The 71,206-nt window shown below is 45.0% G+C and overlaps 5 protein-coding genes and 1 long non-coding RNA gene across 16 annotated transcripts in view; 3 read left to right on the forward strand and 3 right to left on the reverse strand.

Moving 5' to 3' along the window:
* Positions 1–7,445: 7,445 nt before the first annotated feature.
* Positions 7,446–10,323, forward strand: LOC132454151 (B-cell receptor CD22-like). The gene is made up of 7 exons (XM_060047359.1): positions 7,446–7,723; positions 7,875–8,090; positions 8,223–8,474; positions 8,648–8,744; positions 8,833–8,887; positions 9,408–9,643; positions 9,724–10,323. The coding sequence occupies exons 1-7, from the start codon at positions 7,600–7,602 to the stop codon at positions 9,797–9,799; spliced, it is 1,056 nt and encodes a 351-aa protein (XP_059903342.1). The 5' UTR covers positions 7,446–7,599; the 3' UTR covers positions 9,800–10,323.
* A 6,480-nt stretch (positions 10,324–16,803) lies between these two features.
* Positions 16,804–18,163, reverse strand: LOC132454153 (ovarian cancer G-protein coupled receptor 1-like). The gene has a single exon (XM_060047362.1). It carries the CDS (start codon positions 18,056–18,058, stop codon positions 17,207–17,209), a length of 852 nt encoding a protein of 283 aa, XP_059903345.1. The 5' UTR covers positions 18,059–18,163; the 3' UTR covers positions 16,804–17,206.
* An 11,596-nt stretch (positions 18,164–29,759) lies between these two features.
* On the forward strand, positions 29,760–34,052 carry LOC132454154 (uncharacterized). The gene is made up of 4 exons (XR_009524882.1): positions 29,760–30,035; positions 30,918–31,298; positions 32,101–32,197; positions 32,361–34,052. It is a non-coding gene; the product is annotated as an uncharacterized LOC132454154 (long non-coding RNA).
* Positions 34,053–34,474: 422 nt separating this feature from the next.
* On the forward strand, positions 34,475–36,729 carry LOC132454152 (uncharacterized). Its single transcript, XM_060047361.1, has 4 exons — positions 34,475–34,993; positions 35,507–35,878; positions 36,039–36,254; positions 36,384–36,729. The coding sequence occupies exons 1-4, from the start codon at positions 34,954–34,956 to the stop codon at positions 36,710–36,712; spliced, it is 957 nt and encodes a 318-aa protein (XP_059903344.1). The 5' UTR covers positions 34,475–34,953; the 3' UTR covers positions 36,713–36,729.
* An 8,090-nt stretch (positions 36,730–44,819) lies between these two features.
* On the reverse strand, positions 44,820–51,087 carry ftr84 (finTRIM family, member 84). The gene is made up of 7 exons (XM_060047370.1): positions 49,920–51,087; positions 49,538–49,633; positions 48,330–48,563; positions 47,861–48,017; positions 46,623–46,679; positions 46,355–46,408; positions 44,820–46,072 (listed from the first exon to the last, which is right to left on the reverse strand). The coding sequence occupies exons 1-7, from the start codon at positions 50,520–50,522 to the stop codon at positions 45,531–45,533; spliced, it is 1,743 nt and encodes a 580-aa protein (XP_059903353.1). The 5' UTR covers positions 50,523–51,087; the 3' UTR covers positions 44,820–45,530.
* A 1,848-nt stretch (positions 51,088–52,935) lies between these two features.
* Positions 52,936–71,206, reverse strand: part of LOC132454160 (nucleus accumbens-associated protein 1-like) — a 25,845-nt gene continuing 7,574 nt past the window's right edge. For 4 of the 11 annotated variants that reach the window (XM_060047375.1, XM_060047371.1, XM_060047372.1 and 1 more), the window contains exons 3-8: positions 70,821–71,063; positions 69,814–69,996; positions 68,907–69,336; positions 63,350–63,653; positions 62,583–62,680; positions 52,936–62,197 (exon numbers count right to left, since the gene is read on the reverse strand). In XM_060047375.1, coding sequence (XP_059903358.1) covers positions 61,881–62,197; positions 62,583–62,680; positions 63,350–63,653; positions 68,907–69,336; positions 69,814–69,996; positions 70,821–71,063 — 1,575 coding nt within the window. In that variant the 3' untranslated portion in view covers positions 52,936–61,880. The remainder of the gene's footprint in view (positions 62,198–62,582; positions 62,681–63,349; positions 63,654–68,906; positions 69,337–69,813; positions 69,997–70,820; positions 71,064–71,206) is intronic. The other 7 variants (XR_009524889.1, XR_009524884.1, XR_009524888.1 and 4 more) reach the window with 7 other exon arrangements.

Raw genomic sequence — 71,206 nt, forward strand, 5'->3', positions numbered from 1 at the left:
GCGATATGTTCAATAACACGTATCCACAGCCAAGATACGTTTTTCAGACAAAATACGTTGAATGAAACGTTCCCTGAAAGGGAGATATGCCTTAATGACAATAATGTGCTATACGTTGACATTTAACCTATCTGGGATACTAATCCTAGAGGTTAATAAATGGCAAAACAATAGGCTGACAACGAACGTATTTGCGATATGTCCAATAAAACGTATTCACGGCCAAGATACATTTTTCAGACAAAATACGTTAAATTAAACGTTCCCTGAAAGGAAGATATGCCTTAATGACAATAATGTGCTATACGTTGACATTTAACCTATCTGGGATACGTTTCAACCAAACATAATCCTAGAGGTTAATGAATGGCAAAAAATAGGCTGAGGACGAACGTATTTGCAATACGTTCAATAAAACGTAATCGCGGACAAAATACGTTTTATGACAAACGTAATTGAGAATGCCGAATAGTTCTATGGGAACGTAATTTTGACGAGACAAGGTTGCTCTGACAACAGCCCCCAATTCTCTGCAACCGAGTTTGCGGACTTCGCCGGGGAATACGACTTCAGCCATGTGACCAGCAGCCCCAGTTATCTGCAGAGCAACAGGGAAGCCAAAAGAGCTGTGCCGACGGTGAATTCTCTCTCGGGTAAGAGAGAGGATCCACACAAGGCCTTCTTGTCTTACAGGGCTATTCCGTTTTCACATGGTACATCCCAAGCACAGCTATTGATGGGTCGGCGTATCAGAACACCTTTGCCTATAAGCCAGGAGAAACTACAGCCAAATTTGCCTAACCTCCAGGCTTTCAAAAGGAAGGATCAAGACATGAAGGAGAAACGATCTTCTTAATTCAATAAAAGACTGAACAAAAGAAAGACAAGAGCTCAGACCAGGACAAGGGTCTGGGTGAAAAACCCCACTCCGAGTCTGGAACTGTCAGAGGCCCAGCTCCAACACCAAGATCTTAAAACGTTGACCTACCCTCGTGGAGTCTACGAAGAAATAGACTCCACATCAGGGTCATTTCAGAGGCTCCTACTGTGACCAGATAAGGGGGGGTGATAGTTTAAATATCTTGGCCTTTGGCTCGACTCCCAACTCACTTTCAGACCTCATATTGATTCCATAATTAAAAAAATTAAACTTCATCTTAAGAATGTTATATTGCTGAATTAATTGTTTTACAAGACAGTTTAGATTACAAATTATTACTCAAATTATATTGCCGATAATTGATTATGCGGCTGTTGTTTATCAGAACACAGCCAAAACCAATCTCAAACCTCTGAATGTGATTGATAATATTTTCAGCAGATTTGTTTTGAGGTGTCCATTCAGAACTCATCACTGTCATATGTATCAGTCTTTGAACCAGTTTCACTGGTTACACTTTGTTCAGAAATGCATTTTTTTCCATGCATTTCTGAATGCATGGAAAAAATGAAATGTTCAAAAGGGATGAACATTTTATTCCATATCGTTCATCCCAAGAAATACAGACTTTTCTTTCCTTCTTTTCTTTTCTTTTTTGTTCAAAGAATAGCCGAAGAAATTGGGGGGAGAGCCTTTACATTTAAAGCTTGCTCTACTTGGAATGGCTTACCTAGGTCTCTTAGAGCCATTTCCTCTTTCAACAGTTTAGTGGTCTCTTCTTAATCATTTGCATACAAGCTGCAACTGTTTTCCTCATGCTGGACATGAATGACCCTAACTGTAACTGCTTATTGTCTAATAACCAATGGTTGGTATGGGGAGGATATGGGTGGTTTTGGTATGACTGAAAGCTTTTGTCCGTCTGTATGTTTGTAATGTATGTTTTTTTCTTTGTGAGGTCCCCTCGAAAACGAGATGGTTTATCTGAAGGGGTTTCCTCTGAATAAAATTGAAATGATAAGAAACCCAACTAGAATGGACTTGATATAAAGTACCCAAGACTACACCGGCTACACAAGTGTCTCCGTTTATTAAACCTGCACAGAATATAAATAATCCTGTTACAGTCAGCCTTCCACAGAATATAGCCTTTATTCAATTATAATAAATTAAATTGTGATTGGGGAGGGCCGCATGTCAATAGGCTCATTTTAATAACTATCATCAAGGTACCTTCTGGTGCTCTAGTCGCACAAGCACCAAGGCCTACTGAGATCTTTGGCATGCTATCAAGACAGTTGCTTGTGAAGACCGCCAAGGGACTTGCGGAGTATCTTTTTCGACAGCTACGCCGACTGCCATGATGAGGAGAGAGAGCAAGAGAGCGATGGTGCATCTTCAGAGGCAGTAGATGGGACATTGTGGAAAGAAGGGCAGGGTGAGAATTGAATTGTAAACTAAAATAAATAGGTAGCCTAAGTTGCCATGAGTTCAATGCAATGCTGATGTTGCGGCGGAGTGTTTGGGCTTTTTTAAATGCATTAATGCAATTTCAATTCAGGCGATCGTTTTACATAGGCCTATGGCCCTGTCTTTTTGCAGTGCACAGTTTTACATTTTTGTGGGTTGTTTTCGTTACTTTATTTGAACTTGTATGCGTTTAAAAGAGAAATATGTCTGCCCAATAAAGAAATATTTTGTTAACTTTGAGTGATTATTGCAGTTTGCTGCTGCTTACAAATCTCAACAGCGACAGAATGCATTTAGTTTAACAGAATGGTTTGGGAATCATTAAATGGTTTACTTTAAAGGTCCCATGGCATGATACCTTATGGATGTTTTAATATAGATATTAAAGGGCCCCTACTAGAGCCCGACCGATATATCCGCAGGCCGATATTAGGCATTTTTCAAACTATTCGGTATCGGCATTGATAATGGCCGATAAATGAGTAAAAAAAAAAAAATTAACCAAACTAACCCAGCCAGAGTAAGGCAGAGTGAATGACGGAGATCGACGGAGATCATCGGTGTTGTTCATGTGTGCAAGTGTGTTCATGGTAAGTTGGCAACTGTCATGAGACATACATTGCTTGAATAACAATTAAAAGAACATCCCCATCAATTCTCTAAAGACGATAAGCATGACTTAATTCATGACTACCATGTCCAGTTATGCTGTTGTTACGTGTTAGCTGAGAGTGAAAAGGATTTAAAGGATAACTACAAATAACCAATGTTAGGGAAATCTGTTTGTTTTGTTGCGTGTTTCTGGATTTTTTTTTAATATATATATATATATCGGCATATATATCGGATTTTTAAATCACAAAATATTCGTATCGTATTGGCCTTAAAAATCCTATATCGGTCGGGCTCTCCCTACCACAGTATTTGAAGACGTTCCCGAAATTCAGCCTTGGTGCAGAATTACAGCCACTACAATCCAGTCGCACACTGAGCTTTCCCCAAACGCGTCGTTTCGGTGTCTGTAGCTTTAATGCAACTGAGGAGGAAAGAGGCTGGTCAAGTAGGAGTGTAGGGTGCGGCCCGGAGCAGCTTGCGGCCACAGAACCATGCGCTGTTTACAGTGGATGTATCGTGATGGCGAGGCGCAGGAGCGTCGCTAGCAATTGAAAACCTTCGGGGCTGTAGCCCAGAAGTAAGAGTCCTCTTGAAACGGGGGTTCGGGTGTTTCTCCTGGGCTGACAAAGATGCAATTGTAACGTAGTTTGTGAAGTAAAGTAAAGACCAATCGTCATGTCTGACTCATGTCAGGGCAGGCCTACTGAGTAGGTTAATGTTTACGCTAAGGATAGGAAAGTGCACCACATAGGCTACACCAGCAGCCCAAATGAGACATTAGAAAAGCCTGTGGCCAAGAACAGTGGTTGAGTGCAGTAGAGGCAATATATGATATGAAAAGGTTCACGTTTATACTGAGGGTGCAAGGGGGGAAGCTTGACTCGAGATGGGTGAAATGGATTGAGTATAAGAGAGAGGAACAAATGAAAAGTTTATAGGACACCGCACGACCATGAAGCCTGCAAGAGATGTTATGTAAATAAGGAGTAGCCCACATGTCACACTGTCGACTCGATCGATAATACAAGGTTTATTGACGGCCTGCCTATATGTGGTTGGAGATGCGTGTGAAACAGTTATGGCCGGGCCCATAGGCTCCGGCGTTAACTGGGGTGTGGGGAGAAAACAGCCGTCTTTAGTAAAGAGGTGTTTCTCGCTGTCACACGCTTCTCCCTCGCCCTGTAATAGCCGGCGCTTGTGGGGCGGGCCCATGCCCCATGAGCCCGCTGCCAGAGGCCTTTGACGGCTCCTCGCCGCAGCCTGCGATGGAGGCGGGCGGGGCTGGTAAGCCGGGCGAGGTTGTCTTTTTAAAAGTAATGTAGGGCTGGCTCGATCAATAATACAAGGCTTATTGACGGCCTGCCTATATGTAGCGGTGTGAAACAGTTATGACCGAGCCGATAGGCTCCAGCGTTAACTGAGGTGTGGGGAGAAAACAGCCGTCTTTAGTAAAGAGGCGTTTCTCGCTGTCACACGCTTCTCCCTCGCCCCGTAATTGCCTTCGCCGGCGCTCGTGGGGCGGGACATTGCCCCATGAGCCCGCTGCCCGGTGGCATTCGCTGGCCGCTCGCCGCAGCCTGCGATGGAGGTGGGCGGGGCTGGTAAGCCGGGGGGCCAGGAGGAGGAGCTGCCGGCGGCGCCTTGACAGTGGCTGTCGAGGCCTATGGTGGCGCCGGGAGCCTGGAGCGGAGCGCTGCTGCCCGGGTGGAGGCGGGGGGCGGGAGACGTGTCTCCGGAATTTCTCTGCCTCCTCGGAAGCAGCCTGCATTTCATCCACCATAGATGACAGACGGGGCCCCAACAGCCCGAACAGCCCGTCCGGGCTGATGGGGCACTCCGGTAACTGTCGCCTCATCGGCTCAGGGATGCCCAGGGTCTGCTGCAGCCACAGGTTCCTCTGTATGAGGTGCTGCCATGCCGCCGTCCGGGCCGCTGCCACCGCACCGGTGGAACAGAGGCAGAGGATGGCACAGGCGGTTTTCGCCACGTCGACTGCCCGTTCGGCCAGACGATGAGGGTCAGCCGCCATGGTGGAGATATCATGTGCCAGCAGGGCCATGTTATTCATAACAGCCTCTTGCTGCATCATACACTGACGCGCTCTGTCTGTAAGCTTGGCCGTCAGCTGGTCTTTGGGTGTGGGGCAGCGGCCGCTGTGACCGCGAAGCGTGTGACAGCGAAGCGTGTGATAGCGAGAAACAACTTCAAGATCGTCCTGAAGAAAATGGGAGCAGAACGTCCGCCGGCGCCCGTTTATATGTGCGGAATGCAGACGTGATTGAGGCCCACGCTGTTGGTGGGCGGGGATTACAAATTTCTCAGTGCTACGGCTCGCGCCTAGGGATAAGCCAATAGCGATAGCCTTAAAAGGCGAAGCCTATACGACATAGAACCACTGAGTCCCTGGCCCCCGATAGATGGCAGAAGTGGACGACGTAACATGAAGTTGATGTGTTCGACATGGCCACTATTTATTGTCCTATAAAATGGGCCTGTGGAGCCCTTTGAGACTAACTGTGATTAGGAACAATACTAATGAATTCATATTATGAAAGAAAACATAAATTAAGGAGACAAAAAAAGTTAACAAAAATAAAGAAAAGTGGGCTTCTGTTTTTGAGGGACCACAAATTTACAGTGAATGGTTAGGGACAATCACAAGATATCATCCCAGAACCATCTGTTACTGGGTGACCTGCAGGTTGCATTTGTACTTGTGTGCACGAAGCACAGGAAGATAAGAAGATTAATAGAAAATAAAGTAAATATAGAAAACAAGAAGGAACCTTGTACTGGTCATTGTGGTCTCAAACTTCTCTGCACCCCACTAGTTCCCAGTAAGTCAGGCGGCTGATAGGGGCAAAAGAAGAAGGAAGTCTTCTTACATTTTTTTTAATTCTTCAACTAGCTTTTAGAAACGGACAGGACACAGACATTGTCAGACCAGCTCTCTCTTCTACAGTAAGATGTTTTATCTCCTTAACTTTCATTCCATTGCTTAACACAATTATGTAAACAATTTTATTTCTTATTTGTATGCACTTTTTACGTTTATTTTACCTCCAGGTGTGTTGAAATATCTCCCTACAACAGCCAATTGATAGATGACAGGACTAACTATGAATTCAAGATCAGCAGCCAGAGGATTTCTAGCTTTCCTTCTGTCATTACCAGGTTGGCACATTAAAATTGGGAACATGCAGTTTAACTGTTTCACTGATTAACATGAAAACCAAGCAACTGCAATGAGGAGAGAGGGGAACCAAATCCTTTTGTAATATGATTCTGTTTTGTTTATTGTCATTGTAAATACAGTGTGACATTTTTGACTGAATATATATATTTGTATTTGACATCACATTAAAGATTGTTTGCCATTTTCAGGTTGCCAGGTACATCTGAAATAGTTATAAAAGTAAGAGTTATTTATAGAGTTATAAAAAAAATTCAAAAGATGGTTTAAAGTCTGAATTAGGTCAGAGGTTAAAATGGCTTCCCATCCTGAAATGTGAACTTACTTTTGCTATACAATCTAAAAAAAAAAGGATACATCAAACCAAAGCAAAATTATTCTATTGATGCATAGAATTTTTGCAAAGCTATTGCACAAATATTATTTAAAGCTATGTGTAACCTACTCAGTTGATATTGATATTTGATATAACTTTGAATACCCTTACAAAAGTACAAAACAAAGGATATTGAAGAATGCCTGTTATGACTCGAATAGGTTTGGTGTGTCTAAGCTGAATATTTCAAAACTTATCGTGTTCTTTTGGTTTAAAAGGATATTCATGGATTTATTGTGATTTCCATTAAATTGTGAATAACTTTATGGACAAAACGAAGATCATGGAAGTAGGATAGAAATCGTCCAAATACAATGCAATAATATACATGTCCTATCTTGATATTTTTGGTAAAACAATGTAAATATCTATTTTGAGTCATTTCATATCATAAAATCAATATTTTCAAATATATTTTCATCGAAATTGATAATATTCGGCTTGGCCATTGTTTGTCTTGATGATATAATTGCATTCCCATAGTTCCATAATGAGCCCATCCACGCTTGCACCAAATTTTTAATTTTTAATGTCAATGAACAAAGCATGTATCTTACTGTACATCTCTAAATTACCGATCGCTCTGCTTGGTTATCATTAGCTGTATTACTAGCTCTATCAGTAGCTGTATAATGTTGGGCTCATGATTCTCTAAACGTTCCTCTCAAAGCTCAGTGGTCAAGAATCGGTGGATTGCCGCTCCACCCAACAACCTCCATCTCTTTGTGTACTTTGTGATCATGCATTTTATCAGTTAAACCTCTGTGTCGTTTTCTTTCTCAATGACATGTGTTTTTTTTCCCAGCACTAAAGGGTGAACCCGGCTGGGCAGTTACTTACACATCTATGGATGTCTGCGCTTTGAGAAAATCAACGGTTGACATCAACTGCACCTTTCAATTCCCGAACCTCCCGAACAACGTCCCCCCCGTGAATTACACAACACTGTGGTACACTAAAGGCAAGACAGATGAGCCAGCTAATCTGAAAGATGATTTAGCCTATAGAGGTCGTATTGAATACATCTGTGAAGGGTTAAGTTGTGCCTCGTCCAGCTGTAATGGAATGTGTACCCTGAGAATCAAAGACCTGAGAAAAGAAGACTCCGAGAACTACAAGTTCAGGTTCATAACAAACATAAAATGGGGGAAATATAGTGGCGTCCCAGGAGTGACGTTATCTGTGACAGGTAAACTTGAATTACTAATGTGCTAATGTGTGTGTGTGTGTGTGTGTGGGGGGGGGGGGGTTGTGTGGGTTAGTGGGTGTGGGGGTGTTCTTGCAGGTTTGTTTTGGGTGCTATCTTAATTAATGTTATCAACTCTGTCTTTCATTCTCAGACCAGGTGAAGGTGTCTTTTCCTTCCTCTACTGATCCTACCGGGGTGAACATGACATGTCACAGTACGTGTAGTCCTGTTGGTGGTTTTAAGTACAACTGGTTCAGAAATGGACAGAAAGAAAGTCAGGGAATGTACCACAAGGTCAACATTAATTCTCAAGACAACTATTCATGTGCTGTTGAAGGATACAAACAACTCCGATCTCCTTTGGTGTGTAAGTCAACTCCACAGTACACTGACATGCTACCAGATGTAATGGAGTTTTTAGGGTACAGAACTACATGTAGATGTACTATGGCTGTACTCAAACTGTTGAGTTTTGATTAATTACTTTAACTTCTAACAGACGCTCCAAAGACCCCCTCAGTGACCGTGAGTCCCTCTGGTGAAATAGTCAAAGGCAGCTCAGTGACTCTGAGCTGCACCAGTGATGCCAACCCAGCAGCTGACTACACCTGGTTCAAGGAACATGATGACTCAGTGGGACAATCAGGACAGAACTACACCATCACTAATATCACATCTGAGCTGGGAGGAAACTATTACTGCCAAGCTCATAATGCAATTGGACATCATAATTCCACCATTTTGTTCATTGGTAATTTGCCTATTTAGGTCAAACACAAACATACACACAGACACACTCACACACAAACACTCACAGAGTATGAATAGGCCAAGTACTTCGCCAACAATGGTGACACAGTTCATTATGGGCCTATTAATGTAACAGTTTGTTATCAGTGTCTGATTCAGATGACTACGTTCCAGAGATTGCATCATCATCATCACAGACAACAGCAGTAGCAGTAGGAACCATTGGTGTCTTACTGGCCACCATACTCCTCCTAGTCTTCCTCTGGATGAGGTGAGATTCACTCTCCTCTTTCTCTCTTTCCTTGTGGCATTCCTTCACTTCTCTTGATGCTTCTTAATGTTTATTGTCTCTTCACCAGAACAAAGAGGGCCTACAGAACCAGTGGACAGGGAGGAAGGCCAGATCCTATGGAGGTGAGACACAGGAAGCCATTTATTAATAACTCATCCTTCACCTAGACACAGTGGAAATTACCTGAGGCCTCCACACAAGACCACAGGAACGACCAAGGAGTCGTTTCCTTAGCAAGTATCCTTTTCTGTTGGTGTAGCCTTGTAACTAGTTATACTTTACATCCAAAGTCATTCGACTAATCAGTCAAGTTGTATACTTTCTATGGGGCAGTGTTGCCATGTCAACTATGTTATGGCAGGGTCAACTAAGAATAGAAACTTCAGTTGATCATTATGAGGGTTTCTTAAATCAAGAGTCATGACTTGAGGAAGTGATGTATGCTAAGCAAATTAATATGTTGATGAAAGACTGTTGAAAGAAACCTTGTAGGGTTGGAAGTGTGTCCTACAGCAGCCTTCATAGTGAGACCACTAGTCACCAAGGGTCTCTCAATGAACCAGAAACAAATGGCCTCCAGGACTGTCTTCAGAAGTGTAAAGTGTCTTCTTAATGTAACCTTCTGTGCTCACTCCCCATTAGCCACTTCCTGATCCGGTGTATGACAACGTCTCAGCTCTGTCCAATCGCTCAGCTCCTGCAGCACAGAGACGACCAATAGAAGATCAGGATGACCTTCACTATGCCAGCGTCCACTTCTCTCGCTCAGAGAACCAGGAAGTGCCTCCCTGTTTGGCTGCCTTCCGTGTCCAATCAGATCAGACAGAGGAGGTCCTTCACTCAGCGGTCAACTTTAAAAGCCACAACGCTGTGCCCAAGTAAGCTTCTCTTGGTATTTCTAAAGAGAAATAGACAAACAAGGTGGCCGAAGTTCATATGTCCTCTGTCTTCTTTACAGGGCCTGTGACCAGAGAGAGACTGGAGAAACCTCAGAGTTGTACAGCACTGTCAAGAAAACACCCAAGGGGGTTTGATTGTTCCACTTGTAATCACTGATGGCTGCCAGTCACAGGGCCTGTTGTTCTTGTGGGAGCCGCTCAGCTTCATCGCTGCCATCTGCTGGTTACATGAATATACTGCACCTGTAAGGGATGTATTATTATAGGTACCACCTTCTGGTTTCCTTAATGTACTGCACTTTTCACGGTCTTAAATGACAATTCTGGTCTTGGTGAACTAACCATCGTACCCATCACCTGTCTGTCCTATATCCTTCTATATAGATAATCGAATATCACCCTTTTGATTACTTCCTACAATTTAGTAAAAAAACACAGAGAACACTTAGTGATACCCAAATGTAACCGCTTCAACTAAAAAGGGATTTGTGGGTTAATATGTCTTTAAATTGGATGTGTGCTGTTAAGTTTGAATTACAATGCTGTACACTGCTCGTCTTCTATTTCATTAAAAGGTGATATTTCCAATTTATTAATGTTATCAATGAATGTTGTTTTGAGTGGTATGATCCTGTGACGGATCTTACAATAAATGAATAAATAAAAGCTTATTATTACTGTGAATTATCACTGTATTATTGCTTTGGACTATCGCTTGGATTGTTACTAATGATCACCACTAGGATTATTACCATGGATAGGGTGATGCACTGGGGGATCCTTCCTTCCAGGTAGTGTTAGGGGTGCAATTGCTGCCCTGATTGATATACACAGTAGTAGGCCTGCTACGCGTTATTATTACATACCGACATGTTGTTGCTCGGGTCATATCAGTTCATGGGGTCATGTTATTATAGGGTCACGTCTACTTGTTGCTAGGATCTCCGTTTTTTAACGAGACCGAACAATTTAAATTTAAATTGTTCTGGGCGACTGCTGTTGTACTAGCTACGTCAATAGGGGGCAGTAAGAAGGCCGGTACAAAATGACGGCAACATGAAGTGGCTTTGGTAACAGTAAACGTTTTTACATCAATTCCAAATATCCCACATTTTTTTTTGTAAAAGGAAAATCAGCTCTCTCTTCCATATCCAATCAGAGACCGCCAGGTGTAATGATTTTTAAACACAAAGTGCCCGGGGAAAGCCTATCAAAGTGTTTGTACTAGCAAACACACATTGATCTAAAACACGTACAGAAATTAGGTTGGCCTATGGAAATACAGATGGCATCCTCATTATCAACATCAAGCTGATGAAAATATATTTGACTTTTTATCTATCTCAATAGAAACTGCCCTGTATCGGTCCATCTCTCCGTCCATCCATCGCTACATTCAGGCTGGATCAATACTTAGATAGATTCATGTTTAATATGAATTCTGGAATCCTCAAATTAATTGATTTGCTAAAAATGTAGAGAACAAATTGGGAGCTTAGTCATTGAAGTTATAGAAAAGCTTTTTAATGTGCTACAGGAAATACATTGTTCATTATTTCCGTACAGAGTTAAAGGCATTTAAATAGGCAGTGGGACACATTGCCCCATCAGCAGGTAAAATTGCACACTATGTGGGGAAGGATGGATTTTGCAACAAACAAATGCATGAATCAATGCATTGTTGTTGTTCTTTACTTCAAATTCAAAATCAAATTCAGCTTCATCCATACATTTTATTTTACACAAAAATGTATTCAGCTACAGTCCCATTCAGCTCTATGGTTGGTAATTATCTTACTGACGTGGGACCCAACATTTCCAACGAACAATCCTCATCCTTATCCTCATCGTCGAACCGCTTATCCGGGGTCGGGTCACGGGGGCAGCAGCTCAAGCCGGGGGCCCCAACGGACAATCGTGAAGTAAAAATCAATACATCCAACACATGTTGCAACCCCTTGTGCTACCTGCCTGAACCAAGGGCAAGGCAGTTCACCAGACAGTCCGTACAAACGGTCCATATGCCAACCTTCGAAGCATATGTAAGAGGCAAAGCCACCCCATTAGCGATGCATAAAAAGGAGGACATGATATATAGAATGTATCGAGCATCAAAAGAATGAAAATGGCTGGATAAAGCTAGGATGATGTTTATGCTGTAGTTGAGAGTGATGGATGCGAGTATGATGGAGACGTTGTGCCACTCCCTTCTCCTGTTGTCTTTCCTCTGGGTTGATTTTGCTGCGGCGGTGGCCTCTCCCTATGGGGTCAGAACAGTCTTATTAATAATGAATACACAGAGAAGGATTCTTCCTTTTTGATCATTGATGTGATAGGTAATTGACTATTTAAAACGCACACACACACACACACACACACACACACACACACACACACACACACACACACACACACACACACACACACACACACACACACACACACACACACACACACACACACAGAGTATAAACAGGCCAAGTCTTAATACTTTGCCAACAATGGGCACACAGTTGATTATTGGCCTATTCATTTAGAAGTTTGCTATCAATGTTTGAATTCAGAAGACTATGTTCCAGAGATGACACCAACAGCAGTAGCAGGAAGATCCGAGGATTTTTTTTGTTATTTTTACTTATTTATTTAATTGTTCCACTTGTGAAGGCCACGAGTAAGGTAACATTATAACGAGGGACTGTTGCTCTTGTTGGCGTCGCTCCGCTTCATCGCTTCCATCTACTGGTTACATGATTGTACTGCACCTGTAAGGGTCTTAAATAACAATACCGGTCTTGGTGATCTAACCATCGTAGCCATCTCCTGTCTGCACGAAATCATTCTTCTATTCAAAATGTATTTTCCCCATTTTAATATCTTTCTATCATTGAGTCACAAAGAACATAGAAATATTCAGCCAGTTCATCTGAAACATTTGGGACCCAAACGGAACCATTGTGCCTTTGAATAGGAGGTGTTTGTATAGTTTATATTACAATTCTGTACACTGCTCTACTTCTCTGTATCAGTAAATGGTGAAGTTTAATCATTGTTTTGAGTGGTGTGGTCCTGTAATTGCCATTAGGATGAATCAATTAAAAAAAAGCTTATTATTGTGGATTACTGGATTATTGCTGTGGACTATCGCTTGGATTGTTACTAATTATTACCACTAGGATTATTACCATGGATAGGGTGATCACTGGGGGATCCTTCCTTGCAGGTAATGTTAGGGGTGCAATTGGTGCCCTTATTGACATACAGTAGTACTGCACATTAATATTACATGTTGTGGCACATAGAAACATTGTTTGACAATGTTTCTATGTGCCACAACATGTAATATTGTTTGACAATGTTTCTATGTGAAGCACTCTGAGTCTGCCTCATGTATGAAAAGTGCTATATAAATAAAGTTGCCTTGCCTTGTTACAAGGGTCATGTCATGTGGATACGTTGCTGTAGGGTCACGCCTACTTGTTGGTAGGATCTAGGGTTTTCAACTGAACTCAAAATAATCTAAATTTAGTAAGGTAGACAGGTTGGAGGGCTATGGCGTAGTTCTGAAGTGAATCAGTTAATGTAAAGGTGCTCTTTGGTATTGTAAAAACATAGTTTCTAAAAAGAAAAGCTGACCACAAAAAAATGGAGATTTGAATATATTCAAATATATATTGCTAAATATACTGTGGCAACCCGGCTCTTGCACATCGCCCCTGGAGGTCCAGGGGGCAGGTGGCAGAGGCGGTGTACCACCGATTTCGACCAGATGGTGCCACTGAGCGCATTTGTCCCTGCTCCAATCAGTAAGATGCAGAGCACCTGAGGAGCAGGTGGAGAAGCTGCAACACTCATTCAGGAGTCTCCCGGTTCTCGTGATCATGAAGTGATTCCACCCGGATGGACGGGACTGTGGATTCCTCCATGCTGTTTTTGTTGGCTTGTAGGAATCCACGCCATAATGGATTGAATAAACACTACCACAATACATACAATTAGAAAAAGTTAAAATGCATGATTGGCCATATGCATGGCCATATTGCAATTTGGCGACTCCTGATCGCTACGTCAACAAAGGGGGAGCACGAAGGCGGTCACAAAATGACGGTAACGTGAAGTGGCTGGCTGCGATACATCGCTCCATCTCCCCGTCCATCCATCTCTACAGTTAGGCTGGATCAGTACCCCGATAGACTTGTGGGCCGTTCTAATAAATCAATCAACCATTATATCACATATTTTTTACCATGTCTACACTTTACTATTGATTGACGTTGTAACCGTTGTGGCATCCCGCCACGTGGTCCCCGGCCTGGACGGGCCCGGGGTACCGTAGAGGACGGGGTGTACCACCCCTACCCACCAGCCGGCGAGAGAGAGCAGCCCTTTCGGCACCCCAATCAGGGTGATTGGGGGACACCTGGCCGAAAGCACGGGGGCCATTTTAAAAGGAGGCACAGCACAGCACAGCACGGGTCGGGTGCAGGAAGGAAGGGCTCGTGGAAGCAAGAGAGCCTAGAGGCCCACGGAGGCCCTAGAGACCGTGAGAACCCTGGTTGATTGAAGTGTTTGTGAATAAATGCCTGGAATGGCTTTAACCTTCCACAAACGCGTCGTTTGTACCGGTAACCCGGCTCATTCAAGGAGCGGGTTACCACACTTGGTGGAGGATGCGGGCACGAAGATCCCACTACGACGCCGCCGCTGCCGCCAGGGACGCCGCCGCCGCCGCCAGGGACGCCGCCGCCGCCGCCGCCAGGGACGCCGCCGCTGCCGCAAGGGACGCCGCCGCCGCGGGAGAGAAGGCCGCAGCGCGAGGCCAGGACGGGGCTGCGCCGCCGGCCGGCGCGGACGTGCGGACGGGTCGGCCCTGTATGCTGGCGACCTGCTGGGCGCAGGGGACATCTGGTAGTCCGACCATCCCGGCGAGGGTTATGAACCAGGACACGCAGGCCATGGTGGACACCGGCAGCGTGGTCACCCTCCTCCGCCCCGACTTGGCGGGAGGGAGGGAGGGGAAACCCATCGAGGTGGCCTGCGTGCACGGGGACATACGGTCCTATAAGACCTGCCATGTGGTCGTACGGACACCACAAGGGGTGTTTACGGCACGGGCGGGGATTGTACCCAACCTCCCCGTGCCGCTCCTAATCGGGAGGGATTGCCCGATATTTCGCCGGCTTTGGGACCCGGCACTAGAGTCCCGGGGCAGGAGAGATGCGGTCACCGCCGCGGCAGGAGAGGCAGCCGCCGCCGGCGCAGCGGGAGACGAGGCGGCGGGAGACGAGGCGGCGGGAGACGAGGCGGCGGGAGACGAGGCGGCGGGAGACGAGGTAGCCGGAGACGACGCTGCCGGAGACGACGCTGCCGGAGACGACGCAGCCGGCGCCGCAGGAGACACCCGGCCCCGGCGAGATACCATCCTGGGCGGGTCCCTCGGCTACCTGGGGCTTGGACAAAGGGTGGAGGAGTGTGGCATCCCGCCACGTGGTCCCCGGCCTGGACGGGCCCGGGGTACCGTAGAGGACGGGGTGTACCACCCCCACCCACCAGCCGGCGAGAGAGAGCAGCCCTTTCGGCACCCCAATCAGGGTGATTGGGGGACACCTGGCCGAAAGCACGGGGGCCATTTTAAAAGGAGGCACAGCACAGCACAGCACGGGTCGGGTGCAGGAAGGAAGGGCTCGTGGAAGCAAGAGAGCCTAGAGGCCCACGGAGGCCCTAGAGACCGTGAGAACCCTGGTTGATTGAAGTGTTTGTGAATAAATGCCTGGAATGGCTTTAACCTTCCACAAACGCGTTGTTTGTACCGGTAACCCGGCTCATTCAAGGAGCGGGTTACCACACCGTGTGATGGAAAATCGACATGTTACGTTTTTGGTCTATCTATGAACTTAAGTTTTGTTACTATTTTGTGTGATGCATATATTGCCTGCCTTCTACTCTCCTTGTTGGTCATCTAACGTGTGAACCTTCGAGGGTCGTGTGATGCATTTTATTGCCTGCCCGTTCCTATGTCTTCGTGTGTTGTAAATCATCTTCCATGCATCCCTTGATGTATGGGCCTGTTCCTCGACCCCCTGGCTAGCGTCAACGAAGCCAGAGGGTTACATGGCACGGCCGCCACCCCCTCCCATGGCATCCAGGGGAGCTTCAATTGTAAAGATGACCATCTGGTAAACAAAGGCTTGTTTGTGAATAAGAACTCACGACAATCGGTGGACTTCTCCCGAGTGTACCTTACGAGTATGAAGTAACACGCAGGGCGAACTCCCATCTGAGGCCTCCGATTATTATATTGTATGCCTGTTATGTTGTTTGTTGATGCATGTTGTGATGTATCTTTGTTCATACTTTTATTACAAATATATATGACCAGCAATTGCCTGCAAGTATTGTGTGATTTTTGCATCTAAATATCTCATCTGTCTTGACGCAATATCTGATAGAGAAATTGCCACGAAAACCGTCTATTGGGATCGACTTTACTCATCTTAAAACTTTGTGTACTGGTAATCCAGCTCTAGATAAGGGCAAGTGTAGCCTTCCATACAGTGGCATATGCTTCTCATAAATAAAAGCAAACGGAGAGTAGGTGATAGGCTACAAACACAGAACCTATGTTCCACGTCCGAAGAAATGGTGGCGGTAATCCTGTTGACATGAACGGTCGCTGTCGGGAACACACGTAAGTAATCAAAGCGTCACGTGACGAGGCGTTTCGTCTGAACAGGACACATGAATGGCACATTAGCTTCAGAACTTAAGAAAAATTTGTGTTAATATGAATTCTGAAAATACCTATTTTATGTTCTTATGAATTGATTTGCTGAAAATGTAAAGAATAAATTGGAAGCTGAGTCATATAGAAAGGCTTTTTAATGTGCTTCAGGAAATATATTGTTGCACCACAATTGCAAAATATAAATGTTGTCACGATGATCTTTGTTAAATCTACTTATAGATTTGCATATTTCAGAAAAAGAATATAACATAAATAAATGGATAACGCCACACCAAAATAACTGAAAAATAGAAATGCACCCACATGTCAAGGTTTAAAAGAGTAAAAGTATTATCTATAGGGTAGACAGCGGCATAATGTAAAACTTTGCACACGTTTCATTATCTTGTATTTTGTGTTAATTTCATTATTTCAGAGTGCAGAGTTTACAGAGATAAAAGGTATTTAAATAGGCAATCTGACACATTGCTCAGTCAGAATGTAAAATGTCACACGATGTGGGGTAGGATGGTACACTGGATTTTTTTTTTGTTTCTTGGCTTCAAATTCTAAATGAAATTCAGCTTCATGCATACATTTTCTTTTACGTACAAATGTAATTCAGCTCCAGTCCCATTCAGCTCTACGATTTGTAATTATCTAACTGCCGTGGGACAAATTCCCAACGAACAATCCTCATCCTCATCGTCAAACCGCATATCCGGGGACGGGTCACGGGGGCAGCAGCTCAAGCAGGGGGCCCCAACAAACATTTGTGAAGTAAAAATCAATACACCCAACTCATTTTGCAACCCCTTGTGCTACATTCCAGAACCAAGGGCAAGGCAGTTCACCAAGCAGTCCTTAGCAACGGTCCATCTGCCAACCTTCGAAGCATATATAAGGGGCAAAACCACCCCATTAGCGACGCCTACAAAGGAGGACGTGATATATAAAATGTACAAAGCATCGTAAGAAAGAAAATAGGCGGATAAAGATAGGATGATGTTTATGCCGTAGTTGAGAGTGATGGACGCGAGTATGATGGAGACGGTGTGCCACGCTCTTCTCCTGATGTCTTTCCTCTGGGTGGATTTTGCTGCGGCGGTGGCCTCTCCCGGGCGAGGCTTTCGAAGCGTCCTGATCACAGAGCTGCAACAGAACAGCTTGAGGGAAAGCAGCATCAGGTATTCAGTAAGATAGACATATGGAAGCCCGACCCAATGATTGCAGAGGTAAAATAAGATGGACGTGCACAAGCCAGTTAGCCAGACCACAGCAGACATTCCGACCCGATACTTGAGACCTTTGACCTGGTGGAAGGTCACAGGCCGGACCACCCCCAGGTACACCTCAACACAGATGCAGCACTGAAAGAGCAGACGGGTGGTGTGAACCATGCCAAAGCTCAGATCTCGCAAGAGCTTTGCGGCGGTGACATGCACATATAGTGATATCAAATTTACAAATTCGGACAGGCAGTTTAATATTTCCAAGGTGGAAAGGTTCAAAATGAAGAAATCTGTCGACAGGTCTTTGTTTGGATGGCTCAGAATCAGAAACACAACATAGCAGTTGGTGGGGAAGGCAACCATGACGTTGATGAGGTAACCCGTCACCATCGCAGCTTGCCAGTCCACTGTAGTGACATTCTCCCCAATGGATGAATTCATTTGGTAGCTAAAAGAAGACAGAACAGGAGTTCTAAGGCAGCAAGTTTCAGTCTCACAATGAAACCTGTTATGTTATATAATAATACACATAAATAAAAACACAAACTTGTTTACATAAGATTAATTCTGGAAGCCCATGGTGTTAAGTTTTTCTACTGTTAACCTAACCCTATCAAAGACCCGATTCTCAAATGTTGTCTTGTGGAGATGTGGAGATAGAGTCCTTCAAACCTTTGTCTGAAATGATGACCGCCTTCTTGAGATGTAGAGTCTTCCGAAACTGTTTTTGTAGCGATGAGTCTTATTTAGGGCATTCGGGGTCCGCTAAAGTTTTAAAGAGCAGCGTATTTAGACTGAGAGTAACTCTTCTTCGATCGTGAAATGCAAGGAAGCAAAACCAGCACAGGCTAAACTAGTCAAATAGAAAGGGAGGTACTTTAAACAAACTGGATGGGTCCAATCAGGTGTGAGGGGCTGCTATGGCTCTCTCGATGACCTGCTTTTCCATGCTCAGGATTGTTGAGTGCAAGGATCTGCTTTTGATTGTGTTTTGGTCCATGAATCGCAGGCATATGCGACCCCGGTGTCCCGTACCGCGCAGTACTGCCCCCAGAGTCTCTCGGGGAACCTGTCTGCTTTCTCCAGATCTATAATATCCACATGGATTTGTGAACTCCTGAGCCCCCCGTTATCACCTGGGAGATGGTGAAGAGTAGGTTCACTGTTCCACACCTCCTCTCCTACCCCTGTAGACCTCCCTCTCCTCAACCTGCAGACCTTTCTCTGCTCCTCTGGGCATAGACCTTTTCCTGAATGAGGATTCTAATGCTGGGTATCCAGTCACGAGTCATGAGATTTGCATTAAGCTCTGTTCATGCTTTCTTTGCCTGATTGCAGGTTGATGCAAAGCAGTTTAGTGCCCAGGTATTTATCTTGCAAATCGGCCATAATGCCTGCAAAAAACACGGATAAAGATGGAAGACTGGGCCCGGTTGCCCGAAAACCATCACTCTTGGTGCGCTATGAAGACTCCTACGGTTAGAATTATCAAAGTTGTTTACCTCTATAGGTGTGGTTCCCGAACAGTCTCTTAGGAGTCTTCTTAGGTAACACTCCTTTCGTCGTTCATAAACGGCGCTCTCCAGAAAGAACATGCTGCAATCGATTGCTCAGAGATCGAGTTTCCATTTCATGCGCAGGTGCATGACAGCGTTCTAAAAAATCATGCAGTCTTTGCGAATAAAACATTGCTCGAAATCCTTTTAGTAGGCCTAAACACGTATTTAACCATGGGCAAAATAGCATAGCCTACACTGATTTAAAAAAAATAATATAAAAATAGACATTTTGTAATGAAAACCAAATGTAATACTTGAGCTTACTGTGTATGCTGAGACTGCTTTGATTTTTGTTACATGTAGGGGTCCGTGTGCGGGATTTGCGCACACCCGGCCAGTGTGTGTTTGTCAGGTGAAAGCTAAATGTCAAGGGAAAGAGGCAGTGGTTGAACCAAGTCTTTCGGCCACTTATTACGTTCACTCGTTTCTTATAATGGTTAATTTGTTTCCTAGTATAATTTCCTAAATTTAGAAGACAGTTTTGTTCATGTTTGATTTGTCAAATCAATACAATATTTCTTTGAACTTGCGAGTTTTTCAAATTATTGGAAGCCATTCGAGCTGACCTCACCTTGCTGTACCATCGGTCCAAATAAAGAACAGCCGAGACAACATCCTTAATTCAAACATGTCGTTTCATTTGGCCTCGATTGGCTACGGAAGACAACTGTTTCCCGAAACCTTCTTAAAGCCTTCTTAACGCTACGTCATTCGTAACTTCTTCTTTAAGTTCTTCACGTATTTCCCGAAACGTTCTTTGCTACGAATCTCTTTTGTACATCGTTCATTGGTAAGGTCGGTCTGAAGCGCTTGTAGAACCTCCTTAGCTCTACTATAATGATGGTTCAGCTCCTGATGCTAGTCACCGCCACTGTACCTTTAAATATCCCCATTGCGCATGGAAGTACCACACTAGCCACGTTTGCATGGACACTTCTGATCTGATTAGATTTCTTATTGGAATAGATCTATTCCTATCATGCATCCGAATGTACTGAATACATGGCATTTACAAAAATGGTAAGCGTATGTCCGTATGTCTCTTGAGCACAACGTCATGTTGGTCTGGAAATATATGATATATCTAAGGGATAATGTTGTACAGAACGCAGGTCATTATTGGGAACATAAGTCAAGACAGGCAATGACTGATTACTGCATGGGCAAAGTGGGCACATGTCCAGGGCCGTGGCCAATGGGGGGGCCCTTGATCTACATATATTCATTTATTTATTTTTTATAGAAATAAATTGCAATGGCCTAGACTTTGGTCGCAAAAGGATTTGAAGTTTTTTGATTTGCAAAACAAATACATCACATTAAAAAATTAAATAACGTTACGAAACATCAATGTCGTAGTGCTTGGTCAACGGTCAATTTCACAGTTAAAATGGAGAAACGTGTGCCAAGCGGGTCGGTATAGCGTAAACGAAAAAATATCTTCACACGGTGTGTCTCTTTACAATTACCATTCGTAGTGTTGATAAGCAGAGAAATAGTCTGCCAAAGATGTTGACGTCGCTTAGCAACCGGACACGCTGGGGTTGATAAATTAGCGGACTACTTGCGGAGTGATAAGAAAGACATGAATCAGGCAAAAAAAATCGACATTCCTTGACAGCGGTCTAGTTCGGTGTGCATAAAAGTGTAAACATACCAATTGCGAACTACTGCAACTGCTGATGCCATCTCTCTAAGATAAAAAAGAAGTCGCACTAGGGGTGCAACGATACATGTATTCGTATTGAACCGAATCGGTATGGACGTCATGTTTCGGTGCATGGATTTATACGGAGCATACACCTACATAAAAATGAAATAAAACTGGCGTTCAAATTAATGAATGCAATGCGGAACTATTGTTATATACGCAAGTTCTTCAGGGACAACTAAACTGCAGCTGCAGGCTTGGGCGTTTCCGTCATGACACAAGAATGCCCATTTGCCGTTCCTGGTTGCGTTTCATCGACCAATCACAAAGTATTTCGAAAGGCATACTGCGAAGCATAGTCACCTGGCATACTATGCTTTCCGTAGCCAGAGCGCCAGTCGGAGACCCTCTCCGTATCTTACCTGCGCATCCAATATTGTTTAACTATCTATCTATAATCTATCTATCTCTGACAAAATGCATTCTCCGGAATAAGTTCTAAGTAAAAATCAAAATATCCAACTAATTTCTAACCCATTGTGTTACCTGCCAGGACCAAGGGCAAGGCAGTTCACCAAGCAGTCCTTACCAACGGTCCATCTGCCAAACTTCGAAGCGTATATCAAAGGTACAACCACACCATTAGCGATGCCTACAAAGGCGGACATGGTAGCTAAAACGTTCATAGCATCGTAAGAATGAAAATGGCTGGATAAAGCTAGGATGATGTTTATGCCGTAGTTGAGAGTGATGGACGCGAGTATGATGGAGACGGTGTGCAACGCCCTTCTCCTGATGTCTTTCCTCGGGGTTGATTTTGCTGCGGCGGTGGCCTCTCCCGGGCGAGCCTTCTGAAGCGTCCTGATCACTGAGGTGCAGCAGAACAGCTTGAGGGGAAGCAGCATCAGGTACTCAGCAAGGTAAACATATGGAAGCCCGACCCAATAATAGCATCGGTAAAAAAAGATAGACCCGCGCAACCCAGCCAGCCAGACCGCAGCAGAAATTCCAACCCGATACTTGAGACCTTTGACCTGGAGGAAGGTCACAGGCCGGACGACCCCCAGGTACACCTCAATGCAGATGAAGCACTGAAAGAGCGGACGGGTGGTGCGAACCATACCAGGGCTCAGCTCCCCTAAGAGCTTTACGGCGTTGACAGGCAGAAATAGGGATATCAAAATCAAAATGTTGGACAGGCAGTTGAATATTTCCGAGATGGACAGGTTCAAAGTGAAGAACTCTGTCGACAGGTGCTTGTTGGGTTCGCTCAGAATCAGAAACAGAACGTAGCAGTTGGTGGGGAAGGCAACCATGATGTTGATGAGGTAACCCGTCATCTCAGTAACTGGCCAGTCCAACGTAGTGACATTCTCCCCAATGGATGAATTCATCAGGCAGCTAAAAGAAGACAGGACAGGAGATCTAAGGCAGCAAGTTCAGTCTCGCAATGAAACCTGTTATGTTATATAATAATACACATAAATAAAATTACAAACTTATTTATATAAGATCAATTCTGGACGCCCAGGGTGTTTACTTCTTTACTGTTAATTTTGAGGCCGACAGGCATCTCGTATAAAAATAGCAAATTAAAGATAATGTAAAAAGAACAAAGACCTGACTTGTTGATGTGATAGTGGAGATGTGGAGATAGAGTCCTTCATCCAACCCTGTTTTTGCAGTGATGAGTCTTCTTTAGGGCATTCGGGGTCGGATGAGGTTTTAAAGAGCAGTGTAGTTAGACTGAGAGTAACACTCTACTTCACTGTAGTGAAGTGCAACAAAGCAAATCCAGCACAGGCTAAACTAGTCAAATAGAAAGGGAGACCGCAATACTTTAAACAAACTGGATGGCTCAAATCAGGTGTGAGGGGCTGCTATGCCTCTCCGGATGATCTGTTTTTCCATAACACAGGATTGTTGTGGATAAGAATGAAGAACAATGGACCCTGAATGGGAGCCATAATGGCAGGCGTGTGTGTCCTGTACCCCGCAGTACTGCCCACAGAATCTCTCTGGGAACTTGTTGTCGGCTTTTTCCAGATATACAATATCCACATCTAGAATGGATTTGGGAATTCCAGATCCCCCCAAATCACCTGGGAAATGGTGAAGAGTTGGTTCACTCAATGGCGGTTCTACACGGGGGGCCTACGGGGGCCAGTGCCCCTGTATACATGTCCCTGGCCCCCCCTGTGGCCCCCTCGTCCTGACCAAATCAAACAATTATGATTTTATAACTTTTACGGAACTAATGCGACGCATCGTTCTACACGGGTAAATTAGAGCGGCGGACCCAAACAACATGCTGCTGCTGCTCGCTCGGTAAATGAGAGCTCAGCGACTACTCTTGGAGAAAGGAGCGATGACTTCTCCTGTTGCAAGAGTCGAAGCTAAGCAAAACGATTTCATTTCGTAAGTGAGTTGTTGTTCTTGCACATAACCGTGTTACTTTAGTTCCTCACACTGATGATGAAAATAATTTTGTAAATGTCTGGTCTCGATACATTTAGAAACGTAATCATATCTAAGCAAACTCATCAAAGCAGAAGCGAGTATCCATATATCAGTATCCTTGCTAGGTCTAGGCTACACAATGTTGTGATGTTAACCACGTATCTTCATCCGCTTTGGCTGCTGCATTGGGATAACAAATACATTTGGACAACTAGCAGCAGGTTATCTGCCCGTGTTAACTAGGGAGGGATGGTTATGCAGCAAAATCTAATGCATTCCCCTACATTTTTTTCTTCTAATAGCAGCTATCATTGAAAGAACAGTAGAACAGGGAAGTTTCCTTTGAGCTCTTTAGACGGTGCAAGATTGATGTAACCCTTCCTGTGAGCTCAGCCTCTTGGGAACACAGTTTCTCCACACTGAAACTGATAAAATGAATAGAAAATGGCACATTGTTTTGCACTTCGTTGTACCCTGGAGTTTCCATATTGACACATTGTATGTTTCTTTTTTTTTTATGGCCCTACTTCTCTTTTACGCTTGTACAAAACAAATGTTTATATGATTTTGATGATTTAGAGGGCATACGTTTTATCAATTTAAGATAGTTTGAAAGAAAAATACAGACTGGTGAAGTTATAAACTCTTGTACAAATTAAATGTTTGATGATTTTAAAGTAAAATAAAGTTTATAATCTTTAAATATAATTTTTTGCCTTTTTTTTGTAGCCCTCTGCTCTGGTTAAACACTGGCTCCTCCTTGGCCCCCCTAGTAAGATGTGTCTAGAACCGCCAATGGGTTCACTGTTCCACACCCTGTAGACCTCCCTCTCCTCACCCTGAATACCTCCCTCTCCTTGCCCTTTTCCTGAATGTGGATTCTAATGCTGGGTATCCAGTCACAAATCATGAGATTTGCATTAAGCTGTGTCAATGCTTTCTTTGCCTGATAGCAGGTTGATGCAAAGCACTTTAGTGCCCAGATATTTTTCTTGCAAATCTGCCATGATACCTGAATAAATACGGATAGAGATGGAAGACTGATTAGTTAGTAGAGATACAACACTATTATCCAACTTGCTCAACGATGCCTAAAAGTGAACTGCCTATATTTTGGTTAGAACCTACGAAGCATTGTGCTTCCATATACAGAAAGATATCCATTCCATAACGTCTTCAGCCTGCATTGATGTAATCAATACCCTATACAGGTGCGCACATAAACATGCAAATAGGCCTTTGTATTGGCTGATTCATCAGTTCTTGAATATTCTTGTCTTTGTCAGTGCTCCACCCAGCAGTTGAATTTAAATCTGTAGTAATTTCCTTCTACCCCCACTTTTTTATCAATATCGCTGCTATATGAATAGAAGGCCATTTTTGTCTACAGGATTCTAAGCAGTGGACGATGAAATATGCCATATTAGAAGTCTGAGCAGAGACATAAAAGTAGGGCACGCAGATCACTTTTTATTAATCATTGCCACCACCGCTTTGTTATCGCAGAACATGATTGGGTAAAGTTCAAACAGCGCAGATGACTAGGACCCGAGGGCGAATGTGCGAAATTGAGCTGGCCATCTTTCAGCAAACCATTGCCCTCGGAAAAAAAAACTAACCCGACCAACGGAGCCGCATCGGTAAATAGTTCGAGAGAATCGGATGTAGCAGCCCTTGACACGAAATAACCGGAGAGTCTCTGACGGGTGCAACCTTTTATTCTTTTGTTCTTTTGTTGCTATGGCACCGTGAAACTAGAAAAAGTAACATAAAATGGTTGCACTTTTACACAAATATATTAAGATCAGGGCAGTACAATTTTCATGTTCACAAATAAAAGAATGACAGAAAACATATTTCAGGACAAAAAAGAAAACTTAAACATGTGCATTATCTGCTTAACTTACATAAAGACACCAAAATTAAACATAATCACACTAAAGGCATACAATAAAACAACATACCTCGCTCCGCTTGCCAAGGGTGCAAGACGACGGTAAATTGAGCGGGAAAAGTTGAATTCACCAGACATTCATGGGTCTGGCCTTTAGCTTGCTTCATACACTATTTACGGACATAAAACGGCATAGAAATGCGACCGGTATAAAACACATGAACTATAAAAATTACACAGAAAACGTTTCAATAGGAACCCATCATTTATATAACAAAATACAGGCATTAAGACATTAAACTTACGTTTTCGACGCGACTATGCACGAGACACGCATCGCCATGAATGTTGCTGTGCGCCTCTAAAAGGGTACCGGGTGAAACGTAAATAAAAGGTTCCGGGGCGCAATACAGGTCGATACAACAATAGGTCCGTTACATCGGATGATTCGGGCATGTCATTATAAAAGAAAGATATAGCCTACAGTTCCAATTAACAAGGAGAAACAACCAGAATTTGAGGTCAGACCTGCAGCCTTCGTTGAGGTATATTATGTTCTTCAGTTTTGGGACCGAATGGGCCAGAGTTAGAAGGCGAGAGATGAACGAGCGGCCTTGCGGTATAATGCACACGGCGAAATTGAGGTGGCCAAGGAGGACAGCATTTTGCGTTTATTAACTCCAGCAGTAGTTTGAAACTAATCGGAAAAAGATCTCATCCTCTGTAGTTTCTCATCAGGGAGGGATGCTTGCATCCTATCGGAGTCTAAGCAAATCCCTCGAAATTCGGTTGTGGTAACTGGGCCCTCCGTTTTCTCTTCAGATAGGGGGACGCCGATTGCACGGAATACTCCCTTTAGAATGTCCAGAACGCTGGTTTGATTTGATGGAAAGTCAATTAGCAAGAAATCGTCCAGCAAATGTAAAACGAATGGCAACCGACATACGTTTAACAGGATCCAGCACAAGGCCTCGGATAACAAATTGAAGAGGTGGGGACTGCTCCTACACCCGAATGTTAACCTGACTGCAAAATAGATCTCAGACTACCATTTAACTCCGAACAGTGGCCAATCGGAACGATGAATAGGCATGATTTTAAAAGAATCCGTGATGTCGGCTTTTGCAAGCCAGGATCCCTGACCTGCGATTTTTATCAACGTAATTGCGTAGTCGATAGTGGCAAAGTACAAAGAAAATGGTGCTAGTGGAATGCATTCGTTGACACTAGCGATAGAAACTCCTACCCGGCTACTATACTACAGTTATTATAAGAACAGACGGGTTGGTTGAAATTGTTACAACGCGGGAGGTAGTAGCAGTCTTTTGACAGAGCACCGTTGTTTTCCCGTGGGAACTGCAGATAGCGCACGATAGCGACCAAAATGGCTGAGCAGGAGCTCGGTGTCCGTGATAGACCGGTCGATTCTAGTATTGAACATAGCTATAGATTGAGCTGACTTGACAGAGAACGCTTTGTGGGATTCATAAAATAAAGGTCCCCCATAGCGCTGGTTGAGGTCAACGATGATAACGAGGTAAGCGTCTAGTTCGATCCTCCTTTCAGGATAAACTTGCCACTGTATGTCTCTGTAAATACCGAAACTAATGACGAACTCGCCGAAGGATAAGTTGCGCGTTAGTCTGGGATCTGTTGTCTTTAAAAGAACAGACGCGTCGCCACAATCAACCCATTGGCGCTCAATAGCAGGGGAAGGTAAACCCACGAGACCCTGGAGTATATTGTATTCAGTGAGTTGGGAAACGGTTGCTGTGGCGGGCATGATGAAATTCCTACCCAGATGCTGAACTGATCAGAGCTATGGATAATGTAAAGGATACGGGAGCTAGGGCAACTACCGCGGTGGCGGCAGTAGGCAGGATGGCTAGACACGCGGCTGGTGCGTAGGCTGTGTTGGCGGAGGAAGCCGAGGCCGATGGTTGCACGCCGGGGCACTCAGGCAGGAAGTGGAAGGACGCCGTGACAAATGAAGATGCGGGTTGGGGGCTTGGACCTTGGACCCTTCCAGGAGTTTGGATCGGTGTGTCGATGGCGTCCATCCTTGTGCCGAGGCTTTCCACAGACTCGGAGAGGGTTTGTAGAACCTGGATGATATCCGTGTTGAGGACTTGTGGGTGAGTTGGTTGAGGATGCTGGGAATCGGGATGATCGGCATTCTTCCTCACACGTTTATCCAGACCAGAAGAGGTAGGACGAGTAGCACGCTTCTTGCCGGGTTGTTTTCTTTCAGCCGCTGTGGCGGCGGCAGCTACGGCGGCGGCGGCGGCGGCAGCAGCGGCACCGGGCGACATAGTGAGCTGCTGAGATAATCGATAATAACGAGCATCAAACGAAATACCTATGCAGCAAAGAACATATGTTAGAATACTCTTTATAAAGCAGGTGTAGGTAGGTGATTGGTGATTGATGATTGGCAAACTGGCGCATGTGAGTTGAGTCCTCCTGTTAGAACTTGCGCTAAAGCTTACATTTCTGCAGGTCGAATTTGGAAATAACAGAGGCATCCCGTAGCGGAACAAAAGCAGCGTCAATAAGGAGAAAAGGGGTTCTTGACTTTCACAGTAATGGTGTTCAGGCCTCAATAGTCGATAAAGGGACGTAAGCTGCTATCCTTCTTTTTTACAAAAAAGAACCCAGCGCACAGTGGGGAGGATGAAGGATGGATGAGGCCAGCCGTGAGAGAGACCCGGATATAGTTCTCCATAGCCTCTCACTCAGGCCTGGATAAGATTTACAGGCGGCTGCTTGGGAGAGGTGAACCAGGCAAGAGGTTTATTGCGCAATCATGGGGACATTGAGGGGGCAAGGAGATGTGATGTGTTGTCTGTGATGTTTGCTGAACACTAAAGCGAGATCATGATAGACCACAGGCACAGAGGTTCCGGGGGGGTCAATGTAGTGAAGACAGTGGGAGTGACAGTATATGCTCCAAGCGGTGAGGCTGCTTGTGGGCCAATCTATGTGGGGATTGTGCTTGTCGAACAAGGGGCACCTTAAAACTAACTGGGTATGGGGAGAGTCAACCACCGCAGGTCCAGGTGGACGGTCTTCAGCTCCAACAGTTCTAAGCGCAAACCGTTCGCACTCCCAGCGGGATATCTAGGGCTTGGGTTTCGATCCCTAATTTTTCTATTACCCTCTTATCAATAAAACTGTTGTCCTCGCCAGAGTAGAGGAGAGCAGAGAGTTGGAAGGGCCCTGCACCCAGAGGGTAGCAAAGAGCTGGGGGCGGGAGTGATAGGGACAAAAGGCTTGTCCGCATCACCCTGGTTAAGGACGAGCCTGTTCGTTTTCCGGTAGTAGGGGGCAGGATAGAGAGAAGTGTCCCTCCTGGCCTCAGTATAGACAGACCTGGCTCCTTACCCGGTGGTTACGTTTCTCCTGAGAAAGGCGGGCCCACCCCAATTCCATCGGTTCCGGCTCAGCATGGCTCTGGATGTTTCGGGGGGGAATCAGAGACCCTTGGTGGGGCCCGTGACGTCATCGTGGGGTAGGAGACGGATGGCGATGGTCAGTGGAGAGCTGGCACCGGATAAGTGATAGGGACGGGGGACAGTGGCGGTGGATATCCATCCGGATGACCAGTTGGATCAGCTGCTCCAAGTCCTTCAGGGTGTCGTGGAGAGCATTCCAGAACGGTCATGGTGTCCACTCTGCGGGGGCCTTGTCGGAGGGAGAGGAGTCGTCTCGAGGCGTCCTGGCCGCGACCGGGATGGTCGAAAACCCGGTGATAACGGGGGAAGGTAGTGGACCCAAAAGCACAACACAGGATAGACCAAGTAAGTTTGAACAGAGGAGTTCATTGAGAATCCGTGGGGGCTGGAGAATGTTGGGAAACAGGGTCCAGGTGAGTCCAGACGGAGGGGCTGAGGAGCATGGAACTGCGGAACAAGGAAACACGGGTTAGGTTGGTAGGACAGGATAAGTCTTCAGAAAGGACGATTGTACAGACAGGCCACAAGGCAATACGAACTGTTCCAAGTCTGTTATGATCTGGCGACTTGATCTGGGTCCCACTTGGTGTTAGAATGGACAGTGTCACAAACATAACCGCTTCAACTAAAGTGGGATTTTTGGGTTAATGTGCCTTGAAAAGGATATGCTGTGAAGTTTGAATTCCAATTCTAAAATGATCGATTGATTGATTGATTGAGTTTACTTTGTTATCTCCATCACTGGTTGCGTCTGCTAGAAACATACACTTTTACAGGAAGTAGATGTTTAGCTTTGATTATTCAACAGAAAGACAGTATTAAGTGACCTATAATATGGGCCTGTGAAGCCCTTTGAGACTAACTGTGATTAAGAGCAATACAAATGAATTAATATTACAAAAGATGGAATAATTAAAAAAGAAGGCTTTTGTTTTGAGGGACCGCACATCTAAAGTGATAAGTTAATAAACCATTGTGTCATGTCATTACAGAACCGTCTGTTACTGGGTGACCTGCAGGTTGGTTGTGTACGTGTGTGCACAAAGCACAGTAAGGAGATGGGACTCATAGTAAATAAAGTAAAAATAGAAAACAAGAAGGAACCTTGTACTGGTCATTGTAGTCCCAAACATCTGTTGACCAAGCCCAGTACTTCCAAGTACGTCATGGCAAAAGAGGAAGGAAGTATTTTTCTATGTATTTCCTCAACTAAAGCCACCATTAACATTGTTGTGGATTACAAACTGATATTTCCTCTTTTAATGAACCTTTTAAGTTTATTTTAGCTGCAGGTGTCTTGAAATATCTCCCCACAACAGGCAAGTGAGAGAGATAGGACTAACTATGTATTCAAGATCAGCAACAGGAGGATTTCTAGCTTTCCTCCTGTCATTACCAGGTTGGTACCTTTAACTTACACACGTTGAATTTTTCCAAAGCTTTTGCACTTATATTATTTAAAGCTTTATGTAACCTACTCAGTCGATTAATAATTGATATAACTTTGAATAACCTTCAAGTACAAACAAAGAATGTTGAAGAATGGCAGATATTACTAGAATAGGTTTGGTGTGTTGAATAATTTCAAATGTTTTTACGCTTTTTTGGTTTAAAAAAATATTTATGGATTTAAATTGATTTATGTGAAGCATTTACTAACTTTATCGACAAATCGAAGATTTAGGATAGAAATCTAAAATACGGCAATTTACTGTACATATACTATTTTGTCATTTGCAAAACAATGTGAATATCTATCTTGAATCATTTCATATCATAAGAAAAAAAAATTGTACAACATGAACATTTATAATAGTGGGCGGAGACACGTTGTTTTTCTTAATTAGGAAATGACCTTCCCTTGTTCCATCAATAGCCCACCCACGCTTGTGCCAGATTTTTTATGTTGAATTTCACTAAGACATGGATCTCACTTTACATCTGTAAATGACAGATCTCCCTGCTCGGTTAGGTATCACCAGCTGTTTAGCTAGCTTTAACAGTAGCTCTATCACTAGCTGTGTCACTAGCTCTATTACCAGCTATCTCGCTTGCTCTGTCGCTGGCTGTATCACTAGCTCTATCACTAGCTGTATAATGTTGGTCTCATTATGTTCTTGAACGTTCCTCTCACAGCTCAGTGGTCCGCATGTATCTGTAGTTTCAAGCTCCACCTAACAGCCTCCATTTCTTTGTGTATCTTGTGATCATGCATTTCATCAGTTGAGCCTCTGTATATTGTTCAAATCTCAATGACATGTGTTTCTTCTTTCTTTTTCAGCGCTACAGGGTAAAATTGGTTGGGCAGTTACTTACACATCTAGTAATATCAGCGCCTTAAGAGGATCAACAGTTAATATCAGCTGTATCTATAAATACCCTTACGGCCGATATTTCCGCCCTACCAACGTCACAACACTGTGGTTTACTAAAGGAGAGATCGAGCTGCCAGTTAACCTGAAACATGATGCTGACTATGCAGGACGTGTTGAATACAGCGATGGAGAGATAAGCTGTAACTGGTTCAGTTGTAAGGGAACTTGTACTCTGCGAATCAAAAACCTGACGCAGAGTGACTCTGCTGAGTACAAGTTCATGTTCATAACAAACATAGAAGGAGGGAAATTTACTGGTGACCCTGGAGTCATGCTATCTGTCACAGGTAAACTAGAAATTACTAATGCATCTGTGTGTGTGTGTGTGTGTGTGTGTGTGTGTGTGTGTGTGTGTGTGTGTGTGTGTGTGTGTGTGTGTGTGTGTGTGTGTGTGTGTGTGTGTGTGTGTGTGAGGAAACTATTACTGCCAAGCTCATTGTGCAATCGGACATCATGATTCCATCTTTTTGTTTACTAACATGACGGGTAATTATTCTTTTAAAACAGACATACACGCACACTTTGCTACTGAATGTATTATATATCCATAGAGGAGGGCATATGCACCCGAAATGAAATCTGTGCGACCTCAAATACTACTTCCATCATTTGTGAGAGTGTAAATAATGGTGGTGCTACCTTTACCAATTTGTAGGGGTGTTCCCAGGGGAATGTACCAATTTGGTGGGGGATTTATTGTTTATTTATTGATTTATTGTTATTGATGAGTAGTGTGTAGAATATACTAGCATCTAGCGGTGAGGTCGCAGTTTGGAACTAACTGGACACTTATACATTATGCATTTCTTCTTTAACTATGTCATCATACATTTACATATTACCGCGCCCTAGGGCCTCAAAAGACACATTACATAACAAACATGGGGGCAAAGTCTGAAGGTAGTAACAGGTCAGATCATCAACAGCTGACTTTAATGACGCTGAAACAACTGCAGTCCTGCTCATTCCAAATTGCACATTGTTCCTTCATGATACTTGATAAGCTCCAGTGATCAAGCCTAGCCCTAGCATTATATATATAACTATTTAAACCCAGTCAGTGTCTGAATTCATATTCGTATTTTCCAGAGACATCGCCTTCATCATCATCACTGACAACATCAGTCAATGTCAGAATCGTTGTGGTTTCATTGGCCACAGTACTCCTTGTTTTTCTTTTCATTAGGTAAGATATTCTTTCCCCCCCCTCTCTCTCTCCCTCTCTCTAGCTCTCTATCTGTCTTGCTAACTCTCACTTTCTCTCTGACACTCTCTCTCTCCGTTTGCCTCTTCCCCTTTCTCGTTTTCCATTCACTTCTGTTTCTTCTTTCTCTCTGTTCTCTTACCAGAAGAAAAAGGGCCGACAGAGAAGCATCGGGCCAGGGGAAAGCAGCAGAGAAGGTTGGCGAGGTGGAGGAGGAGCAGAGGGACAGAACTTAAGACTTTTGACTCAACCATCATTTTACTAATCCTCCCACTAGAAGAAGTCTCACCATGCCAGACACTGTGTGGGATCTGTGTTGACCCAAACGTAAGCTGATGTATAAGACTAAACTATCATGGTACAGGACCTGTTCCTACCCTTCCCTGTGGTCACCAGATAATGGTATGGGTCATTCTATGTTCCTCCCCTATGGTCACCAGATGACGGCAGACAGAATCGGATTTCAGAGGCCAGCATGTTTTGTTTCCCTGGCAACTCTAGGCTGCGTGAAAACACAGAGATGTTAATATCAGTCACCAAAAGGGTTGACAAATTAACCAAAAACCAAAATGTACTCTTGTTTCCTCTCTCCTGCTCAGACACTTCCTGTTTTTGTGTATGAAAAGAATTCTGACCCATAGCTCCGCCCCTTCAGCACAGAGAGAACCAATAGAGCTTCAGGAGCTGCCTTGTCCAATCAGATCAGAGACAGCAGGTCCTGTACTCTGTGGTGAACTGTAAAAGACACAAATCAAATCAAATCAAATTTATTGTCATTTGGTTGATTGAAAAACAAAACGAGAAGGCGTTTCTCCGGGATCAAGATCAAGTACACATACATTTCAAACAAATCCCAATGATGAATAAATGAATAAATAATAAATAAAGTCCAGTGAGAAGATCTAGGACGCTGGTGCATTGAGCATCCTGACAGCTTGAGGCAGGAAGCTGTTCTGCAGCCTGGTGGAGCATCTTAAGCTGCAATAGCGCTTCTGTGAGGGTAGGAGCTGAAAGAAGCTGTTCAGAGGGTGAGAGGGGTCTCTCATTATTTTCTGGGCCCTATTCCTGCAGCGGCTTAGGAATATGTCCTGGACAGAGGGAAGTGAGGCTCCAATGACCTTTTCCGCTGATCTCACCACCCTTTGCAGGGCCTTTTTGTCCGCCACACTGCAGCTGGAGAACCAGGTAGAGATGGCGTACGTCACAACGCTGTGGCTGAGTAAGCCTCTCTTGGGATTTCTATAGAGTTTGGGGACTTCAGCCTCCCAGGGTGACTAAGGCTAATTTCTTTTTTCAAAATAAAATTACAAGACAGATAAAGATAGCATATCAGCATTGTACACCATATCCAATTATACACTGCATAGTGGTAGGCTACATAGCCTGAAGCTTTGGCTGGAAAGGTCCTCATTCAACCATAGAAGGAAGTCCACCTGAATGAGTTAGCCTTCTTTTAGCAATAATAATAAAGCTATACCTAGTGGTCAACCTGCAAGAGTTAGCCTACTGTCAGCTCTGATGCTAAAAAAGAGAATTGCTTTAGGTCTGACATGGAGAACCGTATGCAGTGAGGTTTTCTTCTAGCCACGACAGCTATGTGATGGTTTTCTGCATAGCGCTTCATTTCTTTATGTGCTAAATATCTCCCACCACAGACTCTTGATTGTTTATGTTCCTCTCTTATTAACTTCTCATAACTTAACATAAAGATTGTGACATTTACATGTTAACATTGTTGCTGCCAGATTTCTAAGCCAGTATTTCGAATTCTACAACATGGGCCTTTCAGAATGTTGCTGTTATTAAGAGCAATACCAATAAATGATTTTTCAGTGTCGACAGACAGACTATTAATTTGTATTACAATTGATTTGCTGTTAATTGTAAAGGTGCATTTTACCCACTACAGATATTCAGAGAGTTAAGGTTGAAGTGATCAGTTAAAAATAATACACATGCTTAGAGATAAGTACCCGGGTGAGGTAGTTCTCTAAGGAAAGGAACACATATTGTTCTACTCAGGCCACTTCCATATTAACCATATCAACAACACAGTACCCCTCACCATCACTACGTGGATGATTTTGCTAGAGATGACGTCAAGCTCAAATTAGCCAGTTTAACCAACTAGTAAGCTGTGTAGAAAACTGTTCAAAAGCTGTATGTTTTTAGCTGAAAATACGATTTCATCCTGTTTTGTAAATTAACTTAAAAGTACAGATATCTGTAAAAAAAAATAAAGAAGTAAAAAGAAGAGAAGTAGATAAAGATGAAAATAGCAGAAGATAAAACAAGAAGGAACTTTGTGCCATTGTGTTCTTAAGGTGATTAAATGCTCCAGGCCTGGAAGTTCAAAACCCTTCTTGTTAATACTGCTGCTGATTATGAAAAGAAGAGGAAGGTTTGAAAGTTTCCTTTTTTTTGTTCAGCTTAGTACACGTTGAACTGGCAAACACATCAGACTAGCTTCTCTTCTACAGTAAGACCAATAACTTTGTTTGTACTTTAATTTCACTGTTAACAATGTAGTTCATATATTGATGACTACAAATCCTATCAAGATAAGTATTTTGGTTTTCTCGGTTTAAATACCATTAAATACCAATGTTGTGGTTTTTTCATACTGATGTATTTTTCCTTTTATGTACTTTTGAAATTTGATCTTTTTTTTTTAGCTGCAGGTGAGTTTAAATATCTCACCAGAACAACAAAGTGAGAGAGTAGAGGACCAGAGAACTATGAATTTGCCATTTCTAGCTATCCTTCTGTCATTACCAGGTACATTTACTGTGTATTGTTTACATTTAGTTTAACTATTTCACTGAGTGCCATGAGAACCAAGCAACTGGAATAAGGAGAGGGCCAAAGCATGTTGGTAACAGATTTGACATTAAAGAAGCAACATCTTGAATGCTGTGTTTGGTTAAGATGACTCATAGAATAGGGAAAGGTCCACTTTATATATTAGAGTTTAGGTCATTAGTCTTTGGGGTGGATACCAAATCAATGCAAGTTGTATACAGCCCCTTGTAGTAATAGTTATGTCGTCTTTGGAGATAAAAAAACTACAAAGTGAATTATTTGACAGAATATATATTTTTCTGGTTGCCCGGTTATCCTGAATAATTTGCAACATTGATGGATAATTCTGTTGGTTTATTTTTGCATACAGAATCCAGTCGAAGGTCAGAAGCCAACATGGTTTCCAATCTAACAAATGTTTTTTCATCAGCGGAGCCTCTGTGTCTTGTTCATTCTCAATTAGATGTTTTTTTCTTTTCTTTTTTACAGCGCTCCAGAGTAATTATGACTATGCAGTTACTTACACATCTGCTGATGTCTGCGCATTAAGAGAATCAACGGTTGACATCCACTGCACCTATAAATTCCCTTATAACGACCATTACAACGTCACAACACTGTGGTTTACTAAAGGAGCGATCGATAAGCCAGTTAATCTGATAAATGATACTGACCACGCATGTCGTTTTGAAAACAGCTGCGGAACGATAAGATGTAACTCGTCCAGCTGTAATGGAACATGTACCTTGAGAATCAAAGACTTGAGACAGAGTGACTCTGCTGAGTACAAGTTCAGGTTCATAACAAACATAGAAGTTGGGAAATTTAGTGGCGTCCCTGGAGTGATGTTATCTGTGACAGGTAAACTTTAATAACTAATGTGTGTGTGAGTGTGTGTGCGTGTTTCTGTGTGTATGTCTGTGTGTCTGTTTGTGTGTATTTTTGTCGCTTTTTGTGTTCTTGCAGGATTGTCTTGAGTGTAATCTTAATTACTGTTATTAACTGTGTATTTCATTCTCAGACCAGGTGAAGGTGTCCTTTCCTTCCTCTACTGATCCTACCAGGGCAAACATGACATGTCGCAGTATGTGTAGTCTAGCTGGTGGTTTTACCTACATCTGGTCCAGGAATGGACAGTATGTAGAACAGGGGATCTACTACAAAGGCAACATTAGTTCTGAAGACAACTATGCATGTGCTGTTGAAGGATACAAACATCTCCACTCTCCTTTAGTGTGTAAGTCAACTCCACAGTACGCTGACATGCTACCAGATGTAATGGAGTTTTTAGGGCACAGAAATACATGTAGATGTACTATGAATAGACTCAAACTGTTGGCATTTTATATATTAATTAATTTAACAGACGCTCCAAAGACCCCCTCAGTGACCGTGAGTCCCTCCGGGGAAATAGAGGAGGGCAGCTCAGTGACTCTGAGCTGCACCAGTGATGCCAACCCAGCAGCTGACTACACCTGGTTCAAGGAACATGGAGACTCAGTGGGACAATCAGGACAGAACTACACCATCACTAATATCACATCTGAGCTTGGAGGAAACTATTACTGCCAACCCTGTAATGCAATTGGACGTCATAATTCCACCTTTTTGTTAATTGATGTGATAGGTAATTGCCTACTTAGAACAAACACAAACATACACAGAGACACACACACAGACACTAACAGAGAATGAATAAGCCAAGTCTCACTACTTCGTTTGTTATCAGTGTCTAAATTCATATGACTATGTTCCAGAGACGACATTATCATCAAAGACAACAGCAGTAGCAGTAGGAACCATGGGTTTCTTACTGGCCATCATACTCCTCCTAGTCTTCCTCTGGATGAGGTGAGATACGCTCTCTCACTTTCTTTATGACATTCCTTCCTTTCTCCTGCTGCTTCTTTATATTTCTGTTCTCTTCACCAGAACAAAGAGGGCCTCCAGAACCAGTGTACAGGGAGGGAGTACAGATACCGTGGAGGAGGTGAGACACAGGAAGCCATTGCATATCACTAACCCATCCTTCACTAAGATACACAGCTGAAATGACCTGACCTCAACACAACACCGCACAGGTGTCGTTTAGTTTCCTTAGCAAGTATCCTTTTCTGTAACTAGGAGATACTTTACATCCACAGTCACTAGAGTAATCATTCGTCAATCGTCTTGGGTGTTTACTTTCTGTGGGGCAGTGTTGCCATGACACCTGTCAACTATGGTATGGTGTGGTCAACTGAGATTATAAACCTAAGTTGAGTCTCTTAAGTTAAGAGTCAGGACTTGACAAAGCAATGTTTGCTAATTGGGTGAGGGATCTAGAGCACAAACTTGACTCAGGAAAGACAAAGGATGTAGGAAGGATTTGAAGTGCAGCCCACAGCAGCCACCATGGTGGTACCACTAGTCACCACCGGGTCACGTGTCTTCTAAATGCACCATTCTGTTCTCACTCCCCTTCAGCCATTTCCTGTTCCGTTATCTGACAACGTCTCAGCTCTGACCATTCGCTCAGCTCCTGCAGTACAGAGAGAACCAATAGAAGATCAGGATGATCTTCACTATGCCAGTGTTGTCCACATCTCTCACTCAGAGAACCAGGAAGTGCCTCGCTGTTTGGCTGGCTCCTGTGTCCAATCAGATCATACAGAGGAGGTCCTTTACTCTGTGGTCAACTTTAAAAGACACAACGCTGTGCCTGAGTAAGCTCCTCTTGGTATTTCTAAAGAGAAAATAGACAAACAAGGTGGCTGAAGTTCATATGTCCCCTATCCCCTTTACAGGGCCTGTGACCAAAGAGAGACTGGAGAAACCTCAGATTAGGACAAGAAAAAAACCCAGGGGGTGAACGTGAACCAGTAGCGGCAGCAAAATTTCAATAGTGGGATAGTGTCTCATTCGTTCAGTTTAAACAGGAAAATACACTGGCTGATTGTTTACTGTATGTCCTATGGTGGTTAATTTCCTTTGTTGAATACTTGTCACCAATGGTTATACAAGATCTGAGGATTTTTTTTTTTGCTTGTTTTATTATTTACTTAATTGTTCCACTTGTGAAGGCCACGAGTGAGGTCACATTTTAAAGAGGGACCGTTGCTCTTGTTGGCGTTGCTCCGCTTCATCGCTTCCATCTGCTGGTTACATGATTGTACTGCACCTGTAAGGGTCTTAAATAATAATACCAGTCTTGGTGATCTAACCATCATAGCCATCTCCTGTCTGCACTAAATCATAAATACATTTTCCCCATTTTAATAAATTTCACCAATTAGGTCACAAAGAACTGTGTTCAGACAGTTAATCTGAAACATTTGAGACCCAAACGGAACCACTGTGCCTTTGATTGGATGCGTGCTGTATAGTTTAGATTACAAGTCTGAGATATTTGCATTTTACTAATCATTGTTTTGAGTGGTGTGATCCTGTAATCGACATTACGATAAATCAATAATAAATAAAAGTTTATTATTATTGTGGATTATCAATGGATTATTGTGTCATGTTCTTGAAGAAAGTAGTCTAAACCGCACGCTTTTAACTCACTTTATTTGTTAAAGTATTTCGGTATGGTTACTATGAAGCAAAAGGAGCGACAAACAGCCAGCCTCTTCTAGCCCTGGGGCTTTCCCCGGGGCTCTCAAAGGGTCTGCCCTATGTTTCTGACCTCATCTGGCTCCTGGCGCTGACCTTGTATCAAATAGGCGTGGCCTATGTGAAGTAGGCGTGGCATATATGACGTTTTAGCTCCGTTTTACGCGTCTGTTTTAAAGATGCTGCCTTCTGTGGCTGGGGTAGATGTTACAGCTTGTATGTTTGATCCTGCTCCCTTGTGGCTGTGTGCAGTAATTACAGTTAATGTGCTTAATTTACGTAACAATTGCTGTGGACTTTTGCTTGGATTGTTACTAATTATTACCACTGGGATTATTACCATGGATAGGGTGATTACTGGGGGAACCTTCCTTCCAGGTAGTGTTAAGGCCTCCACACACCGGCGCCGCAGCGGCGCGGCGCGCATTTTACGCGCGTCAAAAGCACGCCCCTAGCACCAACAGGAGGCGGCACGACAGCCGCGCTGCAGTGTAAAATCAGGAAGTCACCTGTCAATCAACCGCAGCAAAGAGACGAAACGCAATGGGTGAGTAGCCTAGTTTATTTATTTTCCATCTTTTTGGCTGAATAATTTGAAAAATGTATAATCTGCGAAGTGAAAGTATGTTTTCAAGCATCAGATCAACTTAGTTTGTAGGGCACTTTATCGTTTTATTTACTGTCATTTCTTATTTATTTTATATTTTGCCATTATTCATCTACTGCATCAACAATCTCAATAACTGCAGGACCTTCTATTAAGCCTTTTTAGTATATAGTGCAATCACCTTTTAAGGCCAATTGTTATTGTGTGTATTTATTGTATTGAGCTCCTGGATGGCTTAATTGATCCCGTGAATTCCCATTCACATGATTCTTCGCACGACCTGCAGGTTGGCGAGACTGAAATAACCCCCAAAATGAGTAATAATGTAAAAGCAGCCATGTCCCACAAATTGCTTGAACTATTTATTTCGTTCCATTGTTTCGTTGATATGCATTATTGAAAAGTTTCAAGCATATGGATTTAATGCAATATCCACAAACAGTTCAAATGAAATTTCATGGTACCACAAACAGTGGTACCATGAAATGTCTTGTTTATTGCATTAACCAGTTCATTTCTCTTTTGTGAAAGTCACCAAAAGTCGAAAAAAGGTAAACGCAAGGTCACAGGCTAACAGTGGAGCTGTGTTGAGAACCAGCAGCCAAGAGCTTCCATGGAAACTTTCTACCCATGTTAAATAGATTTATTTGGCAGTTCCTTTTCTGCCCATTCTTTTTTAAACTTGTGGAAGCACTTTGCAGTACTGGGAGACACCATTTCTAACGGCAATGGAGCTAGATCCTAAAAATATCAAAAGATGCCCAAAGCAAATACCTTTAACCCATAGTTGTGTTTTATCAAATTAAAAAATGTCAGAGTTTCATTGACCACAAATTGAGCAGAAATATTTTGCGTACAAATTTTTAACCACATTAAGAAAAATACATTAGTTAATTTTTTTTATTAGTAAAGCCACAAGTTTTGCACATTATCCAAACAGAATACCTGAAATGTTGATATTTCAGCCCTTTCGGGTTAAAACAAGAGAAAAGGACAACCTAAAAAGAGTGAAAAGTTTGGGTTAGGTGACCTATAGTTCAAAGATGTCCCTGGTCAGGTAGACTAAATAAAAGTGTATTCCCAATTGCTCCAGGACATTCGTGTAATTTACTTGTGAGTTCTCCCTCAAGCCTAGAGAGACATCAGTGTTGAACCACCAACTGAAAGAGGGTATTTTCCATTAGTATGAGTGACAACATTTCATGGCTATTAATTTAGTTCATTATATTTAGCAGATTTGAATATACTTTTGGTGAGGCTGTCAAAGAACTAAATATGGAGCAACTACAAAAAGTAAATTTGCAGCATGACCAAATTATACAAAAAGTATAGGAACTGTTCTAGCAGATATGTTTTAGAAGTCTCTTTTGATAGGCAGGGAATAATTGTCTTTGTCACCCTGTAGTCATGCCATCAAATCTTTTGGGCAAAGTACCGCTACTGATTAATCCAGTAGACTCACCAGTCAAGTCCCCCTAGTTAGAAAATGGAAGAAACCCAGTTAGTCATGTTAATTATTCTGTTGTTACAAATGAAGACTAATACTTTCCACATATTGCGATCCAAGTTACTGGCTGCAGTCTTGGATTTTATAGTTCTATATGAATAGATTCAATTTACTAAACTATTAATCATGCTTTAGAAGAATTAACCTTTCTTGGATGGCAGATCTACCACAAGCCTCCATTGCCACAACCTCCAGATGGCTTATGACCTACGGCAACTCCTCGACTACTGCAAGCCAACAAATTGGCTCTTGCACACCAGACACGCATTTTGCTTTATTTTAGGTTTTCAAGCATCTTAAAATACCCAAATCATCGCTCCAATACACAAGTCAGCTAATGGCCTACAAGGAAATGCTGAAGCTAGTGTTAGTGATGGCGATAGAAATGGACAAGCTTGCGTGTACAAATATGCAACTAGAATTGCAAGGTTCACAGCCCAGTTGCATAAGTGGTCACAACCGTTGGATTGTAAGCCCTCATCCTCATCGTCATACGCTTATCCGGGGTCGGGTCGCGAAGATCGCGAGTACAAGCGGCCGAGATGAGTTTTCTCAGAAGGGTGGCTGGCGTCTCCCTTAGGGATAGGGTGAGAAGCTCAGCCATCCGTGAGGAACTCGGATTAGAGCCGCTGCTCCTTTACTTAGAAAGGAGTCAGCTGAGGTGGTTCGGGCATCTGGTAAGGATGCCCACGGGGCGCCTTCCTTGGGAGGTGTTTCAGGCACGTCCAGTGGGGAGGAGACCTCGGGGAAGACCCAGGACTAGGTGGAGAGATTATATCTCAACACTGGCCTGGGAACGCCTCGGGATCCCCCCGTCAGAGCTAGTCAATGTGGCCCGGGAAAGGGAAGTCTGGGGCCCCCTGCTTGAGCTGCTCCCCCCGCGACCCGACCCCGGATTGTAAGCAAAGCTAAAAAAATAAAAAAAACTTCCCACAAACTAGTCAACATGGTCAATTGAAAGCCTGTACAAAACGACCCTGGAATAGTCAAATGCAGCTTTACTGCGGATGAATTAAGCCAAATTGCATAAACATCCAATGGTAAACAGTATACAAATGCAATCAAGGTTGCACTCACACTAGGCCATCTGGCCGTGACCGTCGCAACTGTGGCCTGGCCACGGTAGGCTCTTGTACATACGCCATCACGTCGCTAGCATCCAAACAATTCTACGAAAAATGGAACAAAACTTTAGCACACACCCAGTGACTAATCACCTTGTCCAGGGGTGTTCCAACGTGGTTTACCAGAGGGCCTTGTGGACTTAAAGTAAGCCACACATTTGACAGAGACAGCACGGAATGACGTTAAACTAAGCTAATCGACAGGTTACTAGTGCTAGTGCAATTACATGAGCATTTTGCACAATATTTGTACTCCAATGCTACGTAAAGCAGGCTTCTTCAGAAACCCGTAGCCTGCTACATTGAAGGGCAACTGTAACAAATCCTGACCAAGACCGAAAGATGGCTCTGGAAGCCACTACGGCCCACGCAGCAGATTACTGCGTGGACCGTGGTGGCTTCCAGATCAACCCTTCGGTGGACCATTCATACACATGTATTCCAAGGAGGTTTTGAAGACACTGGAGTCCCATGGCACTAGATTCCTTTGATGACTAAGTTGGTATGGGGGGGCCCAAAGGGGGCCCCCCCATAGATCTTGTAAGTCATCTAACACCTGTTAAGAAAAACACACACACATCACAAGATACAAATCAGCAAAGCTAGGTTAACAAACAGCGGCGACATGCATGTCAAGGTGCAAAGAGCAGGGATACTGATGGCTTGTGTCTGAGGAGACAGCCCAAAAACGCCAACAATTAATAAAGGAAAATAACTTTTACTCACTGCGGTGGTCTGTTTGGAAGTGCCATGTTGGTAGCAATATTTGTCTGGGCTGTTCAGTCAAATGCCCACAAAAACAAACACGCAACAACGCATACTTTCAGTTTGTATAAAGTGACAATAGTGATCTGCAATCTAGATCGAAAACGTTCAAACCTCACTAAACTCAACCTCGATTGACACAGGCCGATGCGAAAAGTGAACCAAACCCACTGTTCACCTTTAATAAAGCGGTGCGTGACAGGTGATCTCAATTAAGAGCTAATCAGAATGTGTGTGTGTGGTTGGTTGCAACCACACACACACACACACACACACACACACACACACACACACACACACACACACACACACACACACACACACACACACACACACACACACACACACACACACACACACACACACACACACACACACACACACACACACACAACCTCTTTCAGGCAGACTCAGAATCTTGAGCCCATTTATTAGGGAACAGGTGTTATCGGGAGTCCTAGTTCTATATATATCTATGGTCGCCGCCCTTGAAAAAGCGCTTTGTAAAAGCTGGTTTGTACATCCCGGGTCCCGTAGGCACCTCCATATCTACCCCTCACCACTGGATGTCGCCCTCTTTCGTTTGTGAGAAACAATTACGAGAATGGACGATGAGAGACTGGTCGTCGAGGTGGAAAAATATGTCGAATTGTATGACCAAAGTTCCCGTCATTACAAAGACAACTCCAAAAAGGTCATTGCCTGGCGAGCCATAGCTCTGGAGATTGGATCTTCAGGTGAGAAATCAACAATGGTGGACTAAGTACCCAAACCATTAACCATAATGGGAAATAGACGAAATCAAGTATAATCACACCATGTAGGTAGAAACCAGATTACTTGTAATATATATTTTTTTATTTAAGGCAAGGCAACTTCATTCATGTAGCACTTTCAATACATGAAGCAGACTCAAAGTGCTAGAAACATATTCTCATACAATAAAATAGATAAGTAAAAGAAAACACAGGCAAAGCTCAAAAATGCATTGTCATGTATTATCTGTCTCTCTGGTATCAGATCATGTATTAACTGTCTCTCTGGACTTAAGGAAAAATAACATTGTCTCGAGCACTCAAATAAAATACACTGGCTACTGAATCCAGCACAGCAATAACATCACTGTATTTATCCCGAGGGATAAAAAAAAAGTATATATATATATATGCAAAAGAGTTTACCAGAGAGGGATAATAACTAGATTATAGGTCATCATATAGGCTGCACCATATGGTTCTGCCATTGCACACTTAGTGGCGAATTGAAATATTGGCGTGCCTCTCAGGATCTGCACGGAGCTCCTGGACCAGATTGTGGCATACCCCCTGTTCTTGTCTCTGTTCATTGATGGGGTGCACCCAAACCCTTCGTCTTCTCCTTGCCAGCCTACAGCGCAGGAGAAGAAGGGCAGCCCCCCTCTGTCGGGCGACAGTTATTTATTCTGTTGAAATAAAAAAAACTCAATAAAATGTAAAAGAGCTTGCTCAATTAAAATGGATAACTACTGGCTGCATACATGTAAATGTGTGGCTATGTTAAGGCTATATAGATGGATAGATAGATAGATACTGTATTGGTCCCAATGGGGATCAATAAAGCCATCCAGGAGCTCAATACAATAAATACACACAATAACAATTGGCCTTAAAAGGTGACTGCACTATATACTGAAAAGGCTTAATAGAAGGTCCTGCAGTTATTGAGATTGTTGATGCAGTAGATGAATAATGGCAAAATATAAAATAAATAAGAAATGACAGTAAATAAAACGATAGAGTGCCCTACAAACTAAGTTGATCTGATGCTTGAAAACATACTTTCACTTCGCAGATTATACATTTTTCAAATTATTCAGCCAAAAAGATGGAAAATAAATAAACTAGGCTACAATAGGCTACGCACCCATTGCGTTCCGTCTCTTTGCTGCGGTTGATTGACAGGTGACTTCCTGATTTTATACTGCAGCGCGGCCGTCGCGCCGCCTCCTGTTGGTGCTAGGGGCGCGCTTTTGACGCGCGTAAAATGCGCGCCGCGCCGCCGGTGTGTGTCCGTACCTTTAAAAGGCTTGTACTTTTAAGTAGTTTACCTCTCCCACCAGCCCCCCTGGATGTTAATACCCCCTAAATAAATCACCAATGACTTTGAACTGTTCTGCGTTGTGTGGTTTTCTATTCAACTTTGTAGCATGCACACCACACCCACAAGCAATTTGTACACATTTATTTTTTTAGATTTCCTTTCATTTCGATTACAAAAATATCTGAACACATACATTTTTTGTTTAATAATCATTGTTGTTAACCCGCGGTGGCTGATAAGAGGCTATGACACACACATACATACAGATATATATATATATAAAATACATCATATCATTAATACATATAATATTTGGGTCATAGGCAGTGACGGACTGGGATTAAAAAACGGCCCTGGCATTTTCACCCACCAGCGGCCCACACGGGGACGTGTACACACGCGCATGCCCGCAACACCCAGATATAACTTCACATGCACGGAAATAATACTCACTTTTGTAGCCCCATTGGTGATGAACTCTAACTTTAATAGGCATAAAGACTGACTGTCCTCACTGTTCCTCACGTTCCTCCTGTCTACTCCCTGCCCCTGGTCTGTTTGTTCAGTGTCTTGACAAGCATGCCGCCCCGCGATTGGCCAGCCCACGAGAGGCCTTGGCCCCTCTGGCATCTGCCCGAATGCCAGTCCGTCACTGGTCATAGGAGGGACCAGATGGAATGCTATCCCCACCCTATCGCTCAGAACTCACCTCTTCAAACGTGCTGGCTCCCCCTCTTGTTTGTCTGCTCGTCTCGTTGTTTTTGATTAAGTTATTATGTTTTCAATGTTCTTGCCCACATTGTATGAGTTATAAAATCAAATGTATTATTTGTATTATCAGTAGGGTAACGAGGCGGGCTTCAGATGGACCAGGCTGACCGACGAACCCACGCCGAAGCCGGCATACAACGGCTCTGAGAAGTTGGCCTTGAACCGGTGCAGCAGCACCATGGTGTCCGACACCGAGTAGAAGGCCAGGCTGTGGCCCGCGTAGTCCAGGAACACGCCGATCCGCGTGGCCCGGGCCGCGGCCGGCAGGTCCTGGTCCCTCTGGTTGTGCCAGGCCGAGTAGCCCCCGTCGGAGCACAGCAGGCTCCAGGACCTGTCGTTGTAGCCCAGCAGGCTGTGGGAGTTCTTGCCCTTGCGGCTGATGGTCTTGTAGGCCACGCCCACGGAGAACTCCCCGGTCCACTCGGCCTCCCAGTAGAAGCGGGAGCCGGACAGGGCCTCGCGGCACAGCACCTGGGAGAAGCCGTCGAAGCGGTCCGGGTGGTCCGGGAGGAGCTGACCCGCCTTCCTCCGGGTCACCCGCTGGTTCCCTTCTGACAGAACCAGCTCCTTGTAGGCCGAGTTGGGGTCAAAGGTCATCTTGCTGGTGTCTAGCACATAGATGTAGTTTGTTGTTATTTATACTCTACAATTCAGTATATCGCTAGCATCATGACCCACTTTACAATTATGTATGCACTATTTATTTTCACATTTTATGCACCAATTTTTTTGCACTACCTTTTTCCTGCTACCTTTATTGCCTAACCATTATTTTGTGCTTCATATTTTCATTGATAAATGTATTGCCATTCTTTTATCTTGTGCAGATGAATGCACATTTACGGAGAGTGAAGGAATTGTCAATGAGTAAAGATGGTAAGTAAACACACATCTGAGGAAGTCCGCTCTGCTCTTGGGCTCCTGGAGGTCCAGCCTGGATGGGACTGAACAAAGAGAATCATCCGGTTTCAACCACTACCATATTTAGCAGGATAGAAAAAAAGTGACATGAAAAATGATAAAAATGTGATATAATTAATCAAAATACATATATATAGTAAAAATACTTTATATATAACTATGAGTATATATATATATATATATATATATATATATATATATAGATAAGGGTATGATTCATCTTGCCGATAGACTTACCTTTGTTTCGCTTGTCTCCGTTCCGGGGCAGGAGAATGTACACAGGTGTTTCACTTACTGTAGTAAGAATACACACTGTTAAACCACTGCAACAAACATTTAATTTGGTTGTTTTTAACCACTGAACTTCTGTCTTTTCTCATGTTTTTACATTTCCTCTGTAGAATATAAAAGGGTGATAGTATTTTTACATTAGTATTTCAGAGTACAAATGTCAGGATATGTTGTCCAGACATTAGGGATGTGAATAACTAATCATTTTTCATGGTTGAATAGTGGGTGGTATGAACAAATAATCGATTATTCGATGTGTGTCGACATTCACAAAGGCAGCATGGATCATCTGCAAGAAATCACTTAATATCTTAAACGCAAAAAAACAACCTGCTAAGTATTTCCAGTCAAATTGTCCGTTGTGAAAAATGCATTAAACTGTAATCAGAAAACACGATATGCTATACACCCTAAAGTATCTGTGGTATAAAGACTGGGACGAATTTCAAATTATAAATGTGTACACTTTATGTTGAAGTATAGACCGTCGCGAATTACATTGAAACGAATGGCGCGGTGATTCGGTCTTCAAAACGAGAGCTGGTAAATTGTGGAAAACGAACTAAACTGCAATCAGACAACACGGTAGAGTATGTTGTATAAAGGCTTGGACGAATTTCGAATTATAAATATGTGCAATGCATAACGTTAGCTCTCTGGCTCATAGTTGAGCGGACTAGAATACCTTGTTGAAGAAGGTATTCTAGAACCTTACGGGAAAGAACCTTACAGGAAGGTAATGATTTTTCCAGGTATTAGACAAACCCTCAGTCCTTACCAGGTAAACAAAGTTATGGCTTGTGAAAAAACCTTATATTTGAATGGATTTTTTTTTACAAATGTTAAAAATCGATTTCGACCCTCACACACACAATAATCGAATATTCTGACCCATCATTACCAGACATACGGCCCATCAGGAGAATATCAGGACTTGCATTTTTGTCTGAAAGCAGCTGTGTTAACAATTAATCTGTGCCATGGCATGGTTGAGTAAATTCAAGATGTAGATTTAAGATGTCCTTCAAGTGATCAGGTCAATTTGAGCTAAATACTACATCTTGAATATAGACTATAAATACAACAACTTGACTCTAGGATTTAAATATTACATTTTGAGTCTAGAATCTAAAATCTACATCTTGAATCCTGAACCTAGACTCTTCAATGTTAGGAGCGGCCACCTGTCTTGGAGATCTTGCTGAGCTCCGTCTTGCAGATGTCGTCCAGGTGCTCCTTCATGTCCGCAGCCGTCTTGCTCATCTCCTCGAAGGCGAACTGGGGGTTGATGAGCACCTTGGGCACCATGGGCTCCGGTCGCACACAAAGCGACTGGAAGTTCTGCTCCACAACCATTCACATCATTTGCTGCTTTTAGTATTTACTGTTATCAAGATTTTGGTGATGATTTATTTATTTCTAAAATAATTATATTCAAAAAGGTATTAATAGATTTGGTTTATTCTAAAGCTTTTATATTTTATACCTAGAAGGTTTGTATTATGCAATACTATCTTGTTTTTATCAGAATGACGGTGCAATACGTGGTGATTAAACACATAGAGGCTGGGTTGGCCTATTGTGTGTGCACTGTACACACTGGGAATGCATTGGTGCATTCACCCCCCACCTAGCCCGCCTGGTTGTTCCTACCTGCAGGAAGTGGATGTTGTCCTCGGTCTCCAGGATCAGTCGGAGCTCTGCGTCGCGGCGCTGCAGCTCTGAGATCTCGTGCTCCAGCCGCTCCACGTAGCCCTCTGCCTGGGACATGGCCGCCTGCATGTTGGCCTGGATCAGCTGCTTCAGCTCCCCGTGCCAGCGGTCCACCGCCTGCTGCATCTCGTGGAAGCTCTTGTCGCTGTCTGATTGCGCGCGCTGAGCACAGCTCTGGAGAGCCGGAGCCGTAGGAAGAGGGAGAGCTTGAAGTGTGGATTTTGTTCATATTTGACTTCGATATTTGACTTGAGCATTTTGCACATACCATAATGGTATCACTTTACAATAAGGGTAAAATAATAAACCATGAATTAACGTTGTTAATGCTGTAGAAAGCATTAACTAATGTTTACCTAACAGTTAATAAACAGTTAACTTATAGGCTAGTAATAATTAACTTATGGTTTTCATGTAACCCAAGGTATTGATTTGTAGATAATAGTACAAGTACAAAGTAACAACAAATTAACAACATTAGTACAAATTAAGAACATTAGTAAATTATGACTAGACCACTAGTTAACTGTTGATTAACTGTAGCCTAAATGAAATGTTATTTTATGCTTTTAACTGCATTAACTAATGTAGCGACCATGGGCGTGGTCACCGTGTTCAGTTTGCTGCAAGGGATCCTGGGGGGTTTAGACTATTGGCCCTTGGTCCTTTGCGGCAGTGACATTGTGTCTTGTGTGGGGTGCAATGGTTTCGGTGTGCCTAGGTGTCGGTGTAGTTGTGTGGTTGGGAGATCCGACACCGCCACTGAGACGTTAAATTGGTTTGTTGATATGTGTTGTGTTTCTGTGTGTGTTAATAAAGGCCACTCTCGCAGTCGTGCGGTGCAAGGGGCACGATAGCTTGGTATAACTGCCTAACCTGGGCTCCCGTCCTGTCCTTCCCTTGCTGCTCCCAACACTAATGTTAATACATGTTTAACTGTAAGAATTAATTGGTAGCCTTATTGTTAAGTGTTACCATGTGTGGGTCCCACAGCAGAAGTAAAGGACAGTATAAAAATTAAAAGTAGATAAACACACTACGTAACATAATCATTCTAGTAGAGGTCAACCATTAATGAACACTACATTGTTGACAGAGTGTGCATTTATGTGTTGTTGTATTGTATTATAAGCTGTTGAAATGTCTACTTTAAGACGGTCCACGTTGTGTCGCAGTTCCTGCAGCTCCTTCATCCTGTCCTGGATGATGTACTGGACCTCGGACTGGGTGCCCACCAGAACTTTCTACAGGCACACAAGATAGGAAGAGTAAACACAATTACAACTTCCTGTTGTCCATTTATCAATAAATAATACAAACAAATAGAAATTATCCCCAATCGCAGAATTGCTAAGGAAATAACGGTATTCCCCTTGTGAGCTGATTTGGCAGATGTGTTCAATAAAATATTTATGTTTATTTTTTGTGGATTTAACATTCCCCCTCCGATTTACGTTCCTCTGAATTCCAAGCAACCCCATTGCACATCAAACATTCCCAGCAGGAAGTCCTGGTCGCGGACGGGCTCACCTGTTTATCAGCGCGCTCCTCCTCCGCGGAGATGATGTTGTGTCCCCGGTGCTCGCGCACGGTGCACAGCACGCAGATGCACATCTGGTCGGTGCGGCAGAAGAGCTCCAGACCCTTCTCGTGCTGGGGGCAGATCTTCCGGTCCAGGTGGCCCGTCTCGTCCACCAGCTTGTGCCGCTTGAAGGTGGCGGACTCGTAGTGCGGCTTCACGTGCGTCTCGCAGTAGTACGCCAGGCACATCAAGCACGACTTGACCGCCTTGTTGCGCGGGCCCACGCAGAAGTCGCAGAGCACGTCGCGCTGCATGTGCGGGAAGGGCGCCGTGATCGCCGGCGGGCTACGACGTGGCTCCTGAACGCGTTGCACTTCGGGCACGTGGCGCCGGAGCGCGGGGCGCGGCGTGAAGGTGGCGCGGCACTGCGGGCAGCTGTACACGCCGACGTGGTCCAGCTGGTCCCAGTAGATGTTGACGCACTCCAGACAGCAGTTGGTGTCTCCGCAGGGGAGGGTGACCGGGTCCCGGGGGTCGTCCAGACACAGCGGGCAGCAGTAGGGGGCCGGGGGCATCGGGTAGCCGCCGGACTCAGCCATGATGGCGTTCATCGTGGAGGAAGTCCCCCCGCGAGATAAAAACAAAAACAAACGAAAGACAGGAGACAATAAAAAAGAAAAGAAAAATAGGTGACTGTTAGTTGCAGAAGTTATTGTTCACTAAGTGTCAACTGTTATTATACTTTGTATTTCCCATATCTGTTCTATTGAAAGGATAAATTCCAGGTGTGTCCCGCTGTAATGGAGGGTTAGTCTTTAAGTGAAATGTTGAGGAGCGGGCTGGGCTTGTATTTAACAACAAACACTGTGTTGTTACTGTAAGCACCAGGCACTCATTCCCACAAAAACAGGTTTTACTGAATCCGACTTGGATAACACGCTGACGCGTGCTTACCGTGCAGGAATATAAATGTCCCGCGTGCGTGCGTGTGTGCGTTCGTGCGTGCTCGGACAAATAGGAACTTTTGCCCAGCGGCCTAATGAACAACGCTTGATTATCCAGGGCCGGGGATTGTTGGTTGGGTTCCCAAAATATCGTCGAGTCCCACCTGGGCTGAGACATCATGCATCCTCGACTCTCTTCTCGCTTGGCTGACACTGACATTGTTGTGACAGGTCCAGATCAACTTCTGCTTGCGTTTCTCTGTGGCGCTTACTCTCATGGGTTGTCATGGTGATGTCGGGACGTTACTGTTTCCCCTGGGAACAAAGCAGAGGACACTGTCAACACATGTGGGTACCTGGACACACACACACACACACACACACACACACACACACACACACACACACACACACACACACACACACACACACACACACACACACACACACACACACACACACACACACACACACACTCTGTAAACACTCCATTATATGGGTTGCTGGACGGTCACTCCTTGTGTAAACACACAGCTATGTGGGTAACTGGGCACATACCTTGGTACGGTCAAAGGTCAAGGGAAGGGGATGTTGTCTCCACCCATACACTTGTTTGGTTAGCATGTCGGGTTGAGGGTTAGAGTTGGGTTAAATTCAAGTAAGAGGGAGAGAGTGAAAGAGCGATATAGCTCACAAGAGCTATCAAGTCACTCTCAAATAATACCTCTTGAATCTCAACTTTAGAGCGGTTTGGTTGAGAGTTAGGGTTGGAGAACTCCAGAAGCTAAAACCAAACCTGAAAATCCCACCAATAGAAACCCTAACCCTAAACCTAGAATGGTAACCAAACCCCACAACTCAACCCAAAGAAATGTGAACCCATAACCCTAACCAAACCCTAAAACCTGATCCTAAGAGGAAACCCCAACTCATCAAACAAAACAAATCCCTAACACCTTACCCTAATAGGAAACCCCAACTCTACCAAACCTATAAACCTGACCCTCATAGGAAACAATCACCCTAGTAACAAACCCTAGAAACAAAACCAAACCTGAACCCTAACCCTAGTACCAAACCCTAAACCCAAAGAAAACCCTAAAACCTGAACCTAATAACAAACCTCACCCTAGTACCAATCCCTAGAACCACTAACAAAAGCCAAAACCTGGCCCTAATAGGAAATCCTCAACCAAGTACTTCACCCTTAATCCATTAAAAGGAAACCACAACCCTATTGAACCCTAGTAGCAAACACCTTACCTTGAAACCTAACTCTAGTAGGAAACCCTGCCCAAAAAAACGAAAAAAACATTCGGAAACCTAGCCCAAAAAACGAAAACCACACCCTCAAACTCCACAAATTAGACCCGAGCCCTAAAGGCTAAATTATGATTTTACAAAATGGGTAATGTTTAAACTTTAACTATTCAATTTGGAACTCGATCCAAAATTCATTCTACGTGTTGGTTACACTTTACTTTCAGGATGGAAGTCAAGAAACAGTATGTTCCACATCTATTAGGTCCTCCATGTTTGTTCAAATTCGATTGCCTTATTTGGAATATCGGGGGGATTTTGTTTCCTACAAGTTCCCCTACGAAATCTTTAGAGAGTTTAGAGAGTTCCTAACCCTATAACCAAACCCTAAACTCTTACCCCATATGCCCTGTGGTTTACGGTCACATTAGACCCTCCTTTTAGCGTAAATTGCACCCCTTTAGATAATCCCTAAATATTCTACTTCTCATCACGAAATGTCCCCATGTGCATTCCAGCTCATTCTGCCCTTGTTTTTAGAACGTGTAGCCACATTCATTTATGTGGGCCTTTTTTAGGGACACAAATATAATTTATTTTTACCATGGTAATTCCTATTGTGAAAATAATTGTTTTACATCTAACCTAAACATTTCTTTGTAGACCTAGATATTGCACTGTTTCGGACCCATCTATATTTAATTTATACTGAGCCAACATTTCAGATGTGTTCAATCATACACACTCCTAGTTGTGCACATTTGAAGCATGGCATGAACCCCAACCCGGACAAACAATAAAGACACAGAAACACGTGTAATCTTTGTTACAAACCTTTTTATTAAGATATTCAGATTTTTTTCTCCTTATTTTTTCTCAGTCTGTTTTCCTTGTATCTTTACAGTAGTTTTAATGTGCAATTATCTTTATTACTGGGTCACAGTTAAGGATTCACATAGTTATTGGCACTTGGAACACATGGAACAGGGAGGGGGCACTGGCATGTACATTGGAAGGGGTGGGGCGGGTGGGCCGGGGCACGGGGAGGGGTCAGGGTGGATCGGGGGGGAGGGACAGAGGGGTGGGCAATATTCTTTGACATCAGTATGAGGCTACTGCATTCTGGATATTATATACTTTTTTTGTCCAAAAAGATGTAATTCTTTCTTTTTCCGAGTTATGAAGGAATAATAGATGGTGAGAATAAAAGCTCATGCTGCGAGTGCACATCTAACAATCAAACCTCGATAGTGCTTTCTATGTATTCATGTACAGTTTAGATATTTATATATTTATAGTGGAAAACAAGGAGTAGTAGTACGGTAGTAGTAGGAGGGGGGGGGGGGGGGGGACGACGACAAACCAAATGGATTTCTGCCGAGGAGTTGGCCCTACCACACCAGAGACAAGGAAAGTAAAAGTCATTCATGGTTGCCTAGGTGATATGTAAAACCCCTGGACCTTTTATTATCTGAGGTAACGAGTGTCCTGACAGACTGCCGTCAAATACCCTGCAACTGATATAGTTTCCGTGTGTTTGGTTGGAGATGCAAAGCGCCTCCCCAGGTATCGTTCCTGAAAGCGAACCGATATGTATCTGCGCAGTCAGCCACACACCGGCCCTAGAAGCCCTTCCACCCCTCCCCCCTCCCCCCCTCCCGACCCCGAGCCTTTGGCAGCTAGTCTAGCTTCCTTTTCCCATAGCCGCGTAGAAGCTAGCTGGTAGCCTAGCGCCTGCCTGTGTGGTCAGTAATGTAATGCTATGGCTGAGAGCTCCCGAGGTAACTGGTACTTTGTTTTTATATTTTTAAGTTCTTTTAAAACTGCATCAGCGGAAAAACACACACACACCCGGATGCTTTGTCCATATGGAGGGACGACAGCGCATGTGTGTGTGTGTGTACAAATATATTCATATATGCATTTATATATATTTATATTTCAGAGGTCTGTGTGTGTCGTTTGTCTCTGGTGTGTGGGACTATAAAAGAGCAGGGAAATGTTAGACCACAGAATAGCAGATATAAAAAAAATATTTAAAAAGAAACAAGACAAAATACAGCCATGAAGGTTTCCGGGCATGGGGGGAAGGGGGGGGGAAGTGGCTGACAAGAGATCAAGAAAATAAAGAAACAAAAAAATCTGCCTTTGCACCACTTGGCATCCAGCCAGTTGAGGAATTGTCGATTTGGTTGCATCAGCGAATTTAACCTCCTTTACAATAACGAAACAAACATCCTCCCACCAGTGTTTTGATCGCTTTCCAAGACAAATAACATTCCAAGTGAATACCCCCCCCCCCCCCGCCCTCTTTTCCCTCTCAGTATCCATGTTAGAATACATTTGGTGGAGGTTTAAAAAAACAAGAAAAAATAACTGACAAGGTACGTGCAGTAGAACGGTGACAGGCGACGATATATGGTAGGCTATAACGTCTAATACCAAATCAACGGGTGGTGGTGGTAGTAGAAGTAAAAGTTTCCGGTCATTTCTTTGGCCATTTCCAAATCGTTTAAGATCCCCATTATAATTCAAACTAATTGCCTTTAAAAACCTGTCCCGGGGGGCCGGTCCAACGGCCAGCTCCTACATAGCACCTTCACCGAGGGGGAGGGGCCCCATGTGGAGACACCGACCCCCACCCCCCTCCCCCTCACACCTGCCAGGAAGGGAGAGAGGAGGTGAAGGTCTGTCCCCCCAACATTATTCAGTACTTTCTTTCAAACACCGACGCAAGAGGGAGAAATAAAAATGACATACAAAAAGATCATAAAAATGAGTTTTATAAAAAATCCCACAAATTTGATTCAGACTGAACTTTACACCCTTCCCACCCCCCAACAACACCACCCCTCACACATCACCTGGCACGCCTACCACACACAGGAAGTGACGTTTGGGGAGCATGCTCAGAAAGGTGCAGAGGCTCGGACCCGCGGCCTCTCTTCCAGGCCAGCGGGAACTCACCGACAAGGTGCTTCTTTGAACGTTATTCATTTTGATTAAATCATCACGTCAACCCCCTCCGTGTCACTGTTCCCTGTGGCGTGGGCGACCAAATGATGGGCGGAAGCAAGAGCTGCCCTACCGGCAGACGGAGAGGAGGGCGATGTTTTGAGAAGCCAACACACTTGAAACACTGCCCAGCTAAGGATATTTTTCAAGATTCGTTTTTTTTGTAAATCAGTTATAAATCCACCGACTCATATTTGGCATTCTCATCCCACGGTGTGTGCATGTAATTTTTTTGTCATATATTGTAAAAATGTGGAGCAGAACTCTCTTATGTTCTGGCCCTAAGGTGCTTGGTTGAATACAGTGATCGAGACTTGATTATAACTTATATAATAGCTTTAATTGTTTGGCATCACTGCTACTGAGGTATACTGCCACCTGTTGGTCATCCACAGATACCGCACATGCCACCCGCTATATGTGTAGCAATACACCAACCTGGCCACCAGATGGCAGTTTGGACAGTCACAATGATCAGATTAAACCAACAATAGTTTATTCTCAAAAAAGGCTAAGCTGGTCCATCAAGGACCAGGTCAAGTAAAGGTAAAACTCAATGTTTGTTTCTAATGGAAATGTGTTGGACGAGCAAGACGTATCCCCAAAGGGCAACGGAAATGACAGGGATAATACTGTGTCCCGTGGGATAGATACTTTTAACAGACATTCAGACACAGCGTGTCTTGTTTGCAAAGTGAACCCGACAGTGTTTCTCATGTTTGGACCAATCAGTCACCCTCCGTCTAGGTCGCTTGGTTCCCATAGTTACACACATCACAATAACAAAGATGCAGAAGAACATTTAACCAACCAATAAATATTAATTGGTTAGCCAATTAACCAATTAACAATTAACCCTCTGGTCCAGCAGTTAACTGCCCCACCCCTTCCCCTGTCAGTAATTCACAATCACTATGCAAAAATATGTAGTTCTCTCTCTTCTACACTACTTTATACCTCCTCTCTCCTTTTCAGTTTCTTTTTTTTCTCCATTTAAAACTTTAATCTACATGACTTGGCAACTCTAGTTACAGGTGTTAATGAGGAATTATTAGTAGAATTTTCTTAAAAAATAACTTCTCAAAAGACTACAGTACACTAGTTCAATTGTAAAAAATATGAACACAAAAATAAAAAACGAAATTCTCAAAAGATAACAGGCAACCTCCAACAAAGGTTGGAGGTTGTAAAAAAACAAAAACATAAAAACGTATGTTGCCAATAAGTTCCCAATATGGTATATAAAAGGTCCTCTAGAAACACGATCTAGCCCTCTTCCGCTTCAACCTTTACCGATAAAAACTGTGCTCAGGCAAAAGCCGCTATACAGGAAGGCAAACAGCAGTAACAAAACGCACATTAGAAGAAATATAAAGGAAAATGTCAAAATAATGAATGGTGGGGGGGGGGGGGGGGGGGGGGAGTTCGGTTTCAAACCGAGACGAGAAGTCCATCATGGATGTCGTTTAACAACATACTAACATCTCGTCTGCTCGATCAGGGGAAAAACTAAAATACTAAATTCCATACTTGTCTCAAACATTGTCCTAGCATCCAAACTGTATTAATTTGATTGGTCATGAACAAGCGACCAATGGGACAGCACCATTAGTGTGGATGGCAAACGACGCTCAAGCAAATTTCCAAGCACAATTGCATTACCACTGTTGTGCGACAGATGGCGCCAATTGTCTCAAGTTGGATTCCAGTGGGTTTTATCCTCACTTACATGTACCACCGCAGAGAATTCGATGCAGCGCGTAAATTCTGCTATGCTCTGGAGGACACACCACACTTATAATAGTAATATGGCATCTTAAGTTTTACGAAGTAATGATTACATACAACACCGTGATTGCATTTTTTTAAAGAACAACATTGATTGAAATTAGTGCCACATTAGTCTAGGAAAGTTTTGGTCAGTCTCCACACCATTGAGACTCTGAAGTGTCCCAAAGTCATCCTGCTCTCCGTTTAAAAACACACACAATGTAAACTCACTGGGCTGCAAGGTGGGCGTTTCGGGGAAGAGCATCCATTTTAGGAAATGTATGCAAGCTGTCACCAGCAGACGTCTTGTCACATATTTGTACCGAAAAATCAATTATACCGTATCATTCCTGGGACTGGTTTGAAAACCCTGAAACTCTACAGTGAAATAAAAAAACCTCCAGTCTCATTTCAAATGTCCTTATCGCGGTTCACAATTCTCCTAGGGGAAGGGTACAGGGAATCCAGGCAATGAGGTGACATTTCTCCAGTCACACCCCTCCCCTCTGCACAGCCCCCACTACATAAACAAACAATCCCATGATGTTTGTCTCCGAGGCACCGAGCCAAGCAGAGTCACTGCCACCCCTCTCTCTCCCTCCCTCCCTGTGCCTCTCATCCCTATACATTCCTCTCCCTTTGCCTCCCTCCCTCCCCCCCAGTCTCTCTCTCTCTCTCTCTCTCTCCCCCTCTGTCTGCCTGAGTCTCTCCATCTCTTTGTGAGCGCTGTGTTTGATCTCGCTCTACATCAGAGTGCTGCAATGCTCTGACGGCTCGGGGACTCTTTAACAAGCTCCTCTCTACTGTTCCAAGCCTAGAAACTCGCGCCGCTGATTGGGCGGTCTGGCGGGGCGTCTGGCAGCCCTCCGATTGGCTGTGGTCAGGATCATGTTTTAGGTATGCAGGACACCGGCAGGGAATCGACGGTCGGCCGTCCTCCGTTAGCGACACGACAGACGCAATGAGCACCACTGTTTAGCCAGCCGTCCCCTTGATGAGGATGGATGCACAAAGACGGGCCCCTTCTTCCGACTCACAATACAAACGTGCTGCGCACACACACACACACACACACACACACACACACACACACACACACACACACACACACACACACACACACACACACACACACACACACACACACACACACACACACACGGCAGAGACATGTGACTTAGCGAAGATGGGAGGCGCCAAGGTACAGCAGAAGAGAGTCAGTAAGAGGGGGGGGGGGGGTTAAAAAAAGAAAGGGGTGGAAAGGAGGACAAGAAAAGTAGAAGAAACGAAGAGACCAAAAAAACAAAAGCTGAAGCTCCAAAGTACAGAGCGTCCCTGAGTGGAGGGAGAGAGGGGAGGACGAGTGGAGTGGAGGTGAGAGACGAACAAGAAGAAGGGAAGACAGGAGGGGACAGACAGAAAGAGGCAAGAGGTAGACGGAATGCAAACAGAGGGGGGGGGGGGGGGGGATTAAACCACCAGAATGGGCCCAGTCCAGTACAACTACAGCAAACAAACGAGAAACGACAAATAGAAGAAAATGTACGACAATGAAAGCAGGAACAATAGGAGGAGAGGGAGAGACGTGGTGAGTGGTGAGTGGAGCGTGTGTGTGTGCGTCAGGGAGTCTGGGAGATAATTGTATGCCGTCCAAAATGGTAACCGTGCCGCTCAGGATGATTCAGGCTCCGCAACATGGCCGCTCTGCCTCCAGGCTTTGATACACCAGACGCATCGCATGCCGCGCTGCAGACCACTGCGCCTGACTATGTGTGTGTGTTTATACGCGTGCGTCCCACATGTGTCTATGCGTACGTGTCTGGTATATGTGCGTGTGTGTCTTGGTCGGTGTCTGTGTCTACGTGTGAGTGGGCGGTATATGTGTGCAGAGGTTGGGATGAGTGGATGTTTGTTTTTGTCTGCCACAGAGTGTCTCGCACACACGCGCATGCACACACACACACACACAACTTGCGGGCTGAATACCTAAACCACCCACACAGAGTGAAAGTCATTCGCATGTGGGTACATTAAGAAACACACACACATACACACACACACTGTGTGCCTGTCAAAAGCACTTGGTGTGAAGAGACACACACTAACACGCAGCTCTCCATAAATGGAAAGGAAGAGGCAGACACACACACACACACACACACACACACACACAATAGCACGCATGCATGCATTCAGAACGAATAATCCAAGCGCCCTGCATTCCCTCCCCTCTCTCTCTCTCTCTCTCTGTCTCTCTGTCTCTCCTTCTCTCTCGATCCCCTCACACAATCACTCTTCCTCCCTCTCTGGGGAGATTCACTCTCCTCTTCTCCATACTCTCTCTCCATCCTCCTGCCAGGCCCACCACCCCATTCCTTTTGTCTCAACGTTGATGTTTTGGTTTTTCAGGCGGTGGGAGGGCTTTTAAGATGTCATTTTAAGGAGACGTCAAATGTGCAAATGCATCTTTTTCCCACCCCCTCAATCTTGACTTGGTCTCACAGCCACAGCCTGTACCCACGGGACTTACCGGACTATAGCCTGCATCCACACGCCTCACCTGACTATAGCCTGCACCCACAGGAGTCAATGGACTATAGACTGCACCCACAAGACTCACATCTGACTATAGCCTGCACCCGCAGGACTCTCCTGACTATAGTCTGCACCCACAGGAGTCAATGGACTATAGTCTGCACCCACGGGACTCACCTGACTATAGCCTGCATCCACACGCCTCACCTGACTATAGCCTGCAACCACAGGAGTCAATGGACTATAGACTGCACCCAAAAGACTCATATTTGACCAAAGCCTGCACCCACAAGACTCATCTCTCGACAGACGGCTCTTTGCCAAGCACAAAACGTCTTCACTTTCAGTCAACCTTGACCGTGCTTGGAGCTTAAAGAGCATGCAAGCACGATACAGGAACAGCATGGACAGCCCCATCACTGGTTAAGCAAGGCATTGCAGTTATGAGTGTGTGTGTGTACCAAGAGAACACAGACAGAGACACAGTTCTGACGGCGCAGCAGCAATAAGGTGCTTTAAAAAGGTGTTGCCCTTCCTTCGACAAAGAAAGCCTACCAACCCTACACTAAAAACGTTCCGACCACTACCAGCATCAGGCAAACATCGTAAAAAATAACCAACCAACCGAGAGACAGAGTCTCAGTGCACAGTCCCCCCAACACAGTGTCTACCTCCCAGGGGAGGTCCAATTCTAAGTAAGACTTCTAGATTGTCATGGAGGAGATCCTTCTCCATCCACCGGCGGTTACCACTCGGCTGCCTGCCGCAGCGAGACCAGACTCCCCCCGTAACCACAGTCACAACGTGCATGAGCGTGTGCTGGTGGGTGGATGGGTGTGTGTGTGTGCTTGCGCGTGCACGGTGTTTACGTTGCCTTGATGGATGAATGAGCGCTCCAATTGTGTAAAAAAAAATGGCCATCTGGCCTCCCTCTGCTACAGTGCATGTAGGGATACACACCCAAACGCATGCAAGCGCGTTCACACACACACACACACAAACATATTCACACACGGAGTACTAATGCTTGAATTAGCACCTGTGTGCATGCCAGCAGAGCGTGCAGTCGGTAAGCAGTAGCTTGTCTGGGGCATCAGTTTTGTCCCCGTTTTCCGACATGCGGGTCCCGTCATGATCGGGGGGGGCTCAAACGTACACACAAGGCGAGGTCACAGCTTGATCGGAGACACATAGCGCACGCGTACCTGTGTACAAACCCCACTCAGGGAGCCCTCATCTCGTCATTAACATGTTCTGCTTCAATCGTTTTTCAGAACCGCTTTAAATAGGAATTAAAAAAAATCCTACGTCAACACAGTGCATTTGTCCCACGCCTTCGACAAACTATGCGAGCGGTGCTCCGTTGGAAGTATTGGTGCGACAAATGATTTAAAAATATAGGGCAAGACATTTATAGGGCAGAATCGGTCTCAAGGAGGTTCAGGGAAAATAATAGGTGTTTCTGGGAGGTGGGGGGGGAGAGAAAGATATCGTAGATAATATTAAAAGAAATTCGGAATTCCAAAGCAGATGAGCTTCGCCATCGGGCAGCATTGGCTAGTTTTGGCCCAGCACGCGACGGATCATCACTCGAGAGGACAAAGTAAATCACACTGCCCTATGTCAAATGAAAAAACTTTAGGGGATTAGCATCCAAAAAAGAACGGTGCCAACATACCTACCCGACCCCGCCCCACACGCACACATTCAAGATAATAACAGAACAACAGTGGTAGCCGACATTTTCAAACCCTCGCACTTCTTTCATTCTTTCCGAAAGCGTTTTGAGGGCTCTTTCCAAACCCGCCCATCTTCTGCAGCGTCTACATTATTCTCTTCAAGCAACAGACACACGCATGCGCACACCGACCGCCCCTGCTCTCTGGGAATGTATGTCAAGGTATCATCATTAAGGGGAGAGGAGACGTGACCGTAAACTATTTCGATGAACAAAAAAAACATGTTTTCCATCCCATGGTAGGATGTTTGAACGCACATGCAGAGCGGACGTGCGACCCCACCCTCCTCGGTCTCTCTCTCTCTCTCTCTCTCTCTCTCTCTCTCTCTCTCTCTCTCTCTCTCTCTCTCTCTCTCTCTCTCTCTCTCTCTCTCTCTCTCTCTCTCTCTCTCTCTCTCTCTCTCTCTCTCTCTCTCTCTCTCTCTCTCTCTCTCTCTCTCTCTCTCTCTCTCTCTCTCTCTCTCTCTCTCTCTTCTTCGAACCAGTGACATAGGAAATGTTTGGAGATCGAATTAAACAGAAGGGGAAAAACAAAAAAACAAGCATGAGGAGGAGAGGACGCTATTAAAACAGGAAACCAAATAAACGAAAAAGAAATTAAATAGAAACAATTGTTCCTCAAACCCGAGGCGAAGGAGAGTGGCGCCGCGATCGCGCCTGCCTCCACTTCCCGTCGCTGCTCTCTCTCTCTCTTTCCGTCCCGCCACTCAGAACAAAGTGCTGCCGTCGGCCGCGGCCGTCTGCAGGGCGTCTGCTGCCGCCGCGGCCCCGCCCCCCGCGTCGCTATTGGCCACGGCCTCCAGGGAGGCGGGGTCAAACCCGTGCTCCGCCCCCACCAGGGCGTCAGCCTCCATCTTGACGCTGTCGGCGAGGAAGGCGGAGTAGGCGTCGCCCTCGGCCATCAGCAGCTTCAGCTTGGGGATCCAGCTCTTCCGCACCACGCGCCGCGCGTTGGTGCACATGTCCGCCGCGATGGCGTTCATCTCGCTCTCCTTGAAGCTCGGCGCAAAGTTCTGGCAGTAGACTGCAGGAGAGGGGAGGGAGGGAGGAGGAGATGGGAGGGGGGAGGAGGAGATGGGAAGGAGGGAGGGAGAGCGGGGGGGAGAGATGGGAGGGAGGGAGGAGAGATGGGAGGGTGGGTGGGAGGGAGAGGGAGGGGGGGAGAGGGAGGGAGGGAGGGAGTAGGGGAGAGGGAGGGAGGGAGTAGGGGAGAGGGAGGGAGGGAGTAGGGGAGAGGGAGGGAGGGAGTAGAGATGAGAGGGTGGGAGGGAGAAGGATTTTACTATAAAACTCAAAGTGTTTGTTATTAACTATGTGTGCGTTGATCCGTGAATGTGGGTATGTTTGAGTCAGTGTTTATGTGCGTGTGTGGGCAAGTGTGTGTACACGTGTGTGTGTGTGTGACTCACACTTGACGGCGTGCAGGACTCTGTTGTCCAGGGGCTTGCGGCTCGGGTCGTTGGTGGAGGAGCGGATACCGGTACCACAGCTGTTAGCTAGCGTGCTCCTGGGACAACAGAGTGGAAATACACACACATTTAACACCAAGTGGAAATGTACACATTCAACACGCCGCAGAAGTACACACACACATTAACACGCCGCAGAAATACACACACACGCACTGCAGAAAGACCAACATTAACCTTCCAAATATCACAGTAGAGATTCCAGTATTTAACATTCCGTAAACGCACGATAGAGACTCACACGCACACAGTAGAAACACCTAAATGCCACAATAGAGACTCAAAAGCACACACAGTAGAAACACCTAAATGCTTACACAAACATTCAACATAGTAGAAACACACATGCGTTCAACAAAAGCGGCCATTGAAGTAGAAACACAGAATCTTCAACTCAAGCGGCCATCACCCGAGGAACACACGTCTTAGGTACAAGCTATCAGTGCAGTAGAAGCAGACGTCTTCAACACTAGCGGTCACCACAATAGAAACACACACGTCATCAAAACACACTTCTTCAACACTAGCACCACAGTAGAAACACATGCCTTAAAACACAAGCATTTACCACAGTAGAAACACACGTCTTCAACACAAGCGCTCCCCGCAGTAGAAACACACAGTTACAAACTAATTGCGATGGAATGAAAACAAACGGCACAAAGACTCGCATCCCGGGGGGGGGGGGGGGGGGGGGGGGGACTGACCTGTCGAAGAAGGCGGCCAGCAGTCGCCTGAGCAGCACCTTGTGTCGCGTGCCGGCGCTCACGTGGCAGTTCATGAGCTGCGCGCGCGAAATGAACACGCAGGTGCCGGTGACCAGCTCCAGCTTCTCGGCGGGGTCCCCCTCCTCGTAGAGGCGCGGGTGGCAGCGGTTCCCGATCTGGCTGATGAGCTCGGCGGGCAGGGACGCCAGGTCCTGGCGGGCACGGCTGCCCCGCCCACCGCGACCCCCGCCGCCGCCGGACTCCGCCGTCACGTCCGGGAGGGCCTCCACGCGCTCGCCAGCCACTGGAGGGGGGAGGGGGGGGAGGGGGAGGAGACATGTGTGGCGGTTGAGATGGTGGTAGTAGTGAAGACGAGTGAAGCTGAGTACATCGAGTCGTACAAGTTCGTCTGGGGGGGAGCGGGTTATTATGACTCGGACCATTGTGGGGTAAAACGGTCTCGGGTGTTTGCCATAGTCATCGTTATTATAAACGAAAGAAAAAAAAAAAAGAGTATCAAATCACCCCTATGGAGGTAATCAACGTTATGAACTACAAGGTGAGCAGCTATGCACTTTGATTTCCACACCATCAGGTTTGTTAAGTGGATATTTTTCTCCCCATTAGGGGGTCAAAAGGTTGCAAAACGTACAAGAACCGCCGGAGAAGGACATTTAACGCTGTACGACGAGCCTGAAGTCCGCTGTTAAATAATGATCAACTCCACAAGCGAGGAACCTCGTTTGGATTCTGCAGCGTGCCATTTCTTAATAAATCAATTCATAACCAGCTCCTCTGTATTCATATCATGTCCGGCTCCCTGTGATTATATTGAGTGTCCCATATGAGGCAGCATATGGCGGCCGTATGGAATGGGGCGGGATCAGGAGGAATGACACAAGAGGCATCTGTGTTCCTTCCTCGGGAAAAGAAAACACATCCTCCACCAGAACAGTAAAGCAGGAGTGTGCAGAAGGATCCTCTGCCTACGTTTCTGAGCAGCAGTCTGTCCCAGCTTTGCGTTTCTTCTGCAGCGCACTCTCGCTTGAGTTATTGAGTGCTGGTGAAGACGTGGCCGGGCACTGCCCAGGAAAGACTCGCAAATACTAGGCGACAACACTCTGATAAACGCGACAGTCTGCTCGGGGCAGGATCGTCTAGGTTTCAGGGTAAGGGGTTCAATCCCCAATGTACGCAGCCTAACCTGTCGGAACCCTGGAGGAAGGCAGAAGCTTAAGCCAAGCTGCCCCTTAAATGAAATGGATCTACATTCACATTAGGTCGTGTATAGAACAACTTCAGGAGTCCTAATATGCTATCGCAGAACTTCACATAGACACATAGTCACATAGGGCCGGAAACCAAAAAGATAAAAAGGGCAGAGCTGCACCTTGTTACCTTTTTCATTACAAAGACATTCTACCGAAGACAAATTCACTATGGCCGAGCGGATTAAGGAGATGGGGATTTTCATACGTTTATTTATACAGTCGCCATTCTACACACAGTTCATTTAAAAAATGTACAGACCCGTTAAAATAGTTAACTAGCGCTGGCCGAGCATGGATTAGCTGTTAGGAGCCAATAACCTGCTAACAGATTCCAGATTGCCATCAGTTCGCTTCCAGCAACCTGATGGGTTGAAACAAATATGAATATATACGGAAGAAAGTAATCTAAAGCCTGCTGACAAACCTTAGATTATTGATCAAAAGTCTGATTTGTCAGACTACCTAAAAAGCTAAAGGTAATAACAGCCGATGGACAATGAGCAAAAAACAGAAAGTATCCAAAGAAGGGATTAGCAAGCAGATGCTACTGCTAGTGACCCAGCTTTCTTCCTGGTCTGCTCTGGCACTCTTTACCATCGTTTAGGAACAATGAATATTTGGAAGAGTAGTCCCGCACCGGGATGCCAAAAAACCCAACAAGCGAGTGTTTTAGGGGGGAGGTGGAGGAGGAGAAGGCGGAGAGAGCACATCTGGGGGTCTGAAGAGAGGAGAACATAATGCTGTGACTGGCAGGCAGCCCAGAGTGAGACGTTTGTTCCTCGTCGGCTCTCCTGAACACAGACATGCGTGTGACTTAAAAAGTGCTGTTAAAGACTGAAAGGAAAAGATGGTAGCATTTTAAAAAAAATAACATAAGATAGGATGTGATAGATAAGATATATGTTCCAAATCAAGAGGAACATTCAAGAGGAAATATCTTGAATATAGAAATGAACAATATACAAGTAAAATCGTTATCTATATCTATAAGGTGCAATAACCATATGCACAGCCAAAAAGGCTTTACAGTAGCATTTCAAAAATACATAATGCCACATGTAGCAGTTAGAGTAAGGGCTATACAAATCGATGTAAACGGAAAGGAGCTAATCCAAATATACGATGCCCATATCTCACACGTTAACCTTAAGCCTCACAGAGATGAATGAGAGGGTTGAATAGCCCCTCGGGCCCCACCACACATCCATTTAATTGTTCTGCTGGAGTTTCTGTTCCAGCTTCCTCCTGTAGCCGTCCTTGCCCTGCTGGATCCTCTCCTTGAGTCGTCTCTGAATCATTTGGTGGATGGTGGAAAAAGGAATCATCATTTTTCCACCATCTCCCTCGCCTCTCTTCCTATTGAAGAGAGACCTTGATGTCTCTGGTGGCCCAGGGTTAGTTGTTGAAGAGGCCATACTGCCTCCCTCGGAACAACGTTTTCCACACAGAAGTGGATGTGCCACTGTTATACATCTGTGACATCATTAATGTGATCGTTCATGTCCTGTACACTCCAGTCTGTTGCCTCAAAGGAGTCCAGCGGACCCCTATATTGGGTCTGGTTATGGTCAGATCCGCAGAGGGTGGGCTTTGGGTTGGGGATACTGCGTCTCCTTATCATCCGCATATAGAAGGTCAGGGTCTTGTTTTCCCTGGTTGGACAGTGCACAGACTGCTTGAAAGTGGTCCGAGTCGCAGCCAGTGAGATGTGGTCGAAGTGCCCGGATATCATGATGAATGCGTAAAGGTGCTGGGTGGGAAGTCTCGAGATGACTGAGTGAATGACGTCAGCCGCGCACAACCCAATGCCAGCGGGAGCAGCTTAGAAACCATGACGATGGCACGGGAAACAGCAGATCGTATTGCTTTAGTTTCGACTAACGGTCAGCGGTTCAATGTCTGGGCTTTTTTAACAGCAATATGAACAGGATTACACAATTTGTTGTTAACTAGAAAAGCAAGCCCAACAGTCCCTTCTTGCCACTCTCCCCATCAGTAAGGTAGGACAACAGTCTGTCAGTTAGGGACACGAGTCAGGGATGGGCTGGGGTAGCAATGTCTCCGTGAAGCACAAACACTGCTCTCGCTGCTAGCTCACACGCTTTTTTTTTTGCCAGCGACTTCATGTTTCCCACAGTAATCGAAGGCAGATTTTGGAGAAAAAAATAAAGACAACAGCCTGTCCTATTCTTCCCCTGACGTTTTTCCCACCTGCCTCTCAATCCCTATGCATCCTTTCGCACAGCTCCTTGGGGATTTCCGGTCTCTCCCTCGCCAACCTGCTCGGTGGTAGCAACAGACAACGGCCTTGTTCGTGCCGTATCGTCAGGGAAAGACAGGGAAATAGTTGAAGTGTGCCCATGACGAAGAAAAAGCAAAAATACGTTCCACAACATCATGGAATCAAACAAACAAACTAAACCCACATACAATTAGGCTAAAATAAAGTGTGAGTAAGAATAAATACGGAAAGAGCGGGAAGATATAGGGAAATTGTTGCTGGCTTCTGTCCGTTTGTCTCCCCGAGAGTTTAGTAGTAGCCGCGACTGAATTTAAGCCGGACGCAATGTTGGCAGTTGGAAACCAAAGCTTTCAAGTTATTTCTTTGGTGAGCGGGGGAACTTTGCATTACAAAAAGAGTTTGGCTGCAATTTCATCTAAAAATAAATAATATTAAATTTCCCGCGGAGGCCAAGTAGCTCTTTAAAAATAAACATTAATTTGAATCTCATTGTTCACAAAGCGGTACACCAATATCCGTCCTCTCGTTCGAGTGTTAGATGTGTTGCGTTGTCTGTTTGGATCGCTAAAGCGATTGTGTGTTGTAACACAGCCGAGCGGTATCCTGACTGCATCCGACGCTCACAATAGTATAAGTAAGTCCAACATAAATCAATACATGAATAAATAAAGCCGTCAGCAATAAGCACTCCGTGTCTGCGTCTCCTTCAGCTGCCAGACAAGAGGATCGACAGATGTTCCCAACACCGACGTTTGCTCTCCTCCGAGAAGTCAAGCAGCAACAAGATAGATGCCTACATCTATTTTTAGAAGTGTACATTTGATAGCCCTGCATTGGCACAAGGTTACAAAGAGGAAAAAAAAGAAAACCCTATGAGCGTCGTACCGCCCGCTTGGTACGAACATTGCGGGGTGGCAGGCGCTGGGTAGCGCGTAGCTGAAGACGAGCTACCATATGGGGAACGACAGAGAGGACGAATGGCCATCGTGTTGGGGTTCTGGTGAACACATCCTCTAGTCTCCCACGCTACGTCTGCTCGCTCACGACCTCCGGTTTACCGCTCAGCAGACACAACTTGCAGTGAATTCAGACCCTTGTCAGAAAAGCAGCAGGTGAGGGCGTAAGAGCATCTGGTCAAGGATGCCCACAGGTAAACTGACGGCTTTGGGGATCGAACCCAGGACCTTTCAGTGGGAAACTGAACAACCTAACCAACTCGCTATCCTGCACTATGCTACAAGTTCAGTTGCAGTGAATGTCATCCCAAGACAGATTTTCATTGGTGTAGTGAGAGAGGTAGAGTGAAAGGAGGGCTGGCGACCGGTACTGTTTATCGCTATGATGTTTTCCATCAGCTGTACATGGAGCTGTACGCTGTGCACCATCGTGTGACGGAGCTGTCCAGCCCATGCCACAGAACTGTGCACGCGTCTCTTCGAGCAAGACTGATGCATCCCAGATTCTGAACCATTGGACTTGTAAATGTAATTGGCCAGTGCATCAGTGACGGGGAAAACGCACCGTGGACTCGACTGTTCCACCGTTGTGTTCGTAGAGATGCCAACAATTTATGAATTACTTTCCCATTCAACGACCAAAAAAAAAACAACAAGTGCCACCCTGATGCATTCAATATCATCAATAATCCAAGGCCTACATGTCCTGTTGACAGCATAAGGCCACCATCAGCGATATGATATCTGGATCATCGATTATTGTGTCCCTATTGCCCAAGGACATCCTATAGCTTGGAATAATACAGGGAGCGGAAGAAATGTTAGAGCAGCTACAATTTCCAATCATCAAATCTAAATACCCAGAGAAATGCTGTGTATGGGTTTGGGGGGGGGGGGGGGGGGCATTTCCAGTGGGTGGTACTTCACCAGAACAGGTGGAATGGGATGAGCCTGTACAGGTGAGTCGTGTACCCGAACAGGTGAGGTGCCGAGCTACTGACCTGTGGGGCCTAAGTTCAGCATGCAAAACATGTCGTACCTACACAGGTGAGTCATGTACCTGAACAGGTGAGGCGAGGGCTACTGACCTGTGGCGCCTACGTTCAGCATGCTGTACATGGTGTACATGTTGCATATCTGCCGGTACTGCTCTTCGGCGGTCTCGTCCGCCATGTCGTCCTCCTCCTCGTCGTCGTGGTAACTGATGGGAGAGTCGCTGGTGTACATGCTGAGCGCGCCGGGGCTCGTCCCGTCGGGCGTCACGCCGTTGTGGTTGTTGTTGTTGTTGTTGTTGTGGTTGCCGTTGACGCCGTTGCCCGCCCCCTGAGTCATGACTCCGCCCACCATGCCGCCGCCGCCGCCGCGCCCGTCCTGGGCGGCGGCCGAGGCGGCGGCGGAGTAGCGGGCGGCCTTGCGTGACCCTCCGCCCCCCAGGCCCCCGCCGCCGTCGCGACTGCTGCCCTCCCAGAGACGCTTGGCCACCGGGGTGCAGACCACCGAGTAGGGGGAGCCCTCCTGCTGAAGACATGTGGACACACACGAATCGTCATACACAGTTATCCTCTTCAAATAAGATGGACTTTGGGAACCCCTACAGGGGCAATATCCGGAGACTAAACAACATTTAATGACCAGTATCTACCCCCTTATCCATCTACTTTTACTTGGAAGTTGTTATAAAAGCTTGGTAGCGAAAGTTGTTTATCTAAAAAATGTATTGTTTTTATTTAAATTATTTCATTCGCCGTTGTGTAGCTACAACGGCGGAAACATTTTAAATATGTCTACATGTCCTAAACTAACATGACGGGGTTAGTTTGCAATATATCACACCACAGTCCATTACGGACATTTGCACTATGGGGGCAAATGCCTGCGAGGACCAAACCACGGAGGAAAAGGGGCCGAGGACCACCCTGGGTCCACGCAAGTATAATTTTGCTCTTTTGGACTGTGTGTCTGTAATGGAGGGCAGGCGGGTGGTTGAGGGCCTACCTGCGGCGTGGAGGCAGCCTGCTCCGTCTTCACCTTGGAGACCAGGGGCAGCGGGGTCAGGCATGGGGTGGGCCTACCTCCTGCAGAGGCCCCGCCCACGGTTTGAGTGACAGGGCTCTGAGGCTCAGAGGTTGGTGTTTCCTCGGTGTGAAGCCCCTGGGAGTCGCAGCTCGGGGATGAAACCTGGAACAAACAGACCGCTTAGTCACAACAACAACAACCCATAGAGGGGGTGCACTTCAAGAAGACTAATCTGGGCCAGTTAGGGTACTACTAACACATTCAGTAAGACTGGTTATATTCAGAGGTGGTCTGGGTTCCTTTAGTAGTATGAACAGTGCACAAATGTGTCCTTGGCCACATAGGCTGGAGTATGTATTCATTTGCGTGCAAACGGCGTCATATTACACAAATCAAAATCATCAAACCACCCTGGCTTTGCCAACGACGTCTGGAAGTTGAAAATGCGACACTATCAGTGCCGCAAACGTCGTTGCCTGTTTGGTTTGCAAACAGGTAGACTCAGTCTGTGTTGTTTGGATTTCTTCTTTTCCTTCTTTCTAGTTCAAGCTGTCCAGTTACATGGAAGTTCATTGCTGCCTCCCGCTGGTTAGAAACACATTCGGCCTTCGCACACCGAAATGCTGTAAGCGTTAGTTCACATCCAGAGCGGTGGAGTCAGCTATGAACCCAAGTGGTCCCACGGGACGCATGCGCAGACTCATTCTAATGCGAAGGGTGAACTGACGTAGCCAGAGCTGTCCACTTGTGAGAGGGACGCCCGAGACACATGTTAATACCAGGTGTGACCAAGGCCATGCCTAACCCTTCATATTCGTTTCGATTGGACTTAGCAAGTGAAAACCTTCCCCTGTGAACCAAGACTCACAACGAGCCGGAGTGCATCAATCAACGCTGGTCTGCGTCGTCTGTACTAGCCACGCCCCGGTCACCACGCCCCGGTCACCACACCCCCCATCCGCCCCCGTCCCTCAGTGGCCTCTTACCTTGAGGAAGAACTCTGTTCCCTTCTCCATGATCTGCTGGATCTGGAGGAAGCCGGCGGTGTACATCAGCAGGAACTGGTCCCCCACGTTCATGCTGAGGCGGCCCGTGTAGCAGAAGGCCAGGATCTGCTGGAAGCTCTGGGGCTGCACGGCCGGGGGCAGCTCCACCACAGAGCTCTTGCCCCCAGCGTTGAACAGGTCCCGGAAGTAGGAGCTACTGGCGGCCAGCACCGCGCGGTGGGCCTGGGGGAAGGAGGTAGGTCGAGGAACGGGGTCAAGGGGGAGGAAGTAGGATGGAGAGGAGGGTGGCTGGTTAAGGAAATGGACGAGAGCAGCCAATGTTTGGCGACAAGACCATTGTGAACTTGGGAATTTTAGTGGGGCTA

The sequence above is a fragment of the Gadus macrocephalus genome, chromosome 3 (assembly GCF_031168955.1).
Source record: "Gadus macrocephalus chromosome 3, ASM3116895v1".
NCBI lineage: Eukaryota > Metazoa > Chordata > Actinopteri > Gadiformes > Gadidae > Gadus > Gadus macrocephalus.

Coding starts and splice junctions, on each gene's coding strand:
- LOC132454151 (XM_060047359.1), top strand. CDS start 7,600: ATGTGTACCCTGAGAATCAAAGACCTGAGAAAAGAAGACTCCGAGAAC. Junction 8,091..8,222: donor ACTCCGATCTCCTTTGGTGT/GTAAGTCAACTC, acceptor AACTTCTAACAG/ACGCTCCAAAGACCCCCTCA. Junction 8,475..8,647: donor TTCCACCATTTTGTTCATTG/GTAATTTGCCTA, acceptor ACTACGTTCCAG/AGATTGCATCATCATCATCA.
- LOC132454153 (XM_060047362.1), bottom strand. CDS start 18,058: ATGAATTCATCCATTGGGGAGAATGTCACTACAGTGGACTGGCAAGCT.
- LOC132454152 (XM_060047361.1), top strand. CDS start 34,954: ATGAATTTGCCATTTCTAGCTATCCTTCTGTCATTACCAG. Junction 35,879..36,038: donor AGTGATGTTATCTGTGACAG/GTAAACTTTAAT, acceptor TTTCATTCTCAG/ACCAGGTGAAGGTGTCCTTT. Junction 36,255..36,383: donor TCTCCACTCTCCTTTAGTGT/GTAAGTCAACTC, acceptor TTAATTTAACAG/ACGCTCCAAAGACCCCCTCA.
- ftr84 (XM_060047370.1), bottom strand. CDS start 50,522: ATGAACGCCATCATGGCTGAGTCCGGCGGCTACCCGATGCCCCCGGCC. Junction 49,634..49,919: donor AGGAGCGCGCTGATAAACAG/GTGAGCCCGTCC, acceptor GTGTGCCTGTAG/AAAGTTCTGGTGGGCACCCA. Junction 48,564..49,537: donor ACAACGTGGACCGTCTTAAA/GTAGACATTTCA, acceptor CCGGCTCTCCAG/AGCTGTGCTCAGCGCGCGCA.